This window comes from Phyllobates terribilis, unplaced genomic scaffold (genome assembly GCF_046119375.1).
Source record: "Phyllobates terribilis strain yellow unplaced genomic scaffold, ASM4611937v1 Scaffold_1__5_contigs__length_1240528914, whole genome shotgun sequence".
NCBI lineage: Eukaryota > Metazoa > Chordata > Amphibia > Anura > Dendrobatidae > Phyllobates > Phyllobates terribilis.
The window spans coordinates 1,007,654,699-1,007,726,787 of record NW_027362761.1 but is presented as its reverse complement, the minus strand read 5'-3'; positions in this window follow the sequence as shown (position 1 = coordinate 1,007,726,787).

Here is a 72,089-nt window from a genome sequence, read left to right as displayed (position 1 = left end):
AGAATGTTCACACCCGAGATGCCGATACTTCGGAATCACCATTACCATGACTGTCCGCAGAGCTTCCAGGCACTGTTGAGCATGCTATTCCAACAACAATCGAAACATCACCTTCTCCAGAGATGACCACAGAACGTGCAAATTTTACCCCAGAAGAACTTTTAACATCGCCTGCACAAAGTATTACAAGGATAACAACCTCTTCCTTTGATGACATCGCCTCTTTTGGACCCTGTTTTGATCAAAAAACATCAAAAACAAAGTCTTTGAGGGTGCAACAATAAAATTAACCAAAGAAGCAAAACCACACTAAAATAAATCTTTGTTAAATATACATTAAAAAAGGAACTAAATCGTTAAAAATAGGTATAGACTAGGTGGTATACCAATTAGTTTCCACATGAAAGAAAGACAGATACATATTTGATAATTCAGACATACATAGACACTTGGTAAATAGTACAGAAAGGATAAGGAAAATTATGATTTACTATCCCTGGATAAACCTAGTAAACCTGACCTCATTGTTGGCACCCTAAATATAACAATGTGGCTCCCCCGCTCAAGGTAGGCTAGCCCTAAAAAGTCCTAATGTAGGCCCTTCCTGGTCATGTAAACACTCATACACAGTGGATTGCAAAAGAATTCATCCAATTTGGCCTTTATGATATGATACGATACACTTTATTGATCCAGAGGGAAATGACAGTATCACAGCAGCAGAACATAAACATGAATTACAACATAAAAGCAGAATTTTGCAGGTATAATCTCATACATTCCTATTCATGACTGGTCAGTAAGATATACAATTAGAAAGCCAATAATACACCAGTCATTAGGAAAATGTCACACTTAGGTAGTTGATATACATTCCCATAGCAGTCGACACAAACAATTTCCTGTATCTTTCCTTCTTACACCTAGGTTTAGACGCTTACTGAAGGTGCTCCTCTGCCTCATGAACAGCTCATATAATGGGTGTGTGTTATTGCTCATTATTGCCAAATACTTCTTCTGAATTCTTTCTCCACTACCTCCTCAAAAGTGACAAGATGGGGGCCAGCAGCCGAGCTTGTCTTCTTGATAAGCTTATTTAGCTTATTAGCATCAGACACCAGCACACTACTTCTCCAGCAAATTATTGCGAAAAAGATGGCACTTACCATTACGGACTGGTAGAACATTTCTAACATTTTGCTGCAAACATTGAACAACCTTAGTTTCCGTAGGAAGTGCAGTTTGCTCATCCCCTTCTTGTAAATATTCTCCGTATGGCACCTCCAGTCCATTTTGCTGTTCAAGTTGACCCCAAAATATTTATAACTCTCAACCTGCTTCACTTCCTGACCAGAAATATTGACAGGTGAACAGTCCATCTTTCTCCTGCTATAGTTCACCACCAGCTCCTTAGTTTTTTTATGTTTAGTTTTAAATAGTTAGCCTGGCACAAATCCACAAAACATCTGACATATTGATAGCACTTTGGTAAAGCAAAGTGGCATCAATTTTACTAGAGTAGTAAAGGTATAATTAGGACCAACACATCTTCCAATACAGCCAACCCAATCAGGAGTCTTCAAATTTAAAAAAATTAGGGGCAGACACCACCAAAGTGGCATCAATTTCATCATAGTATAAATAGTATAATGCGGACCTACACCTCTTCCACTGCAGGAAACCCAGCAGATGGAGACCCAACCAGGAGTCTCCACATTTCCAAAAATTGGAAACTGACACCACCAAAGAGGCAACAAGTTCACTAGAGTAGAAATATTATAATGGGGTCCGACACCTCTTCTACTACAGCCAACCCAGCAGATGGAGACCCATTCAGGAGTCTCCACATTTCCAAAAATTACGGGCTGTCCTCAAAGAAGTGGCATCAATTTCAGTTGAGTAGAACTAGTATATTGGGGACCGACACTTCTTCTGCTACAGATAACCCAGCAGATGGAGACCCAACCAGGAGTCTCCACATTTCCAAAAATTAGGGGCAGACACCACCAAAGTTGCATCAATTTCAGTAGAGTAGAACTAGTATAATGGGGACTGACACCTCTTCCAATACAGCCAACCAAGCAGATGGAGATCCAATCAAGAGTCTTCAAATTTAGAAAAATTAGGGGCAGACACCACCAAAGTGGCATCAATTTCACCAGAGTAGAAATACTATAATGGGGACCGGCACTTCTTCCTCTACAGCCAACCCAGCAGATGGAGACCCAACCTGGAGTCTCCATATTTCCAAAAATTGGAAGCTGACACCACCAAAGTGGCAACAAGTTCACTAAAGTAGAAATATTATAACGGGGACTGACACCTCTTCTAGTACAGCCAACCCAGCAGATGGAGACCCATTCAGGAGTTTCCACATTTCCAAAAATTAGGGGCTGACATCAAAGAAGTGGCTTCAATTTCAGCAGAGAAGAACTTGTTTAATGGGGACCGATACTTCTTCCACTACAGCCAACCCAGCAGATAGAGACCCAAACAGGAGTCTCCACATTTCCAAAAATTAGAGGCTGACACCACCCGAGTTGCATCAATTTCACCAGAGAATAAATAGTATAATGGAGATGGACACGTCTTCCACTACAGCCAACCCAGCAAATGGAGATCCAACCAAGAGTGTTCACATTTCCAAAAATTAGTGGCAGACACCACCAAAGTTGCATCAACTTCATTAGAGTAGAACTAGTATAATGGGGACTGACACCTATTCCACTACAGCCAACCAAGCAAATGGAGACCCAACCATGAAAAAATCAGTGTTAACATCTGCAGCAGCAGCAGGCAAAGAAGCTACACTAAGGGTATCGCAGACTGCAATTACGCAAGATCAATGCAGCACACTAAAAACTACATCGCCTAAACTTTACAGTCTGTAATTGGGGTGCAAAAGTCCTTGGAGATCCTTGACTTGTTGTCTCAGCGCACAGGGGGGTCAGGGACCTCAGCTGACCCTAAACGGGGGCCCTGACTAATCCCTCAACCTGGAGGTACTGTTAATGGTACAGAGGTCCAGGACGCCAGCGTAACCCTAAACTCCTGAATATCCCTGAACCTAAGTAATCTAGTCCTGAGAAGGACCCCGATCACAACAATGGGGAACATGATAGAAAATGCCCAAAACACAGTACTAGACAAACGAGACAGTACAAGGGGAAAACCAAAAACCACCTTGCATACAAAAACTAACACCACAATTACAGAGGGAACAACAACAGGTTAGGAGATAAATGATAAAGGGAGGAAGGGAACAAACCACACCGCATACTCCTCGCTCCGAACTCCACCAAACAACGATCCACTCTGAAGGTCTGCAAGAAATGCTTTCACCGACAACTTCCCTATCAGATCAGCAGGTATTTGAAGGAATCCCAATACTGCAGCATTAGCTGCAGCTGGGCGAGGCTGAGCCTCGTCAAGCACAGAGAGAGAGAATTAACTCCCTCACAACCAAAAAACACAAAGCACCAAAAACTCAGCTGCGAGAAGTCAGGCTGTGTAGCCGCAGCGATCTTCGTGGCGACACACCCATGACAGTACCCCCCCTTCTACGAGGGGCCTCCGGACCATCAGGGCCAGATTTTTCCGGGTGAGTCGTGTGGAAGGCCCGAATTAACCGGTCTGCATTAATATCTGACGCAGGAACCCACATTCTCTCCTCAGGACCATACCCTTTCCAATGAACCAGGTACTGAAGGGATCGTCGACTAAAACGTGAATTGATGACTTTCGATACCTGAAACTCCAAATTTCCATTGACCACCACTGGAGGAGGAGGTAAAGGTGACGGTATCATTGGCGCCACATACCTCTTAAGCAAAGATCTGTGGAACACGTTATGAATTTTAAATGTAGGGGGGAGGTAAGACCCTAGGAGTGACAGCACCGATGACCGTATTCATGCAGTTTTTATTACAGAATTCACTCCATTGGCTTATCTCTCTGGATTGCCAATTAATAACCGGATTATGCTTAGTTAACCAAGGAAGGCCCAACACAATAGGAGTGGGAAGACCCTCCAACACGTAACAAGACAACAGTTCTTTATGTATCGCCCCCACTTGAAGATTTACGTTATGCACCACTTGCAAAAAACTTCCCTGACCGAGAGGCCTGGCGTCGATCGAAAATATGGGGATGGGTTTAGCCAACATATTCAATAGCATACCTTGAACCCGGGCAAACCGAGCGTCCACCAGATTAGCACCGGCCCCACTATCTAGAAGAACAGATATCCTCTCAGTTATCGTACCCACCACCACCTCCGCCGGTACGAGAAACTGAGACGAACCTAGGGACGAAATACCTGCTACCAGATTGCCGTCCACCACACAACCTGGGATCAATAGTTTTCCGACGACTCTTTATTCTGCAAAGGACGGGATGGACACCCCCCAATAAAATGTCCCTTTCTCCCGCAGAAGAAGCACCTTCCAGTCTTGTGGTGCACCGCCGGTCCCCTCCCCCGGAAAGATGTCCCTCCTAACCGCATAGGCTCCTCTGGACTGACCAGGGGAACCTCCATATGAGGAGACCTTGTAGGAGGTGGATTCATCCCAGGGGGCGGAGTTATCCCGCACCTCTCCCGAAGCCGTCTGTCAGTGCGAATAGCAAGGGCCATAGCGGCTTCCAGTGAGGCGGGAGGGTCATACTGTGCCAACACATCCTTTAATTTGTCAGATAATCCTTGACAAAACTGGCTCCTAAGAGCCGGGTCATTCCACTGGGTGTCCGTGGCCCACCTACGGAACTCCGAACAGAATTCCTCCGCCGGACGATCTCCCTGGTGGATCCTACGTAACTTATATTCAGCAAGGGAGATCCGATCTGGGTCATCATATACGAGTCCCAGAGCAGCGAAAAACCTATCCACTGACTGGAGAGCCGGGGAGTCCGCGGGAAGAGAGAACGCCCAAGATTGTGGGTCCCCTTGTAGGAGCGAGATGACAATTCCCACCCTTTGCTCCTCACTCCCCGATGACCGAGGCCGCAGCTGAAAGTACAACTTGCATGCCTCCCGGAAAACAAAAAACGTGTCCTTCCCCCCAGTGAACCTGTCAGGGAGAGCTACTTTAGGTTCTGGTCCGGCTTGCTCCAGAGGACACAAAACCTTGGACTTAACTAGAGATGAGCGTTGTTCTACTCGAACTGTTCACCAATCTCAAATTCGAGCTGTTTTGGGCGGTGTTCGAGCCGTTCGGCGAACACGAACAATTTGAGAAAAATTCGGCTTTTCGAGGTTATGTTCGATAACTGTTCATGCACCAAAATCATAACTGGATTTTTTCTCAGTAATGATGAAAATTAATGTTAATACGCAGTTTGAGTGTACAGCGGGGTGGGGGGAGGGGCAGGGGATGGATCTCTGCAGGAACAATGAAGATCTCCATTTTTTTTTCTCTTTCCCGCATTTACAGTGGGGAGGTGCAATCTGTCAGCCTATCAGCAGCGCACACACGGAGCGAAGTGCTTTTTTTCACACAAGCAAGGGCATGTGTCATTGGCAGTGTATGTCACATGTCCTTGCCCTATAAGACCAAGCCATTTTCCCCGTTGCCACCATTTTCTCACTGCTGCAGCTGCGTGTTAGACGGCACCGCTGTTGCTGTGTGCGCTATACCTTGTTAATTTCAAGCCAATTTTCGCACAAATATACAGATAGCTTGGGAGCAGGGAATAGTTGTGATTGCAGTCCTTTTAAGGACTAGGTTACAGCATTTCCTACGACTTTTATCAGGCAGGTCTGTGCTCTTAAATAGATAGGTTGTGGGAGTAAAGACTAATTGTAAATGGAGTCCTTTTCAGGACTAGGTTACATCAGTTCCTATCAGTTTTTGCCAGGCAGGTCTGTGCCAGTGCTGTGCAAGTTTTTTTCACAGCATTTGGCTGAATCTAGCAAAGCTAATCCTTTTTGGCCTATTGCAGAGTGTGTTAGTCAGTGGAGTAGCCTATCTGTGTTGCAAGATATACCACCTGTGTATAGAATACCAATTTTTTTACTGCACCTAGTGAAGTAAAATCTTTTGGGCATAGCATCATTCTATTAGTCCATCTATACTGACCTCCATCAGGTTGCAAACTGAATCTAATTTTTTTCTGCATCTAGCTCTGAAAAAATATTTGGCCTTCTAGCAGTGTGTGGGACTTGTTCTATTAGTCCACCTATACTGACCTCCATCAGGTTGCAAACTGAATATATTTTTTTCTGCATCTACCTCTGAAAAAATATTGGGCTTCTAGCTGTGTGTGGGACTTGTTGTATTAGTCCATCTATACTGACCTCCATCAGGTTGCAAACTGAATATATTTTTTTCTGCATCTACCTCTGAAAAAATATTGGGCTTCTAGCTGTGTGTGGGTCTTGTTCTATTAATCCATCTATACAGACCTCCATCAGGTTGCAAACTGAATATAATTTTTTTCTGCATCTAGCTCTGAAAAAATATTTGGCCTTCTAGCAGTGTGTGGGACTTGTTCTATTAGTCCACCTATACTGACCTCCATCAGGTTGCAAATTCAAAATAATTTTTTGTATGCATCTAGCTCTGAAAAAATATTGGGCTTCTAGCTGTGTGTGGGTCTTGTTCTATTAATCCATATATACTGACCTCCATCAGGTTGCAAACTGAATATAATTTTTTCTGCATCTAGCTCTGAAAAAATATTTGGCCTTCTAGTAGTGTGTCGGACTTTCTCTATTAGTCCATCTATACTGACCTCCATCAGGTTTCAAATTAAAAATAATTTTTATCTGCATCTACAGTACCTCTGAAAAAATATTTGGCCTTCTAGTAGTGTGTGGGACTTTCTCTGTTAGTCCATCTATACTGACCTCCATCAGGTTGCAAACTGAATATATTTTTTTCTGCATCTACCTCTGAAAAAATATTGGGTTTCTAGCTGTGTGTGGGACTTGTTCTATTAATCCATCTATACAGACCTCCATCAGGTTGCAAACTGAATATATTTTTTTCTGCATCTACCTCTGAAAAAATATTGGGCTTCTAGCTGTGTGTGGGACTTGTTGTATTAGTCCATCTATACTGACCTCCATCAGGTTGCAAACTGAATATATTTATTTCTGCATCTACCTCTGAAAAAATATTGGGCTTCTAGCTGTGTGTGGGACTTGTTGTATTAGTCCATCTATACTGACCTCCATCAGGTTGCAAATTGAATATAATTTTTTTCTGCATCTAACCCAGCCAATAGTTTTGGCCTAATACCACAGTTTGGCCACTCAGCTCTGCTCGGTTCCCATCCATTGTTTTTTTGTGCAAACAACTCCAGAGTTGTGAATTAGTTAACCACCAAAATGAGTGGAAAAAGGCCTGCTGCTGATGGAAAGGGGAATAGGCGTGTTGGGAAGGGGAAAAAAGGTTGTGTCCGTGGGGTAGGTGTTAAAGCAACAGTAACATCTGCAGAAGAAAGACCATCTTCCAGCCAAACTAAAATGTTTACTTCTTTTAGCGGACAATGTGATAAGATCCCTTTCTTTCGGCCACGCCAATCGCTACAAATTCCAGATGAGGCACAAAAACAGCAGGTGCTTCAACGGATATCAAGTGCTCCTTTAAGTGGGCTCTCCTCCACATCAACTTCAACATCACAAATACTCCAGTCCTCAAAGGAGTCACCCAAATCGCACTTGCTTCCTCACAGCTCCCAAATCTCCAGCTGCCCGTCTGAGTATGAGGTAGAACAGATGGTTGAGTCTGCAGAGCTGTTTACTCATACTATAGCCTGGGAATCAGAGGTCGACTCCAGCGCTTCTGTGAATCCAGACGAGGAAATGATCTGCACTGATGCCCAGAATCTTTATGAGTCGGATCCAGGACCAGACGCAGAAGGTTCTGACCATAATGTAGACCCTCATTCCCAAACTGTAACTCCTGTTGGTGGAGACAATGAGGAAGACGATGATAAGACTCAAATACCTGATTGGAGCGACAACTTTAGTTTTTTGTCAGGGCAGGAACAGGTTGGCTCTGAGGACGACGGGTGTGATAACACACAGGGTGATGATGATGAGGTTGGAGATCCCACTTACTGTCAACCCACAGTCAGCCAAGAGATGAGGTCAGCAGAGGAGGTGGAGGAAGATGCTAGTGACGACGAGGTCAGGTTGCGCCTTCCTGGACAGAGACGTAGTACTGGAAGCACGTCAACAACTGCATCCTCAAACACAACTCTGCCTCTCACCACAAGTCGTGGTGGCTATTCAGGTCGCATGGGTGCTAAGCCTTGCATAGCCTGGGCATTTTTTCAGATCGATAAAGATGACCCAACTCGTGTTATCTGTAACATTTGTCAGCAAAAGCTAAGTAGAGGCCAAAAAATACATAGTTTGAGTACTTCATGCATGAATCGGCACATGGACATGAAGCATAAGTTGCAGTGGGAAGCTCAGTGTGCTACAATGCGGCATAGCCGGCCGGGCCAACCACCGTCTGCCATATCTTGTGCATCCGCAGCCTCTTCATCCTCTGTGACTGGGGGGACAGCAGTCACACCTGTTTTGGGGCGCAGACCTGCTACCTCTTTACCCGCAACAGCCAGCGTGATTGGCAGGTCATCATTTTCTTTGGAGGTGGTAACACCAGCTGGTGTTGAGCGCTGTCCGACATCGATAGCACCACCTTTGGATCAAGGCAACCTAACATGTCCGCCTGCATCTTCCTCACAGACCGGCAGTTTGCCGGGGACACCCTTATCAACCCCGTCTAAGCACAATAGCCAGCCCTCGGTCCCTCAGATGTGGACAAGTAAAAGACCATTTCCTCCTAGCCATGAGAAAGCTAAGAGGTTGAATTTCACCATCTGCAAGCTCTTGGATACAGAAATGCTGCCTTTCCGCCTGGTGGACACAGAGGATTTTCTAGACCTTATGTACGTCGCAGTGCCCCAGTACCAGATGCCCAGTCGGCACTACTTCTCAAAGAAAGGTGTGCCTGCGCTCCACCAGCATGTCGCACACAACATCACCGCTTCTTTGAGAAACTCTGTGTGTGACAGGGTGCATTTCACCACAGACACTTGGACGAGTAGGCATGGACAGGGGCGTTACATGTCGCTGACTGGGCACTGGGTAACTATGGTGACAGCAGGACAAGGGGCTGCTTTCCAAGTCTTGCCGTCCCCACGAGTTGTGCGTCAATCCTCTTTATGTCAAAGTTCCTCCACTGCTTCTGCCTCCTCAACGTCCTCTCGGTCTTCCACCTGCACCCAAAGCCTGTCATGCCACAAGCTTTCTAACTGCGCAGAAGGGATCCTGCACACCTCCTTACTATGCTGGCAGTAGGGCTCAACATCATCAGGTGGTTTTTACTTTGAAATGTCTGGGAAATGTGAGTCACACAGCTGAGGAGTTGTGGTCAGCTCTGGAGAACCAATTTCATGAATGGCTGTCTCCACTGGACCTGAAACCAGGGAAGGCCGTGTGCGACAATGCTGCAAACCTGGGTGCGGCCCTTCGCCGGGGCAATGTCACACACGTGCCTTGTATGGCTCACGTGTTGAACCTGGTTGTCCAGCAATTTTTAGCCCACTATCCCAGACTAGATGGCCTTCTGCAGAGGGCACGGTTGCTGTGTGCTCACTTCCGCCGTTCGCATCCCGCAGCTCAGCGACTTACATCTCTACAGAAGTCGTTGGGCCTGCCACTTCACCGGCTAAAATGCGATGTGCCTACCCGGTGGAATTCAACTCTGCACATGTTGCAGCGACTGTGGCAGCACCGACAAGCCCTGGTGCAATACGTTCTGACGTATAGCCTGGGCCAACGAGATCCAGAGGTGGGGCAAATCACGCTGGAGGAGTGGTCTCAGATCAGGGACCTATGCACCCTTCTGCACAGTTTTGAAATGGCGACGAAGATGTTTAGTGCTGACGATGCCATTATCAGCATGACTATTCCGTTGATTTACATGCTGGAGCACATGTTAAACAGAATTCGGAGTCAGGTGGTGGCACAAGAGGAGGTGGAGGAAGTAGAGGAGGAGGAGTTGTATGCGGAAGGGCTAACATCTGCAAGGTCCAGACGGTCGGCAGCACCAAGGCGGCAGGCATGTGAGGGTGGGGGAGATGGTTTTACCAGGGCGCATGGTAGCAGCCAAACTAGTGAGGAAGGTGCAGGAGCCCAGGAAGAAGTGGAGGACGAACTGATGGAAGACTCATCAGATGAGGGAGACCTTGATCACATTTCTGTTGTGCGAGGTTGGGGGGAGAGGACAGAGGAAGGAAGCATGATTGTTACCTCGCCACCAACACAACAGGGACTTGGTGCTCCTGGATGCGCAACACACATGAGTGCCTTCTTGCTGCACTACCTGCAACATGACCCTCGAATTGTGAGAATTAGAAATAATCCTGACTACTGGGTTGCCACACTGTTAGATCCCCGGTACAAAAGTAAATTTGCCAAAATTATTACTGCCATAGAAAGGGATGCACGCATGCAGGAGTATCAGCAGAGACTGTTGCAGAATCTTACATGTGCTTTTCCACAAAACACCAGTGGTGCACGTAGTGAATCTCACAGTTCCAACTTGCCAACCGTGGGACCGTCAAGTGTTCAGCACTCAAACCGTAACAGAACCACAGTATCTGCTGGTAACATCAATTTTGCGGAATCATTTCACCACTTTTTTAGCCCATCCTTTGCAAGGCCACAGGAGACAAGAAGTCTGACACATAGTCAACGCCTAGAGACGATGGTACAGGAGTATCTCCAAGTAAACATTGAAGCCACGACTGTGTCACTGGACCCTTGCTCTTTTTGGGCTTCCAATCTGGATAAATGGCCGGAGCTAGCCACTTACGCCTTGGAGATCTTGTCATGCCCCGCAGCCAGCGTTCTGTCTGAACGTGTGTTCAGCGCTGCTGGTGGTGTGCTGACAGATAAGCGCACGCGGCTCTCCACTGATAATGTAGACAGACTCACGTTCATAAAGATGAACAAATCATGGATCCGAAATGACTTTTCTACCCCTGTGTCATCCTGGGGAGAGTAAAAGCTTGATGATTGGTTAAAATCACCCTACCAACCGTTTTAAGCTTTCAAATTACTAATCATTTTTATCTGTATCTTGACTGGAAAATAATTTGGGCTTTGTAGCAGTGTGCAGCACTGATCCTATTAGGCCATCTATAATAAGCTCCACCAGATTTAAAATTAAAAATAATTTTTAGCTGCATCTAGCCCGGAAAATAATTTTGGGGCTCCGAGATGCGCAAGACACATAAGTGCCTTCTTGCTGCACTACCTGCAGCATGACCCTCATATTGTCAGAATTCGAAGTAATCATGACTACTGGGTTGCCACACTCTTAGATCCCCCAAACTTTTCGATCAACCTTTTCATTTTAATAAAGACCAAAAAAATGGTCATTTTTGAAATTATAAGCATTAGCAGGTTGTTAGAAACTGAAATCAAACAGTTTTCAACTCAAAACTTTATTCTAGGTGATGTTACATTTTCACATAGGACCCCTTGTTCGAAAGGAGCTTCTGAACTCTCTCGTCCATTGAATTTGTCAGGTTTTGGATGGTTTCTGCTTCAATTGTTTTGCATGAGGACAGAAAACCCTCCCAGAGCTGTTGCTTAGATGTGAACTGCCTCCCGCCATCATAGACACTCCTTTTAATGATGCTCCAAAGGTTCTGAATGGGGTAGAGGTCAGGGGAGCATGGGGGTCACACCATAAGTTTGTCCCCTTTTATGCCCATATCAGCCAGAGATGCAGATGTTTTATGTGCAGCATGAGATGGTGCATTATCATGCAGAAAAATGATCTTGCTGTGAAATACACGGTTCTTCTTCTTGAACCATGGCAGGAAGTGCTGTTTGAGAAAATCCACATACATTATGGAGTTCATCTTTAGCGCCTTCAGGGATCCTAAAGGGGCCTTCAATCTCTCTCCCCATGATTCCAGCCCAAAACATTACTCCACCTCCTCCTTGTTGGCGCTGTAGCCGTGTTTGCGTGGGGTGTCCATCAACCAGCCATCCTCCACTCCATCCATCTGGACCATCGAGCGCTGCACGGCACTCATCCGTGAACAAAACAGTTTTGAAATCAGTCTTCATGTAATGTTTGGCCCACTGGAGCCGTTTCTGCTTGTGTGAAGTGGATAGAGGAGGTCGACAGGATGGCGTATGCACAGCTGCAAACCTCTGAAGGGCCCTGCATCTTGTTGTTCGGGGGACGTTGGAGGCACAAGCAGCTTCAAAAACTTGTCTGCTGCTATGACAAGGCTTTTTTGCCGCTGCTCTTTCAACCTGACGTAATTGCCTGTAGGAAAGAGTCCTCAATTTGCCCTTATCAGCACGCACACGTGTGTACTGTGAATCAGCTACATACTTCTTGATTGCCAAGACACTTCATCCTGATCATCGCACAATGTTGATTGTAGTCATGCCTTGACCTAAACACTCCACAATTTGTTGCTTCTCAGCAGCCGACACATCCTTTTTCTTTCCCATTTTGGCAGAAAATGTAGGCTGCTTAATAATGTGAGAGAGCCTTCTTAAGTAGTCTTGCCTTTCATTGGACACACCTGCCAAACTAATTAGCACAGGTGTCTGCAATTGCTTACAGTGATATAAAGAGCCCTGACACACATCACCATCAATGAGTTTAACTGACAAACAAACAAATTCTTGCCTTATCACTCCTAAACACTTTTTGCATAATAATTTGGAACACAGTGTACATGTGCTTTTCCACAAAACACCAGTGGTTCACGTAGTGAATCTTACAGTTCTAACTTGCCAACCGTGGTCTGTATGGAGTTGTTCAATAAAGGGCCCAAAATTAAGATAACAGATGGGAGAGGTCTCTATGAATAGGAATTCCTAAGTATTTGATACCCTGTGAGGGCCAGGCAAAGGGAAAGTTGGACTGGATGGAATCCTATATGGATTTGGGGAGGGAGACATCGAGGGCCTCAGACTTCGCTGCATTGATTTTAAAATTTGACCATGTAACAAAGTGATCTATTTCAGCCATAACAGCATGGATGGATATATGTGATTGAGTGATATATACTAGGACATCATCAGCAAATAGAGAGCACTTGTACTCGGTGCCTCCCACCTCAATCCACCTAACATTGGGGTTATGGCGAATTGATGAGAGCAGGTGCTCCGTCACTAGGATGTATAACAGAGGGGACAGAGAACATCCCTGCCTTGTCCCATTGGTGATTGTGAAAGGTGATGAAAATGTTCTGACGCGCCCCCTGGGCCTTGGGACACCCGGAGCCGGACCCTTTTTGGTGGATGCTGGTGGTTGTAGTCTCCGTGGCGGCAACCCGGTTCCGTGGCTCAGGGCGGTCAAACCAGTGGCGGAACTATTTATGTGGTTTTGATGTTTAAATGTCCGACTACGCCACCCGTGGTATGCGGTCAGAGTGAACCGCCGCTCCAGGGCAGAACGCTGAGGCTGGTGTCGTGGGTGCAGCAGAGCGTAGCATAACTCCCCACGGGAGGAGTATAGCCTCAGGGCAGTGTATGCGGAGGATGGGGGTGATGGTGCAGGGCAGCAGCAGTAATGACACGGAGTCAGTGATGCAGTCCAGGGCCTTTACTCACAGTTCTAATTATCCAGACCACGTCTGCAGGTAACGGCTGCCCACGTCGTACTGTGCTCACCAGGTGAGGGGCTCAGACAACTCCCAGATAACTTTGGAGCGCTTCACAGGACCCCCTTTGTCTGGCCTTTCTTACCAACCCTTCTGTCCGGCTGCCTCGGGCCTCCTCTTGGTAAACTTGGCGCCAGTTTCCCTGACCCTATGTGGTGCCTTCCTAGCGGGTGTAGCGAGGGGCTGCGCCACATAAAATGTCACAGCCTCCTGTTTCTAGCTGAGGGTCATTTCCTGCCTCCACTAGTTTCAGGGACCGGTCTCCCCCTTTGGCCTGACCCCTCCACGCAGGTGGATTCTGGCGTGCGGTGGCGACTCGCCCGTCCGCACCCCTGAGATCCCTTCGTTCCTCGTTCCTGGAGCCTTCTCCGCTCCTCTTCCTTCCTTCTCCCTCTTCCAGGCCTGGGCCTCTGTTACTAGGCCCGCCTCCGGAGCAGAGCTCATGCAGAGCCCCTGCTCCCTGCCACTTCTGCTCAGACTTCTCTGCACTGAACTAAGATGGTGCCCACCTTTTATACTCCCTTCTCAATGCACCCAGGAACTGCTTCCTCCCTGCTCCTGCACTACAGGGTTCCCCTTCCTCAGTGTTCCCTCCCCCCACTCCAGCCAGGGACAGGGACTGTCGTGCCCATCTCAGGGGCATATTGGTCGCCCTGCCCCACGGCAATGTGGTGTAATGCATGCAGGTGTCGGGTCCTGATCCACACTACATCCTTACCTGAGAGTGAGATATCACACCTCTGGGTGAGGTGCAATATCTCTGTAGCAACCGAGCCCTCAGGGTGCTACAGTTCCATTTATCTTCAGCCTAGGTGACGTATTGCGATACAGGGCCGTGATTTTGGCTATAAAAGGGTCCCCTAGACCCCTACCCCAAGCTTTTTAAGAGAATCATATATGGCGTGCCAGGAGACTCTATGGAATGCTTTCTCAGCATCCAGCGAGAGTATCTAATTACAAATTTTTAACTGCATCTAGCCCAGGAAATACTTTGTGCCTAGTAGCAGGGTCTGCTAGTCAGTGGATTATCCCGGCTGTTAAGCAAGCTACACCACCTGTAGTTTGGACACTTCATTTTTTCAAAGGAAATGCTTCGGGACCACGGGATACTCCGTGAAGAGCATCAGGAGGCACCCCAAGGCATAGGGGCTGGGACTGGCAGTAGGATGCCTTGCGGTGGACAGCCGAGCTCGATCCTTATAAAAGCTTTTTAACTGCAGCAGCTTTAGTGGACGCTACTGGAGCTGGAATTACGCGGCTGCTGGCATGAGACTTGCCCTCCAATAGATCCTTGTAAATGGATTTAAAGTGTATTCATTCAAATTAGAGAGACAATTTAAATTAAAAAGCTTAGAGCTGCCTCCACCACAGGGGGGCTCGCTCGACCCACCAGCGGACAGGCACCAGTATTGGGAGAGGGGGGCTGGCCATCAGTGTTTACCGCGGCTCTGGCACAAACCCGGCGACACGGAGGTGGCACGGGCAGGAGCGGACTGGCCGTGTCGGCTTCTCACTTTTTGGATTTTAGAAGGGCATGACATGCCTATATCTGTGTCTCCCCCTCCTTTTACTCCTCCACCTCTTTTATTTTCGCATGACTATATGTACTTGTCACTTTTCCATGTGTTAGTTATGTCTTCTGAGCAGTTTGTCAGCTTTTGGACACCTTTGAAGGTGTTTTCTATGTGTTTCTATGTGTTTTTGTTTGCCTGCCATTGGTTTTAACGGTGTTCGAAGGTGTTCGACGAACAGTTCGACGAACAGTTCGGAGAACACACGGGTGTTCGACGAACCGAACCGAACACTACGGGGGTGGCTCAACACTACTAATAACCTCCTTCCACCTGCACCTCGCCTTCACTACTGTGTGCACGCCAATTTTCCTCTATTGCTTAGCCTTTTTGACTGCTGCACCAGTGACCCCATGACGTCAGACACCTTCGCCTTCGACACCACGACACCACGACCGGCAACAACATTTTGTCGCTTGTCACAACATTCAGCGATTTCCTTAAAACACCATCTAATGGCATTTGCACTAGAGACAATGAGAATGAAAGTCATAGATTAGTCTTGTTTGACCTTCATTGCACCACCTTTGTGGAATATGGTCGACAGAACAGAATTTCAAAATGGCTCAGAAGCCACCTATGACCCACCCTTTTTTCTGACAACGCAGACTATTTTGAGAAATTCCAAAGGATCCACAACAAATGCTTTCTGGACATCATCATACTGATGGTTGTGTTTCTTCAACAAGCTATTACAGAATCTAAACAGAGGATCTTGGCAACTGAAGCACAGCACTCTATCACCTTAGCCTCCACTGATTGGACTAATCTCAAGAGCCAAACCAACTCCACTCTCCAAAAATACCGTAGAACACTGCAAGAAAGAAAAAGACAAAAATTCCAAAGAGATGCATATGACTGCATTCAAAGAAGAATAAACCAATGGAATGATTCCTCAACCACAAGACGCTGGAGACAAAACCCTGCCGCAAGATCACAGGTTTCATTCAGCTCAGGGAGCGACTCATCAACTGGTCTACAGGGCAGAAACCTTTTTATTTCCAGACCCCACAGAGGAGGAAACTTACGAGGAGATGTGCAGGCTCCTTTATGTTGGTGAAAAAACACAACATGTTAGAGACCGTATAGCCAGCCACAAGTCCACCATTCACTGTGGTAAGACTTGGTTGCCTTTTCCCTTCCACTTTGACAAAGCTAGGCACATGGTATCACAACTATGTTTCCAAGTTCTGGAACAAGTCCCTAGACCTTGCCATGGGGGCAATCACATTAAAATTCTCAAGCAAAGGGTGGCCTTCTGGATTCATAGACTCCAGACTCTTGCCCCCTTGGGCCTCAGAGAATTAGACTTATCAATCTAATTAATATTTCTCCTCCCATACAGAACCATTAGACCACTGGCTATATTAACCTCCCTCCCTCACACTTGTGGCCTTTACAGAGTAAGTTACTCACAGTTGAGCCTTTCTTTTCTGCTCCTTCTATGTTCCCTGCTTTTGTTCATTTTTCCTCCTATTTTCTCTTTCCTTTTCTCTTATCCTACCAACACAAGTACTCTCCCTTTTTTATCAGTTATCCTCATTTACTCACACTTTTTCCTAAACCCCCCATCAACTACATTCCCTACACCGCACAAACCATCTCTTCCTCCCCTTTGCCTTCTATGTCCCCACATCATAAAGCCCTATGCTAAGCCTCTTCTCGCCCTCTGCAATTGCTCTCATTATCATTTCCTCATTCTTTTACTCCTCCTCTCCATCTACTCATTCACACACCATTGCTCCTGGATTCTATAAAGCATAACATTACATCATATTCAAATCTGCAGTACAGGGTCAGCAGGACTCACATACAAGCATAACATGGTGCCTGATATCACATGACACAATGTCATCCTGACCCTGCCCCATTTATGATGCGATATCACATGACACCAGCGTCATCCTGACCCCACCCTTTCATGATGCAATGTCACATGACACCAGCATCATCCTTGCTCCTCCCTCTCCATCATGCATTTTTTCCTCCAGTTACACACCAACAGCCACGGCGCCATTGTGCATGTGATGCCTAGACTAGGGACGTGGCCACAGATCCTGCACCATTCCCTTGAATCACTTAAATAGCTGGCAGAAATGGCCCAACATCACCACGGCTCACACATCAGAGGCGCTGGTGCGCACACCAGGCTGCCACAGCGAAGGTAATCTTCATGGGCAACAGAACTACTAACTAGGGAATACTTTTGAGGCTTTTGGGGTGCAACTTATGGTCCATAAAATACTATTTCTATTTGCCTCCTTGTTTTGCTGCCTGTATTATCAGTAAGAGGGGCAGTGATAGTGCAATAACAAATGAAGGATCGGGATACACAGTTTTAGTAGTCCTTTTAATATGAAAATACTGCAAAAGTGGTATAGAAACAAAATGGAAGCATATTTCACAGTTTGCTATTTTTTCTTTTTAGATAATGTGGTGCAACAAAAAGGCTGAAATGTCGGAAATTTTTGTCATTCAGAGGTTTATCCTGATGGTTAAGTATCGTGTACATACACATTTCTTAATGCTTGGGTGCTGGAATAAAAATACTTTTACCAGTATAATATGTTTTGTAATTACTAAATGAGTGAGACAATATTGTATAATACATTTGCATGCAGAGCCATTTACTCAAGCATGATATTTACATTCCATTTTCCACTTGGACTTTCATATATTCATTTCTGAATATGTGCTTTAATTGAGGGGATGAGAATAAATTATAGATGATTTTACGGTTGCAGATTTGGAAGCATGTACACATTTGTTCCTACAATATGTTTTCCACATAAAGATTGGTCACATTCTCTGCAGATTAATTATTTGGGTTTCTGTATATGTAGAGCTTATTTAAGTCATCCTAATAAATAAAGCCCAAATCTTTTATTGTCTGAAACTTTTCCACTGCGTCTGATGACATTAATGACAAATAAATTTAGTCCCACGTGGCCCGAGGGAAACTGTAGTTCAACAATTTGTTTTTCTTACTGAAAAAGCAATCTGTCAAAGCATTTGTCTCTATTACTGTAAATAATATGCATACTACTGTGGTTCCAAAACTCCATTAAAGAAGACATGTTAAAAAAGTTAGGGAACTAAGCTGGCCAAACTCATTAGATAGCTTTCAGCCAGCAGCTTTTTCGCACAGCCATTTTTGGACTGGACAACAGGTGAACAAGTTGAGTTGGGTGCCACAATAGATTTGTTTAATTATAAACAGATAAGGAAAACATTTCAGAATTTATTTAAAGAAGCACTTCTCCCATCAAAGCTTTTATCCTCTTAATATTTGCAATCATCACAATCATCATATTATATTGCACTGTGTACTTACAATTGTTCATTTTACCTTTTACTCAGATAATTATTCTTTTTTCTCTGCTCTATGTAGAAACAGGAAGTCTCTTTTCCCTGCATGAATCAGCCCTCCCTTCAACTCCTGACCCAGCCGCACCCTCCTCCCCCTGAAAGGGAGTTTTGCAGTGACTCATGACTCATGCAGGGAAAATAGACTTCCTGTTTCTGCATAGAGCTTAGAAGGATTCAGCTACTTCGGATGTGGGCAAATGGCAGCCCGTGGGCCACACCCGGCCCTTTGGTTGTTTCTATCTGGCCCAAAGACAGAGACAATGAAAGGGCAGGAAATAAAATGTGAATTGATAGCTTAATGTTAGTCCTGTTGTCTTACTATTAGTGAAGCTTGAGCTGCTGACTAGAGATGAGCGGTGTTCGACTAGAACTGTTCGCCAATCTCAAATTCGAGCTGTTTTGGGCGGTGTTCGAGTTGTTCGACGAACCCGAACGATTTGCAAAAAATTCGGCTGTTCGAGGTTATGTTCGATAACTGTTCATGCACCAAAAGCGTGTCCTGCATGTCTGGCGCTATTTAGAGCACCAATCATGCAGGGATTGTCTGCCACTCACTGTAATGCTGCAGCCATGGTGGTTGTGGCATTACAGTGATTGCCCAAATCGATGGGAACAGTGCCAACAGTGAAACATGAAAAGCCGGCAATTCAGCAGCGGCATACACCGGTACCCGACAATTTAGAACCGAAAGAATAGAGCTTCACACATAGATTAGATAGATAGAAACATGTCAGTCACACATATAAGAAGCACAGTGACAGTGTTGCTTACTGTACTTGTCATTTAGTGTAAAGGATTTATCAAAAAAAATAATAGTGTTTTCATGCACCGTCTCTTTAAAAAAGCCGGCTGGCAATTCAGCATCTGTACCCGACAATTTAGAATAGAAGGAATAGAGCTTCACACATAGATTAGATAGATAGAAACATGTCAGTCACATATATATGAAGTACTGTGACAGTGTTGCTTACTGTACTTGTCATTTACTGCAAAGGATTTATTAAAAAAAATAATAGTGTTTTCATGCACCATCTCTTTAAAAAAGCCGGCTGGCAATTCAGCATCTGTACCCGACAATTTATAACAGAAAGAATAGAGCTTCACACATAGATTAGATAGATAGAAACATGTCAGTCACATATATATGAAGTACAGTGACAGTGTTGCTTACTGTACTTGTCATTTAGTGTAAAGGATTTATCAAAAATAATAATAGTGTTTTCATGCACCGTCTCTTTAAAAAAGCCGGCCGGCAATTCAGCATCTGTACCCGACAATTTATAACAGACAGAAGAGAGCTTCACACATAGATTAGATAGATAGAAACATGTCAGTCACATATATAATAAGTACAGTGACAGTGTTGGTTACTGTACTTGTCATTTAGTATTAAAATAAAGGATTTATTATTAAAAAAAATTGGCGTGGGGTTCCCCGTAATTTTAGTCTCTAGCGGAGGTTAAGCAGACAGCTGGGGCAGATGTTTGAAGCCTGGGAAGGGGGTAATACCCACGGAGCTTCCCAGGCTACTAATATCAGCCCCCAGCTGAATACCTAGCCTTTACTAGCTATTAAAATGGAGGACCCCCCCCAAAAAAATGATGTGGGGTCCCCCCTAATTTAATAGCTAGCAAAGGCTAGGCAGACAGCTGGGGGCTGATATTAATAGCCCAGGAAGGGAGCCATGAATATTGGCCCCCTCCCAGGCTAGAAATACCAGCCGTCAGCCGCCCCAGAAATGGCGCATCCATAGGATGCGCCAATTCTGGCACTTAGCCTCGCTCTTCCACGCTGCCCTGGTGCGGTGGCAGGGGGTAATAGGGTTGGGGTTGATGTCAGCTTATAATGCCAGCTGACATCAAGCCCAGGTTAGTAATGGAGAGGCGTCTATAAGACACCCCCATTACTAACCCCATAGTCAAAGTTAAAAGAAAACACAAACACCCAGAATAAAGTCCTTTAATTGAAATAAAGACACATTCCTTTATTGTTCTAAATTAAACCATACTTACCGTCACACCCATTCCAGCTGAAGCCAATGATCTCCTGCAATAAAAGAAAAATAATAAAGCAACCTCATCCTTACCTTTCCATGGTTCCCACGACAGCTTCAGCTCTGCTACATCGAGATAACAGGCTGGACCGCAGCAGAATGCTGCCATCCAGCCTGTCATAATGAAAAAAAATTGATGTGGGGCTTCGCCCTATATTTGTGTCCAGTCAGGTACAGCAGGCAGGAACGGGCTGCTCCCAACCACCAGCTGCCTATTTGTACCTAGCCGGACACAACAATATAGGGAAGACCTTTTTTTCTTAATTATTCCATGAATTTCATGAATTTAAAAAAAAAATACGTGGAGCTTCGCCCTATTTTTGTGTCCAGCCAGGTACAACTAGGCAGCTGGGGGCTGGAATCTGCAGCGTAGGGAGGCCCAAGCTTTCTGGGCCCCACCCGCTGCAAATTGCAGTCCGCAGCCGCCCTGGAAAATGGCGCGTTCATAGAAGCGCCATCTTCTGGCGCTGTACCCAACTCATCCAGGGCCCTGGTGCGGTGGCTCACTGGGTAATAAAGGGGTTAAGGCCAGCTTGGCATTATCAGCTGGCCCTAAGCCCGAAATTCATGGGGTCACGCCAATATTAGACATGACCACCATGAATTTCTAGTAAAGTATTTAAAAAAAACACAAACACCCAGAAAAAAGTCCTTTAATTGAAATAAACACACAATTCTTTATTATTCTAAATTAAACCATACTTACCATCACGCCCATTCCAGCTGAAGCCAATGATCTCCTGCAATAAAAGTAAAATAATTAAGCAACCTCATCCTTACCTTTCCATGGTTCCCACGACAGCTTCAGCTCTGCTACATCGAGATGACAGGCTGGACCGCAGCAGAACGCTGCCATCCAGCCTGTCATCCCGCAGACACTGAGAAGCGCAGGCATGCTTGCGCTACTCAGTGTCTGGCTGTGACGGCATCCAGATGAGCCGAGGTCATGTCCAATGAACTCGGCTCACCTCATGCACGTCACTGACAGCGTGGGAAAATTCTCACGCTGAAGCGCTGAGTGCAGGAGAATTTTCCCACGCTGTCAGTGACGTACATGAGGTGAGCCGAGTTCATTGTCGGCTCATCTGGATGCCGTCACAGTCAGACACTGAGGAGCGCAAGCATGCCTGCGCTTCTCAGTGTCTGCGGGATGACAGGCTGGATGGCAGCGTTCTGCTGCGGTCCAGCCTGTCATCTCGATGTAGCAGAGCTGAAGCTGTCCTGGGAACCATGGAAAGGTAAGGATGAGGTTGCTTTATTATTTTTCTTTTATTGCAGGAGATCGTTGGCTTCAGCTGGAATGGGCGTGATGGTAAGTATGGTTTAATTTAGAACAATAAAGAATTGTGTCTTTATTTCAATTAAAGGACTTTATTCTGGGTGTTTGTGTTTTTTTTTTAACTTTGACTATGGGGTTAATAATGGGGGTGTCTTATAGACGCCTCTCCATTAGTAACCTGGGCTTGATGTCAGCTGGCATTATAAGCTGACATCAACCCCAACCCTATTACCCCCTGCCACCGCACCAGGGCAGCGTGGAAGAGCGAGGCTAAGTGCCAGAATTGGCGCATCCTATGGATGCGCCATTTCTGGGGCGGCTGACGGCTGGTGTTTCAAGCCTGGGAGGGGGCCAATATTCATGGCTCCCTTCCTGGGCTATTAATATCAGCCCCCAGCTGTCTGCCTAGCCTTTGCTAGCTATTAAATTAGGGGGGACCCCACGTCATTTTTTTTGGGGGGGTCCTCCATTTTAATAGCTAGTAAAGGCTAGGTATTCAGCTGGGGGCTGATATTAGTAGCATGGGAAGCTCCGTGGGTATTACCCCCTTCCCAGGCTTCAAACATCTGCCCCAGCTGTCTGCTTAACCTCCGCTAGAGACTAAAATTACGGGGAACCCCACGCCAATTTTTTTTAATAATAAATCCTTTATTTTAATACTAAATGACAAGTACAGTAACCAACACTGTCACTGTACTTATTATATATGTGACTGACATGTTTCTATCTATCTAATCTATGTGTGAAGCTCTATTCTGTCTGTTATAAATTGTCGGGTACAGATGCTGAATTGCCGGCCGGCTTTTTTAAAGAGACGGTGCATGAAAACACTATTATTTTTTTTAATAAATCCTTTGCAGTAAATGACAAGTACAGTAAGCAACACTGTCACAGTACTTCATATATATGTGACTGACATGTTTCTATCTATCTAATCTATGTGTGAAGCTCTATTCTGTCTGTTATAAATTGTCGGGTACCGCTGCTGAATTGCCGGCCGGCTTTTTTAAAGAGACGGTGCACGAAAACACTATTATATTTTTTAATAAATCCTTTACACTAAATGACAAGTACAGTAAGCAACACTGTCACTGTACTTCATATATATGTGACTGACATGTTTCTATCTATCTAATCTATGTGTGATGCTCTATTCCTTCATGTCTAAATTGTCGGGTACCGGTGTATGCCGCTGCTGAATTGCCGGCTGTCTTTTTTAAAGAAACCGTCTTCTGAGCAGTTTGTCAGCTTTTGGACACCTTTGAAGGTGTTTTCTATGTGTTCCTATGTGTTTTTGTTTGCCTGCCATTGGTTTTAACGATGTTCGACGGTGTTCTAAGGTGTTCGACGAACAGTTTGACGAACAGTTCCTCGAACATCCCGGTGTTCGACGAACCGAACCCGAACACTACGGGGGTGGCTCAACACTACTGCTGACATCCTTCACAGCAGAGCAGCTCTAGCTTTTGTTGGAGCATCAGTGAGAAGATGTAAGGACTGTCTTGGCCAGCAGCTTCTGCACATGAATGGTAATTTTGTCACCTACTAATTGAGGTAAGTGGGGGAAGTTTGAGATAAGAACTAGGAGGCATGTGTGCTGGGTCTGTGCTGTGTAGACTGAAGCTAGTCAGCGCTGTCTCCTTTTGACCCCATAACTGCTGGATACCTGCTTAAATTCAAACTGCAGTTTGTTTGGAGGGAGAGCAGCTAATCAGTAGCAGCTGTGTAACCCCAATCCCCACCAACTTCTTCTGGCAACTCAGGCCTCCGGCTGATAGGAGATAAAATACTTGGGCCAAGTAATTGAGTACTGTGTCCAGCAGTGAAGTGCCTCCTCACCTCCACTACATGCAACCTTCAAATATCACATTCTGTGTTCTTTCCCCCCCTCTATCCTTAAGTAGTGAAATATGCTTCCCAAACTGCTCTTCTACTTTTTGTGTGCCCCATGTACTCTGGTGTCTGCTCAGTGCAGTGTGTTTCAGAGGGTTAATCCTTACCCTTCCTTCTGCAGCAAGTTTACGTGTCAGTTTTCTGTGTAGTGCATACTGTGCGGACGAGGTAAGGGTTAACCCTCCCTCATACATTTACCCTTCTATGATAAGTCTCATCTCCACTCCATGCCCTCCATGGACAGAAAAGATGTCTTACCCCTTGTCTGTCACCTCCTCCCCACATGTGGAATAGTGGTGAGAAGCTAATTTTTCTAATGCCCTCAATTTTGCTTTCCTTAAAGGGGTTTTCTGGTTTCAGAAAACCCACTATTCCTTGAATGTAGTTTCTATAAAAAACAAACTGTGCATTAGGGCTAATTCCGACGTCCGTTTTTTACGTACAAGTTTTATCTGTGTTTTTCACGGACAGCACTCGTACCTAATATAGTCTGTGAGTCTGTTCACATGTCCAATTTTTTTTTTTGCAGACTCAGTGGTCCTTGCAAACATTTCAATGTTCGGTTGATTCCCGATCGCCAAATTTCCAATATTTGCCAAATTATTTGTCGAATATTCGCCAAACATATCCGATCCCCATTGGATTCAATTGGAGGGCAAAACTAAACGCATACACAACATCTTCAAATGGGCCCAAAAGCTGCCAAAACAGATCAAATTAAGGGCAGACACCAGGAAAGTAGCCTAAATTGACCCACAGTACAAATTTTATAACGGCACAGCAGCAATCAGCCATGGGACATGCATTAGGTATCAGGATCTGGGCAAGCATTTACAGCTTTGAATTTAACTTAAAATTAAGATGATATGGGTGAGGGATTGGTGTAGGTCTGCTGTGCTTGAAGCCCTGTTACCACATGCAACAGCTCAAGCTGGTTTTATGCTCAGCCACACTCAGATGGCAGACAAATCAGTTTCATAGAGTAGTATTGGTATAAAAATTTAAGGCAAATAGCAGGCACAGAAACTATGCTAAAGATTTAACAGACTGTAATTACGTGAGATCACTGCAGCACTAAAAACTACACAATCACCTAGTCTGTAAAGTCTGCGATTGGGGTGCAAAAGTCCTTGGAGATCCATGACTTGTTCATCTTGATGAAAGTTAGGCAATCTACACTTTCAGAGGACAGCTGGCTGCGTGCGTTTGTCCATGAGGACACCACCAGCAGCGCTGAAGACATGTTCTGAGAGAACGCTGTCTGCCAGGCATGATAAAACCTCCAATGCGTGACAGGCGAGCTCAGGCCAAAGACTAAAGACCAAAATGTCAAAGGATTCAAACCTTCCCTGATGATATTGAGCTCTAAGTACTACTACATCATCCTCTCCAGTCATTCACCACGTGTCAGACTTGTACTCTGTTGTGCTTATGCACGAGTTGGTCTAAAAAATGTGTGAAAGGACTGACAGAAATTTCTTCTGCCGCTTACGCTGTTGCTGCTAATGTTTTGTCAGGGTCGGACTGGGGTGCCTAGGGCCCACCAGGGGAACTGACTCTATGAGCCTACACTACAGCCCACCATAAATGGTTTTATTACTTGTTATGCTTTTCTATAATGTACTATAATTACATGATTGGACTCGCTGTGGAGCACCAAGCAGCAGGATTTTGTTCGAACAGTCATTCCATACTGCCAGAGTCACTTTAATGGTAACTTGTCTCCTTGAAAAACGCTATTTATCTGCAGATATAGGGGTAATCTGCAGGTAAATAGGGTTTAATGCCTGGTTAGACGACTTATTGGAAAAGCGCTGGCTACACGGAGAAAATTACATTTTATTTTCCCTGTCGCCACTCGCTTCCTGTTATTGGGTCGGTGCAAGGAGGGAGACATTACAGTCACCGCGATCTACAAAGTGAGGGTTCGGCAATAACTTCCAGCACCTTGATTGTGACATCTTCCATGGAGCCCAACCTCAGGTTGAGCTTCATTGAATGACTAACATGGCAGCAGCACCTGGCAACTAGTGCTGAGCGAGTGTGGCCAGATAAGGTGTGATCCCAGCATGCTCGGGTGTTATCTGAGTATCTTCCAGTGCTCTGCTAGTATGCTCGAGTCCCCGGGGTAGCATGTTTTGCGGCGGTAGGTGCCTCACGTTATTGCAGCATGCTCACTTTGTAGTTCGCGGTGACTGTAATGTCTCTTATCCGACCACGCTCACTCAGCACTACTGGCAACCCATCAGCAACCTGCAACTGCGTCACAGGGGGCTGAAGGGAACAGGTGACTGCATGCACTGGCCATTGTGCTATCTAAATGCCGCTGTCAGTGATTGACAAGGGCACTTAAATACTCAAAACAGCAGCAATCAAGGCAAGCTCTGAACACTGATGTTACAGGCAGACGCCGGCTATGTAACACAGCCGACATCTGCCCGGTATTGAGCAGGCTCAGCTCCTGAACCCGCTCCATACAAGCACATCCCAATGGTGACAGTTATGACAAGGTTAGCAAATTTCACCTGTCTGTTCCTAAATGTGGAAAGACAAATGGAATTCCCTAACACATGTGAAAGAGACCTAATAGATTTAGTAAAGGTGCCTCAAGCATATGAATGTTATTACACACCACAATACACAGTTACATACACGCATCTTACAAAAATATATATTATTCCAGATACGCAGACGCGCACAAACACGCAGACACGCACAAACACACAGACGCACACAAACACGCAGACGCGCACAAACACATCATTACACAAATACATCATCTGAACCACCATCAATTGTAATGTCAGGTCAGCCCCATATATCTTTGTATCGTATAAACCTACAACTCCCAGTATGTAATTAACAATAGAGATACTGGGAGTTGTTATCAGTCATCATCAGACTGCGGACCATACAGGAACCACAGTACTGATGAGACACAGGCATGATCACAAATGAACATTTACATCCAGGTATCTTACCTGAGACGTCTTCTCTGATTAGAGTCATTCTCTTTCTTTTCTTCCTCTTGTCCAGACTCCATGATGACTTTTCTCATCCACAGCTCGTCTCTGCAGACTTCCATCTTCTCCGGTCTTCTGCAGCACATCCCGACACGATGCCCTTAAAGATAGCAGTGTCATTATAATGCTCCTGAATAAAAATGTCTACCCTGAGCCCCTGAATAAACCTAACTCTTATAATGCTCCCTGCACAAAACATGACATACACTCTACCCCTCTTATGGTACCTGCTCTCCACACTGTCCTCTCCTTACATACTGGGCCCCCTCTTCACACTGTCCACTCACACTGTGGCCCCCCTATACTGCCCAGTCTCTATACTGTGCCCCTTCATCACACTCCCCCTCCTCAGCATACTGTTCCCTCCTTTCTGTGCCCTCACACAGTTTCCCCTATGCTGCCGCATCTCTATACCTTCCCCCACACTACCTAGTCTCTGTGCTGTGTCACCTCACACTTTTCTCCCTCCATACTGTCTCCTCACACTATACCCCCACTCTCCATACTGTTTCCTCATACATCCCTTCCCCATTCTGTTCCCGCACCCATTCCCACCCCTCCTGTAGTTCACCATACTGTTTCTTCACACATCTCCCCATACGGTCTCCCAAAATTTCTCTCCCATCTCTCCCCAAATATAATAAATCTTCGGAAGACCACACAGACATGCAGAAGCGCACTTACACACACGAAAACAAGCGCGCACAGACACATACTAAGGGCTCTTTCACATGTCAGTACGTGCGGTGACAGTTTCCACACGTACCAGAGACATTGGTACACGTAGACCCAGAAGAACTAGAAGAAGAGGGGATGGGAAGAAAAATGCTGGACACGAACATGCAACCAGAGAACATACTAATGAAAGATATGAAGTGCGACAAAGAAGGTCCAAGACAAGATACTTGGAAGGGAGGTAAGAAAATTTCAAATACAATCCACAAGGAGAAGATTGGAACAAAACAAAATCGTGTAAACTGCGTGCTAGCAAATACCAGAAGCCTGACAAACAAGATGGATGAACTGGAAGCAGAAATATCTACAGGTAACTATGACATAGTGGGAATAACCGAGACATGGTTAGATGAAAGCTATGACTGGGTAGTTAACTTACAGGGCTACAGTCTGTTTAGAAGGGATCGAAGAAATCGGAAAAGGGGTGGAGTCTGTCTATATGTAAAGACGTGTCTAAAGCCTACAATACGGGAGGATGTATGGGAGGGAAATGAGGAGGTCGAGTCCTTATGGGTGGAGATACATGGGGCAAAAAACAATAATAAAATTATCATAGGAGTCTGTTATAAACCACCAAATATAGCAGAAGCCACGGAAAGTCTATTAATGAGACAAATAGACGAAGTAGCAAAAAATAACGAGGTGATTATTATGGGGGACTTCAACTACCCCGCTATAGACTGGGAAACCGAAAGCTGTATATCTCAGAAAGGAAACAGGTTTCTGTCAATTATCAAAGACAATTATTTGTCACAACTTGTGCAGGAACCAACTAGAGGGACGGCCCTTTTAGACTTAATATTAACTAACAGGCCAGACAGAATAACTGAGGTGCAGGTCTGGGGGCACCTGGGAAATAGTGACCACAACATTATACAATTCCACATGTGCTTCAGTAGGGTGCCCAGCATGGGAGTCACAAAAACACTGAACTTCAGGAGGGCAAAGTTTGATCAGCTAAGAGATGCCCTTCACCTTATAGAATGGGATAGTATCTTTAGTAATAGGAGCACGGATAGAAAATGGGAAATTTTCAAAACAGTCCAACATAGTCACTGTAGAAGGTACATACCTTATGGGAATAAAAGGGCTAGGAATAGGAGGAAGCCAATGTGGCTAAATAAGAAGTCAAGAGGGCAATGAAAAACGAAAAAAGGGCTTTCGGTAAACTTAAACAAGAAGGCAGCGAGGAAGCGCTAATATCTTATAGGGAAAAAAACTAAATCTGTAAGAAACAAATAAGAATAGCAAAAGAGGAGACAGAGAGACTAATTGCCAAGGAAAGTAAAACGAATCCCAAACTGTTCTTTAACTATATAAACAGTAAAAGGATTAAAACTGATGGAGTTGGCCTATTGAAAAATAATCAGGGTAAAATCATAGAGGGCGATGAGGGTAAAGCAAACCTACTCAATAGCTTCTTCTCCACTCTTTTCACAAAAGAAAACAATTTATCGGAGGAAATGCAGAGTGATAAAGTAAACCCTCCGCTAAATATCACCCACCTAACCCAGGAGGAAGTTCAGAAACGCCTAAATAATATCAAAATAGACAAGTCACCAGGCCTAGATGGCATACACCCCCGGGTACTAAAAGAATTAAGTAATGTGATAGACAGACCGCTGTATCTTATATTCAAGCACTCTTTATGGACAGGGACTGTCCCACTAGACTGGCGCCAAGCCAATGTGGTACCAATCTTCAAAAAGGGGTCTAAAAGTGACCCTGGGAACTATAGACCAGTCAGCTTAATGTCTGTTGTGGGTAAATAGTTTGAAGGATTTCTTAGAGATGCTATTGTAGAATATCTTAATGATAATAACTGTTTAACTCCATATCAACATGGATTCATGAGGGATCGCTCCTGCCAAACAAACCTGATCGCCTTCTACGAGGAGGTGAGCTCACAGCTGGACCGGGGAGAGTCAGTGGATGTTGTATACCTTGACTTCTCCAAAGCGTTTGATACCGTGCCACACAAAAGGTTGGTATATAAAATGAGAATGCTTGGTCTGGGGGATAATGTGTGCAAGTGGGTAAATAGCTGGCTGAGTGATAGAAAGCAGAGGGTGGTTATCAATGGAGTAAGCTCAGGGTGTGTCAGGGTTACTAGCGGGGTGCCTCAAGGGTCTGTCTTGGGCCCTATATTATTTAATATATTTATTAATGATCTAGTGGAAGGGTTGCATAGTAAAATAGCAATATGTGCAGATGATACTAAACTTTGTAAAGTAGTTAATACAGATGAGGATAGGGCAAAGCTACAGGAGGATTTAGATAAATTGGGGAGTTGGGCCAAAAAATGGCAAATGGGGTTCAATACCGATAAATGTAAGGTCATGCACATGGGAAACAAAAACAGCAGTCACCCATACATATTAAATGGGAAACCGTTGGGGAAATCTGACATGGAGAAGGACCTGGTGGTCTTGGTTAACAGCAAATTAAATTGGAGTGCCCAGTGTCAGGCAGCAGCTGCGAAGGCAAATAGAGTCATGGCATGCATCAGAAGTGGAATAGGGGCATATGATGAGAACATTGTTCTTCCTCTGTATAAAGCACTGGTAAGGCCGCACGTAGAATATTGCGCACAGTTCTGGGCTACGGTGCTCAGGAAAGACATATTGGAGCTAGAGAGGGTACAAAGGAGGGCGACTAAGGTAATAAAGGGAATGGAGGGACTAGAATACCCAGAGAGGTTGTCAAAATTAGGCCTATTTACGTTGGAAAAGAGAAGGCTTAGGGGAGACCTCATAAACATGTATAAATACATCAGGGGGCAGTACAGAGATCTCTCCCATGACCTTTTTATACCAAGGATGGTGACAAAGACGAGGGGGCACACTATGCGTCTGGAGGAAAGGAGGTTCCTGCACCAGCATAGAAGGGGATTCTTTACGGTCAGAGCCGTGAGACTCTGGAACTCTCTGGGAGAGGAAGTGGTGATGTCCAACTCACTTAATGAGTTCAAGAGAGGCCTGGACGCCTTTCTTGAGAACAATAAAATTACATCTTATGCTTAGGATAGTTAATTAATCCAGGGATTTAATCTGACTGCCAGATTGGTGTCGGGAAGTGAATTTTTCCTCAATGATGTAAATTGGCCTGTACCGCATGTTTTTTCTTTGCCTTCCCCTGGATCAACGCTGCGGAATAGCTGCAGTGCACAAGAAATAGGCTGAACTGGATGGACGCTTGTCTTTTTTCGGCCTTATAAACTATAAACTATGTAAAATGAATGTGCACATGTCAGTGTGTTTCCACTCTCCACAGACCATGTGGTGTCCGTGGGCAAAACACACTGACATGTCTGTTTTTCACCTGCTGCACCTCCCACAAAACGTCCCGCACACTGTTGACAGTTAGCGCTCTTCCCAAGCACCGGGTGCTGAATGCTGCTCTCATCATAGATCCCTGCCGGCGCTGCGATCAGCAGCAGCAGGGTCAATGATGAGAGTAGTAGTCTACTCCCGCCGTGTCCAACTGTAAAAATAGGAATAAAATAAAAAAATCCTTATACTCACCTCTCCTAAGTGTCACCCGCTGTAATCCGTGCGAGCGCTCGTGCCGAGGAGAGTGACTCCTGCAGCGAGTGGGCCCTGGAGCTGCGCTTAACAAGCGGTGCCCTGTCAATCACTGAGCGCAGCTCCGGGGCCCGCTCACTGAAGGAGTCATTCTCCTCGGCATGAGCGCTTGCACAGATTACAGCGTGTGACACTTAGGAGAGGTGAGTATAAGGATTTTTTTATTTTATTCCTATTTTTACAGTTGGACGCGGTGGGAGTAGACTACTACTCTCATCACTGACCTTGCTGCTGATCGCAGCACCGGCAGGGATCTATGATGAGGGCAGCACTCAGCACCCGGCTCTTGGGAACAGCGCTAACTGTACACTGATTCCCAAGCGCCGGTACGTGTCACACGGATGACACACCGGTGGAAACATATCTCCAGTCCTGTAAATATCAGGACATGTGAAAGAGCCCTAATATACACACGCAGGTAAACATACTCACAGAAATGGGGACACGTACACACGCAGGCAAGCACACACAGAAATGCACAAGTAGTCATGCACAGACACACTCAGACAATCACACACAAAAATGCAGACATGCAGGGAAGCACGCACACAAGTGTGAAGACACATATTCACATGTAGACACGCATGCAGGCACTCAAATACTTACACACAAACACATGCAGGCATATACACACACACACAAACACATGCAGGCATATACACACACACGCATGCAGGCATATACACACACGCATGCAGGCATATGCACACACACACGCATGTAGGCATATACACACACACATATGCAGGTATATATACACACGCATGCAGGCATATACACACACACTGTACACACATGCAGGCATATACACACACACATGCAGGCAGGCATATACAAACACACCCACACGAGGCAGGCATATACACACACTGTACACACACAGGCATTTACACACATGCATACATACACACACACATGAGGCAGGCATATACACACACACACACAGGCATATATACACACACACAGGCATATACACACACACTGTACACACAGGCATTTACACACTGTACACAGGCATATACACACACACACAGGCGCATATACACACACAGACGCATATAGACACACACACAGGCGCATATACACACACACAGGCATATACACACACACGCAGGCATATACACACACACGCAGGCATATACACACACATGCAGGCAGCATATACATAAAAATTCATACAAACACACACAAATATTACACTACCTGTACAGTACTGATGCGCTCCTAATGCGGGAGACTGCAGTGCAGGGCGCGCTGTGACGTCACTTTTAGCAGACATGCGGCCCTGTCTGCTTAGTGTGACGCTGCAGTGCAGCCCCTGCTCTGCACTTTGGCTCTCCTGCTCCCAGGGCGCTCCCGCTACTATCCTGGGCATCGCGGCGGTGAGAGTGCGTGTGTGTGCCCTTAAAGGGCCCACGATTATTATTTTTTTCCTTTTTTTTTTAAATTCTCCTCTATCTTCTCTGCAGGTGGCCCGGGGCCCACCGGGAAATTTCCCGGCACCCCGCCAGGCCAGTCCGAGCCTGTGTTTTGTCATTGACTAATTGACGTTCTGGAGGTCGGAAGTCTAGAGCTGTGATGCACACAGTGTGCCTCACTGCTTTCTTGGGGAAAACCTCTCTTAAGGTTTGAATCCTAACTACACTGCTCAAAAAAATAAAAGGAACACTCAATTAACACATTCTAGATCTGAATGAGCAGTGTATATGGGGATCATGTTGGAGATGGTGCAGCAAGAAGGCACTCATATGTCAAGCTCTTCAATGAGGTCCAAGCCCATGATGTGTTGGTGGCTGGGTAAAACTGATGCTTGTTTCCTCCGTCCCTTAACGCCAACCATGAACAACTAAGAGGGGATGATTATCCTCTTCATCTCCTGACTGTTGCTCACCCATCACCTCTTCCTCCTCCAATTGTACCTCGGCTCTTGCACCTTCACTAACAGTTTGCCTGGTATCACCAGCCTCCCTTGATTGCAGTAATCCACCCTCCCTTGGCACCCACCTGAGTGGCGACAGTCTGGAACTTTGAGACATTTTTATCTCTTCCGCATCCTCCTCTGCTTTCTCCTCTTCCTCTGGGACCATCATCTCCTCCCGCATGCTATTCAAAGTCTACTCCAGCATGTAGATGACGGGAATAGTGAAGCTGATGATGGTATCGTCAGCCTTAACCATCTCTGTAGCAATTTCTTAACACTAGAACGCGCAACCATAGAAATCTACACTTTCACATACCTGGGGCCTTTTAGGCCTGTGTGCAAATAACATGGAGTAACTCAAATAGAAATACTTTTCAAAGTTTATTTGAGATGTGAATATTTCAAAACATTATAATTATGTGCATAAAACAAAAAAAAGTAATTACACTGGCTTAAAACGCCCAATATATGCATTCTATATAATTCTTTATATATATATATATATCTATAAAACGATTTTTTTGTCTAAAAGTTTTTTATATAAAAGTTGTAGCAAACATGGTGTAGGAATATTTCTCTTTCAAAAACTTTCCTTTTCAACTTTACTGATTACCCCAACAATTTTCACATTTTTTTGGAAGAATGTTCCTTGCAGACTTTTTGTCCACAAGTAGTACAGAAAAGCTCAGATTTCCTTTCCTTCTTTGCTGGACAAATATAACAGCGCTTTCTTTTTTTTTCTCTTGGCTCTGGATGTTCCTGAAAATGTATACCACATCAGATCATAGCTTCCGTAATTTGCATTGGCAAGCATTTCGTGTTGCTTCGCTCAATCATGGTAGGCATCAAAAGTTCATAGCAAAGTTCTGTCAAGAATAGACGTCTCTTGCCATTCCTGTTAGCATGGAATTCTGGATGAGTTTCACTATAAACAATATAGCTATTGAGGGCTGACACATCCAGGATATTATAAAAAATGACTACAGGCCAACGTTTTGTCTGCCTCTTGCACGAATACTCTCCAATCATTTCATTCATCTTGTCCACACCTCCTTTTGTTTTATTATAATGCAGTATGATTTCAGGTTTCTGTTTCCTGTCATCGGTGTCAATACTTCCATCATGATGCATTGTACTCAGTAATATCACGGATTTTTATTTCTTTGCTTTATAAGATACCATTGTCTTTTGATTGCAGAAACCAAAGACAATCTCATAAAGTGGTCGCTTGGGATTGTGCTTCATGATTGGAGGAATTTTGCGGTGGTTTAGCCTCATAGTACCAACAAGTGTGAGTTTTTTCTGAAGCAAAAATTTGCCCAGTTCCAGATTGGTAAAGTAGTTGTCCATTGTTATATTTTTTCCAGAATTGAAAATTGGTACTGCAAGTTTTTTTACTATGTCAGAACAGAGGACTTTCTGGACTGGAGAATCAGCTTCTTTGCCACAGTAAATCAGACCATTCATGCCATAATAGCTTGCAGAATCACACATCTAGAAAATTTTTATGCCATACTTGGCAGGTTTACTGGGCATGTACTGAATTAATTTGCAACATCCCCTAAAGGCAAGAAGTTGCTCATCCACTCTCACATTGTCATTAGAATGGTAAAGCTTTGTACAGTTTTTGATGAAAAGATTCCAGATTTAGCTAATAGGGGCTAATTTATCTGTTTCCAACCTCACAGGACGAGTTTTCTTATCATCAAAACGAAGGCTTCACCGAATATTCTCAAATCTATTGACTGACATTGTAGCTTTGTAGTGTGGATCTGAAAAAGGGTTCAGAAATAATTCTCTGATTGGAACATCGTACGATTTTGTACACCCTGCCAGAAGAGTAAGGGCAATATAACCATATACTTTCTCTTTTATTATATTTTTCCATGTTTTTTTTCTTCCTGAAGCGATATATTTTCCTTCTAAGTAACAGTACAGACTAAAAGACTGAAGATCACATGTAAACCAAGTACAGGCATAAAAGGCCCCAGGTATGTGAATATGGGGTAGTCACAAAAAAGAGTTGTTTTACCGAAATGCCTATAACATAAAAATATATGAACAACTGGAAATTACTAACAACTATATACCTGAGGAATACCTAGAGTTTCAAAATTCTAACTAAAGTAATCTTGATGAAAATAGAAAACAAGTAGCCTAGCAGGCCTGCGAGGCCCCAGGTATGCGTACTAGGGTTAACGATGTAGAAGGGTGCAGAGGTCCTTCATCTGTGCCCACTCCTTAAATGTAATATGCCCCACATCCGTACTGCCAAGGCCATATGACATGACATAATGCTTCAGGGCTTGTTGCTGCTGCCACAGTCACAGCAACATGTGCAGAGTGGAATTCCACCGTGTCGGTACATCACATATCAACCAGTTAACTTGCGTGGAGAAAGACCTCTGCATCGATGCAAGTCGATGACATGAGGGGTGCGAACGGAGGAAGTGAGCACAAAGCTTCCGTTCTTTCTGCAGCAGCACATCCAGGCCAGGATAGTGATGGAGAAATTTCGGTACCACCAGGTTGAGGACGTGAGCCATGCATGGCTTGTGTGTGAGCTTGCATCAATGTAGGGCCACCACTAGGTTTTCAACGATTTTGCACACGGCCTTCCCTGGCTCAAGGTTCAGAGGAGACAGCCATTGCTCAAACTTGGCCTGAATAGCTATCTACAACTCTTCAGCTGTATGACTGCGATCTCCAAGGCATATTAATGTTAAGACTGCCTGATTGCGGTGAGCCCTGGCTGCGCAGTACGGAGGTGGTGGGGATTCGCTCTGCACTATTGTAATGCGTGTCTCATTAAGGCAGAGGATGAGGGCACAGGTGGAGGCCCTAGTGGAGGTGGAGGAGGCAGAAGCAGTGGAGAAATTGTGAAATGCAGACATTTGTACTGCAAGCCTTGAGGATTCCAAGACTCGTGGAGCAGCCCTTTCCCTGCCTGTCCCCACAGCCACCAGAGTCACGCAGTGCCCAGTCAGCGAGATGTAACGCCCCTGGCCATGCTTACTCGTCCAGGTGTCTGTAGTGAAATGCACCCTGGCAGACATAGATTTAGTCAAGGAACAGGTAATGTTGTCTGTGACATGCTGGTGTAGCGCAGTAACAGCTTTCTTAGAGAAGTAATGGCAACTGGGCAACTGGTACTGGTGGACTGCAATGGCCATCAGCTTTCAGAAACCGTCTGTATCTACCAGGTGGAAAGGCAACATTTCCGTGGCCAACAGATTGGATATGGTGGAGTTCAACCTCTTTGTTTCCTCCTATACATGAGAAAGCTATCTTTTATGTTACCACAATTGCGGAATCTAGGGCTGGCTGCAGTGCTGAAAGAGAGCAGAGTATGGTGAACTGGACAAGCTGCTGGACCATGAGTGAGGTGCAAGCGGAGATGTTACAGTGGATTGCAAAAGATGTGGTGTGCTTGGTGTCTGAGGTCGGTCAAAAACAGCAGGCATGTCCACTTCCATTACAGCTGACGGGCTCTCACTCAGCCTAACCGGAGCGGGTAAACAAGTGTAGGTTCTGCGGTCTGACACCTACGTGACAACGCTTGGCACGGTAACCGAGGAGGAGGAAGAAACAGCAGATGCGGTTAATAGGGTGGCTGATGGTTGGTGAGGCCGACTGGCAATCTCACTGTGATAGAATGCAGACCAGAGTAACGCATGTTGATTACTGCATGCATGAACCCTCACAAGCACAATCAAATAATTGCACTTTTTCTTTCTACTGAGCTTTTCTGCAAAGTTGGCAAATAACGTGAGTTGGCTCCATAGGCGGATTATAATAAGGGCAATCAGGGCAATGCTACCACCCAGGGCCCGGAGCGCCAGGGGGAGGCCATGTCCAGATTACCCTCATTATAATGTTATGTGCGCGCACCCCCCGCATGACAATAGCAGACACGAACACGCAGTGCGCTCTGCATGCTTATGTCTGCTGTACTCATGCGCAGAGCCCCTGGGATTCCCGGCAGTAGGCTCCTGCACTGTAGCTCCCTGTAGTGCTCAGCGCTGGCTCTGCCCCCCTGCTCACCTTTGCTGCCTTGCTTCCTGTTCCCTCCTACTGGCAGCTCCTGGTGATGGTAAGCAGCAAATAGCTGCATCCTGTTCTGTGAGCGAGTGACTTGAGCATGTCAGCCTGTGGGCTGCAGGGTATGTGACCATGGGGGCTAACAGGGTATGTGACCATGAGGGGGGTGCAAGGTATGTGACCATGGGGGGCAGTAGTTTATGTGACCATGGAGGGCAGTAGGGTATGCGACCATGGGGGGACTGCATGGTATGTGACCATGGGTGAACGCAAGGTTTGTGACCGTGGGGGCTGCTAATGGCTGCATAGTGTATTATCATGGGGGCAACAGATTTATGTTATCCTGTGGGTTTGGGGGCTGCAATGAGCTATGTGGGGGCTCATACTATATATTGGGAACTATGTGAGGACTCATACTGTATGTATATGGCTGTGTGGGGGCTCATGCTGGATGTAGGGTGCTATGTTGGGGGCTCATACTGTATATTGGGGGACCGTGTGGTGTAAATGTATATAGGGGACTTTGTGTGGATTCATACTGTATAAAGGGAGTTATGTGGGCGCTCATACTGTATCTATGGGGCTATGTGAGTGTTCTTAGCGTAGCTATATAGGGGCTCATACTGGACAGTTGTGCTCAAAAGTTTACATACCCCGGCAGAATTTTTGCTTTTTTGGTCTTGTTTCAGAGAATATGAATGATAAAAAAAAAACTTTTCTTCACTCATGGTTATTGGTTGGGTGAAGCCATTTATTGTCAAACTACTGTGTTTTCTCTGTTTAAATCTTAATGACAACCAAAAACATCCAAATGACCCTGATAAAAAGTTCACATACCCTGATGATTTAGACCTGATAACATGCACAGAATTTGACACAAATGGGTTTGAATGGCTACTAAAGGTAACATCCTCACCTGTAACCTGTTTGCTTGTAATCAGTGTGTGTGCATATAAGCTGAGTGAGTTTATGGGATCCAGACAGACACTTGCATCTTTCATCCAGCCACTGACGTTTGTGGAGTGTGAGTCATGGGGAAAGCAAAACAATTGTCAACAGATCTACGGGAAAAGTTGGCTGAGCTGAATAACACAGGAAAGGGATACAAAAAGATATCCAAGGAATTGATAATGACAACATTGAAACTGTAATTAACAAATGGAACATCAGGGGCTCTGTAAAAACCAAACCACGGTCAGGTAGACCAACAAAAATTTCGGCCACAACTGCCAGGAAAATTGTTCGGGATGCAAAGAAAAACTCACAAATGACATCAGCTGAAATTCAGGACTCTCTGAATACTAGCGGTGTGGCTGTTTCAAGATGCACAATAAGGAGTCACTTGAAGAAAAAAGGACTGCATGGTCGGTCGCCAGAAGAAAGCCATTACTGCGCAAATGCCACAAAGTATCTTACCTACAATGCGCCAAACAGCACAGAGACATGCCTCAAACCTTCTGGAACAAAGTAATTTGGAGTGATGAGTCCAAAATTGAACTTTTTGGCCACAACCATAAACGTTACATTTGGAGAGAGGTCAACAAGGCCTATGATGAAAGAAACACCATTCCTACAGTAAAGCACGGAGGTGGATCGCTGATGTTTTGGGGATGTGTAAGCTACAAAGGCACAGGAAACTTGTTAAAAGTTGAAGGACAGATGAATGCAGCACGTTATCAGCAAATACTGGAGGCAAATTTGCACTCATCTGCCCGGAAGCAGCGCATTGGATGCGCTTGGACATGACAATGATCCAAAACACAAGGGCAAGTCGACCTGTCATTGGCTAAAGCAGAACAAAGTGAAGGTTCTGGAGTTGCCATCTCAGTCTCCTGACCTCAATATCATTGAGCCTCTCTGGGGAGATCTCAAGCGCACAGTTCATGCTAGACAGCCCAGGAATTTTCAGGAACTGGAGGCTTTTTGCCAAGAAGAATGGGCAGCTTTACAATCTGAGAAATTAAATTAACCTCATCCACAACTACCACAAAAGACTTCAAGCTGTCATTGATGTTAGAGGGGCAATACACGGTATTAAGAACTGGGGTATGTGAACTTTTGATCAGGGTCATTTGGATATTTTTGGTTGTCATTAAGATTTAAAAAGAGAAAACATAGTAGTTTGACAATAAATGGCTTCACCCAACCAATTACCATGAGTGGAGATAAAGATTTTTTGTTATCATTCATATTCTCTGAAACAAGACCAAGAAAGCAAAAATTCTGCCGGGATATGTAAACTTTTGAGCACAACTGAATATTGAGGGCTATGTGAGGGCTCATACTGTATGAACAGGGCTATGGGGGGCTCATATTGTATGTAGAGACTTTGTGGGGGCATATTGCCTGGACCTGTGAGCTGTTATTCTCATTGCCGTTCGGCTTATAGTCTCCTTTTCTTGTCCTGATTGAAGGAATTCCCTAATGGATCTCTGAATGACCAAAGGAGGAGAAAAAGAGTCGGATGAAGACGCCATTAAGCTAAGTACACAACTGTTCAGGCCCTATAGTGTCTATATATACATAGTGTTGTATCTGCTGTTGACAGACAGATGCAACACATGCGGGGATTGCCTGTTTGTTAAGTGTTGTGGTTGTCTAACAGACAAAAACAAAGCATGCAGCAGCAGGGACTCAAATATATTATCCGAGCACTACAAGATACTCGGATAACACCCAAGCGTGCAGGGATAGCAAGTTTATCTGAGCACGTTTGCTCATCACTAATGTCTTTATGAATTAAGTTTTTGAAATAAAGAGATTTTTTTTTTTATGGCTTACATGTATGAAGGCCCCATAGGTTGATTGCTTTGGTTTTTGATTGAGGGGGCTATTTGGGGGCTCGTACTGTATATAGGGTATGTCAACATATTAATTCTGCTCAATATTAAGTGATACAAATAATATTAAAAATAATTATAATTAATATGTTAATATTGAGCAGAATTCATTTCAGCCTATTGTTCGGCCTCCACAACAGTCATGGTCTCTCATATGGCTCCTTCTGAAAATTCATCTCCCACCCCTGCCCTATTATGTATGGTGCTATGTTATATATAGTTCTGTACATAAGGGAAAAATATGCGCTGCGCGATACGCTCATCGCTATTTCTGTCAGCGGGGGGGGGCAAGCCTTCTAAACTGCCTGGGGCCCTGGCTACTCTTAATCCACCCCTGCATGGCTCACCCTTTGTGGTGTCAAAAAAGGCCAAGGCTAGGCAACCCTTGCTGCCCCTGCAAGCTGCAGACCCGTGACCGCTGCTGGCCACACTTGTGCTAAGGATGCAGTGCTCATCATGGTATCATCACTTCATGTCTGTGCCATAGGGCGCAATGTAACCTCCTTGTCTTACTCCTCCTTCACCTCCACAGTTGACCTATTCAGCTGAATGCCTCTGGGTTCTCACCAAGTGGGATCTACAACCTCATCTTCATCCTCTCTGTTCTCCCATTCTTCACCCTGAGAGTCACCCTCCTCCTCTTTCTGCCCTCACAGCACAGTACATTCCGCGTGAGCCTCAGGTATCTGAGTCTCATCAGGATCACCTACCTATCTTTGGAGCAGATTTCTGATGCCCATGGCATATAATGTGTGAACAGCACTGCAGACTCACCCTTCTGTGGTTACCTACAGTCAGTTGGGTGGTTGGGGAGTTATGACGCGAGGGGGAAACAAGGGTAATTGGGGTGCCATCTGTGAGTACTGTACTGTGTGTGATGTTGAGGTGGAGGAAGAAGAGGAGATGCCACTTAATACAAAGCTTGACATCCACTGGAGCACATGCTCTTTCTGGCCCTCATCTACAAAGCATACCACTGAGCGGCTGCCAAAGAAAGGGAGTGGAATAGCCTGTCCAGTATCAGAAGTTGTCAGTTGTGATTGGATAGGACATGACGGTGTTGGTTCACTAGTGCTTTCACTAACTTTACCACCTACCCCACATATACCTTGAACACCAAGCCTATTCCCGCTTCCACAACAACCTTGCTTTTTCCCACTCAAGATCCTCAGATAGTGTGGTTGGAACACGCAATTAGCAGCAAAAAATTCGATTTTTTTACTGTGGATGAGGGCTGTATTATATATAATATATGCTCCAAACAATTTCAAACTGAGATATGGCATGCTGTGTCACGTTAGTAACAGAAAAAAATTGATTTATTTTTACTCTGAACGAGCTCTGCATACAGTTGAATTTCACTGCCACAAAATGACATGCTGAGATATGGCGCGCTGTATCACGTTAGTAACAGGAAAAATTTGATTTTTAAATGTGTACTCGTGAATGGAGCACAATAGAAGCAGTGGACAACAGAGTTCTATGCAGAAATGGGCCCTGCTGTCTTGGTTTGGATCTCACTAATGGCACAAAAAAAATACTGCTGGAATGTCGATTTCACAGCCATACAGGACCCTATCTATTTAAATTATCTATTTAGCTGTCTAAAATCGCTCAGTATCCAGGAGCAGACCAGAAGCAGCCTCTTTGATCTGTGATACTGACAAAATTGCGCTGAAACAAAATGTCTGCTCATTACATAGATAGGCATATGTGATTTCAGCAGGCAATGGCAGAAGCCCTAGTATCTGGACAGTGTGAATGGTTCCTGCACATTGATTGGCTAGCCGCAATTTGCACACATTAAGGTAGGAAAAATTAGATTACAAGCACGCCACTCCTCTGACCTCTCCCCACCTCCTCCCCTCATCAAATGCATAAAAAAAAACACTTCCCCTTGCTCATGATACAGCACCACTATCCTAGCCAAAGTGCTGAAAATACTGTAGCGGAAACACAATCTTTTTCCGGACTTTTACCGAATTTTGCAGATTCTAAGTAAAAACGTTTGGGTGTCCGATCACGGATCCGAATGTCCAACGTTCGCGCCGAATTTGAAATTAACAAAGGTTTTTCGAACCTGTTCGCTCATCCCTATTTACTATACTTACATTTTTCTAACTATAATTGTCTATGAAGCTGATATTTGTGCGACATGAGTGTGACTGAGTGGAAAAGCAGTTTGAGCTGTTGCATGAGGTATCAAGGCTCCCAACATGGCAGGCCTACACCAGTCCCTCACCCACCCCTTACTTTGAACTTAAATTAAAAGCTGTATATCCTTGCCCAGACCCTGTCTCATGCATGGCCCATGCCTGACTGCTGCTGTGCCATTATAAAATTTGTACTGTGGGTCAATTGATGTCACTTTTCCTGGTGTCTGTCATGTGTGTTGCCTGAATTTGGCAGGGCTCTCAGAGAACCTGGCCAACTTTAATCTAATGTGTATGTGGGCATTTAGGAGAAATAGTTTATAATTGAGCATAGAAGTTTGAATGAAGTAAAAATGGTTGCATGAATGTAATTTTTTCTTCAAGTGGGTATTTATCCGCTTTTGCCATGTACGTTTTCACCTTAGTGAATCCAGTCTACATAACAAAAGTGGATTCCTTAGTTAAAGTTCACGTTCTGAATTATATCTATTGCATTACTTATTGTGATAATTTGTTAGTGATGATGATGATAACATCTGGCAAAATTTTAATATGGAAGTTTGCTAAAACATAGCCAAGAAGCAAAAATTGCATTGAATTTATTAGATGGAAGACTAATGACAATATTATGCTCTGAGATCACCCCAGAAAACAGAGCACAATAAACATATGTAAAAACTAAATTTATACTCACCTGGCCTTTATATCATCATTAGTCTGATCACCGGTGCAGTCTTCAGGGCACTTGCCATCTTCATCGTTTTCCAATTCACAGAATCTTTGGTGTCTCCTGCACTGACATGGTCATGATGTCATGACAATGCATGACACATGTCATTACTTCACATATTTGTATGATGTTGAGGCCTAGAAGCAATTGGCTCATCTATATTATTTACTCAATTCTATATGACATTCCTTAACCCCTTAACACAAAATCGAGTACATGTTTACTGAATGATCACGTGTGGAGAAGGCTCAGGAGCAAAGTTCTCTCCACACGCACCAGATTCCAGCTATATTAAATAGCCAGCTGCCATTTCTATCAGCCATGGATGGAAATGAACCATGGCTGTTACCCACTTAAACGCCACTGTCAGTCTCTGGCAGCAGCATTTAAACAGCACACGTGCCGCTGCTTGTTCTTGCCTACTTCCATCGATGCCCTGTGATGCGATCACACAGCTCTGATGGATTATTTAGGCACATGGTGCCCTGCTGCAGGTCCCTGTTACTGCCATATTGGTACCTCTCCAAAGTTTATTTATTTATTTTACTCATATAGTGCATTAAGTCCACAGCTTTTTACAGACATTATCAGCACTGTCCCCATTGGGGCTTCCAATCTACATTTGGAGTGTGGGAGGAAACTGGAGTACCTAGAGTAAATCCATGCAAACTCGGGGAGAACATACAAACTCCTTGCGGATGTTGTCCTTGGTGGTATTTGAATCCAGGACCCCAGCACTGCTAACCACTGAGCCACCGTGCTGCTCTATTTGGTGAGATTCAAAGGAGACCGAGATTTGCAGTATATAATACACTACTGTAGTCTGAAATTACTAGCCAGGGAAGGGGCCATTAGCCAAAGATGTTTGCTGGATATTAATAGCCAGCAAAGGCTAAACAAACAGCTGTGAGCTGATATTAATAGCCATGGATATTGGCCCCATCCGAGGCTAATGACATCAGCCCCAGAAATGACGCATCTATAGGATGCGCCAAATCTGGTGCTTAGCCTCACTCTTCCCACTTGCCCTGTGGAGTAATAGGGCTGGGGTTAATGTCAGTAATGTATTGGCAGCTGGCATGAAGCCCAGGTTTGTAATGGATGTTGTCTATAACACGCCCTCATTACCTATCCCATAGTAAAGTTTTTAAATAAACTAACGGCCTGAACAAAATATTTATTTGAAATAAAAGTCCACACAGTTTTAATCATTTATTTAAAAATAAAAAACACAGTATACTCACCTAACACCTAATCCGCTGAAGTCATTGTCACCTGTAAAAAAGCAAAACTAAAAAAACAATCTTTCCCTCACCTGTCCATTGTGATGACATAATCCACAGTGTCCCACAAAGATTTGGATCAGTTCTAGAGAAGTCGCATCAGCAATCACTCATGTGACTGCTCTAGAGGACAGCCCGCTATACACTGACAGGAGTGTAACCACTCCTGTGTCAGTGTACAGCGCTGAGATGCTGGGAGATAGGTAACCGGAGTTCATCAGCTGATGAGCCCCGGTGACCTCACTTACGGCACCACCATTGCATGAGAATTTTCTCCCATTGCGGTGCAGTAAGTGAGATCTCATGAGCTCATTAGCTGATGAACATATGTGACCTCTCATAGCAACTCATCGCGATACATTGTGTGAGCGATGACGCTCCTGTCAGTGTATCACCCACTACTAAATAGAGCAGTCACATCTCACAATGTGGCTGTTCTATTAATGAGCTCTGCAAGGGACACTCTGGATTATGGCAGATAGGTGAGGATTGGTTTGATGGTTTATTATTTTTTCTTTATTACAAGTGATATGGGCATCGGAGACTAGACGTTAATGTGAGTATATGATGTTTTTTATTTATTTATTTTTTTACAGGAGACAAAAGGCATTGGCGATTAGGTGTAGGTGAGTATAATGTGTTTTTTATTTTAAAAATTATTTATTAATTTTAACACTTTTTTTACTTTCAGCACAGGCGTCGGCTGATGAGACACTACTCCTCTCAGCATTGGTGATTGCTCTTGCTATTTTCTGTGACAGCATGCGTCGGCTGATGGGGAAGTAGTCTCCTCAGCCAGTGCCTATGATGCGCGGGTGCCCGAACACAAACCTTTTTTTGATTTCGGGTTTAGTTGCCGAACCCTAACATCAAAATATCCACTCATCCCTACACATTACCAAACCTCTTTAATCAACCAATTCTTCTTAGCACATAGGTATCCACTGTACTAATATTGATAAAGCAGATGGGTAACATGTATTTGTAGACAAACAAACGTACAGTTTTTTCCCAATGACTTATATACAGCTTGAAAAAACTCGAAAGTTGTGATTTTCATTGGCATTTAATATTTCTTCTTATGCCCCATATCTATTCCATCTATACCTAGTAGATTTTGAATGGCAAAGCAAAAAACAGTACCATGAGATATTTGCCTCTGATTAGTGATGAGCGAATGCGCTTGCCACTACTCGGTACTCGCTCGAGCATCATGATGCTTGACAAGCTCGGCGAGAATTTCCGGGTTGCTCGGGCGGGAACTCGGGTCCCCTCCCTGCATGTTTGGCGCTCTTTAGAGAGCCAATGAACATACCGGGATTGCCTGCCATGCACTGTAATGCCGTAGCCATGTTGGTTGTGGGCATTACAGTGATTGGCTGGCCACACAGAGTCATCAGGTCTATATAAGACCTGGCGCCGCCATGCTCGTCAGTGTCACTCTGGATCAGACAGTGTAGGGAGAGCTGCTGCTGTGTCAGGGAGAGATTTAATCGTGTATTAGGTGGTGTAGGGAGAAAAACCGTACATTACACATATCCATCTTAACAAACAGTCCTTTTGAGGACTAACTAATCCATCTGCAGAGATATCAGGCAGGCAGTGTATATAGGCAGGCAGGCAGGGTATATAACAGACTGCAGTTCACATAAGACAAGAGGCTTCATTCCAATTCTGCCTTCTGCTGCTGTTATATTTCTATAAATAGACCCAGGTCTCAGGAGCCAGGAATAATTTTTTTTGCATCTTAATCCTCAGAATTTGCTTAAAAAGCAATCCAGAGAACACATTTTTTCTGCACCATTTGCTTGTTGGCACTGCAGAATACAGCCAGGTCCTTTCCATTTTACAGCGCTAAAAATACAGCTATTTAAAACTGTGTTTTCTCCATCACACAGATCACATATACGTTTTCAGAAAATACTGCCATTTCTGGCTTGCATTAAATTTTTTTTCAGTGTGTCAGCAAAGTTTTTGACACTGGTTTGCTGTTCAAAACAGTTACCTACAGGGCAGGTATTTAAAACGGTTTTCTTCGTCACACGGATCACATATATGTTGTCAGAAAATACTGCCTTTTCTGGCCTCCATTAAAAAAAATTTTCAGTGTGTCAGTGAAGCAATTGACACCAGATTGCTATTCAAGCTGCTTACCTACAGGCCAGGTATTTAAAACTGTGTTTTCTCCGTCAAACGGCTCACATATAAGTTCGCTCCAAACTCAGTCATTTGTAGTGAGTGTGGAATATACTGTCCTCCATTTAAAATGGACAAAGCACGTGGCAAGGGATGGGGAACTGGACGTGATGGTAATGGTGCATGCAGAGGCCGAGGACAAGGCCGTGGGCAAGCCGAAATTGTGCCATAACAAACACCCATATCTTCTCGCCTGACCTTCCTGTCCCAATTTCTAGGCAACCGCAGCACACCACAATTGTACCCAGAGCAGTGTCAAAAGGTTGTTGGTTGGATAGCGGATAATGCTTCCAGTCACTTAGCCACCACCACTACCCTGTCTTCCACACGGTCAAGTCTCAGTAGCCGTGAGTCTGTACAGCATATTTCTCACCCTGATCCTCCTTCCTCCCACCATGCCGAGTACCCAGAGACAACTGATCCCACACTTGGACACTCTGAAGAGCTGTTCACTTCTCCATTTATAGATTCGGGCCTCTCGCCCGGTCCACTTTAAGCGTGGCAAGAGGAGATCGCATGTAGCGATGCCCAAATATTTGTGCAGCCACGGTCACACGAAGGCGACGGTGGGAAAGTGTCACAAGAGGTGGACGATGATGAGACACAATTGCCACAAAGTCAGGAGGAGGACCAGGGTGCGGAAGTGGAAGACGAGGTGGTGGATGATATAGTAACTGACCCAACCGGGCAGGAGGACATGCAGAGCGAGGACAGCAGCACACAGGGGGAAGGAGGCAGAACACCCCTACAGGCAGGAAGACGCAGTGTGGTGGCTGCAGACAGAAGGCAGGCAACCATTCCCCGTAACACCAACACGAAGGAAGTTGCCAGTACAACTGTTAGGTCTTCCCGAGACTGGTTGTTTTTTAAAGACTCTGCCGATAACCCAAAAAAGGCCATTTGCACCACCTGCCAGGCCATCATTAGCAGGGGTAGAAAAAACGACCAGCCTGACCACCACCAGCATGAACAGGCACATGGCAGCAAAGCACCCGACTTTGTGGGTCGAACCCCAGGGTCCAGGAGCAGTGTCTGCGGGTGGCACCATTGCTTCTTCCGCTGTTGTGGATGCAAGCCAATCCCCTATTTATGGTGCATGCAAAGATGCCTCCTGCCCTGCACCTGTCGTTGCACACTCTCAAGTAGCAGCATCAGGAAGCACGTCCATGTCCTTGTCCCAGAGCAGCGTGCAGCCAACGCCCCACAGGCCACACTACTAAATTCTCACATTTCACGACTGCTTGCGCTCGAAATGTTGCCTTTTAGGCTCGTGGAGATGGAAGCATTCCGCAACCTGATGGCGGAAGCCGTCCCTCGGTACTCGGTCCCCAGCCGCCACTATTTCTCCTGGTGTGCCGGCCCCGCATTACCAAGCACGTGTCCCAAAACATTAGCCGTGCTCTTAACAACGCAGTTACCGGTTAAGTCTACCTAACCACGGACACGTAGACAAGTGTTTGTGGGCGGGGACGGTACATCTCGCTGATGGCACACTGGGTTAACATAGTGGAAGCTTGGACCCAGTCGGACCTTGGGATGGAAGACGTCCTCCCGACGCAAAGGATTGCGGGCCCTAGGTCAATCAGGGTTGCCCCCATGGTCTACAGCTCCTGCACCTCATCGTCCTCAGCCTCCTCCTCCTCTTCAGCCTCCATCTCCAATATGACCACTTCAGTCATAGGCTGGATGCACTGCAGCACTGCCTCGGCCAAGCGGCAACAGGCTGTGCTAAAGCTAATATGCTTAGGTGAAAAAACGCACCATGCTGAAGAGTTGTGGACAGCTCTGAAAGAGCAGGAAGATCTGTTGCTCACACCGCTGAACCTACAGCCAGGCATGGTCGTGTGTGACAATGGCCGGAACCTGGTTGCGGCTCTGAGGCGAGGCGAGCTCACACACGTACCATGCCTGGCCCATGTGCTTAACCTCGTGGTTCAGCGGTTTATCAAATCCTACCCGGAGCTGCCGGATCTGCTTGTTAAAGTACACTGCCTGTGTGCCCATTTTAGAAAGTCAGCTATAGCTTCCACCGCCCTTGCAGTGTTTCAGCAACGTTTGCAGCTTCTGGCTCAGAGACTGGTGTATGATGTCCCCACGAGTCGGAACTCTACACTGCAGATGTTGGGAAGGATTTGTGAGCAGAAGAGGGCAGGTGTTGAGTACCAGCATCAACAAGGCCTTCGGTATTCAGTTCAGACTCCACACATAAGACCTCAGGAGTGGACATGGATGTCAGACATATGTACCATCCTCCAAATCTTTGAGGACTCGACTAAGATGGTGAGCGGCGATGACGCCATAATTAGCGTCACCATCCCGCTTCTCTGTCTTCTGAAACGCTCTCTGCTCACATTCAAAGATGATGCATTGCAGGCGGAACACGATGAGATGGAGCAAGGAACCATACAGGGTGATTACACACAGCCAAGCCTCATCTCATCCCAACGTGCATTGGGTGACAATAAGCTAGTTTCATGCATGATAGATGGTACTACCTGCACAGCTGTCATACCGTCTGGTCAGCGTGGATGGCCAGAGGACAGATAGAAGGAGGAGGAGGAGAGCATGTTCAGTCATCCTCATGGGGAGGACTCGGAAGTCTTGCCTGTTAGCAGTCTGGCACGCATGGCTGAGTTTATGTTACGCTGCCTTTCCCATGACCCTCGCGCTCCCAAAATTTTGGGTGACAGTCATTACTAGTAGGTGACACTTCTAGACCCACGCTACAAGGAGAACTTTATATCTCTTATTTCTGAGGCGAACAGGTCGACAAAATTGAGGCAGTACCAGAAGGCCCTTGCTGCGGAACAATTAAAAAAATTCCCATCTGAAAACACTGGGGACAGAGGGCACACTTCTTTGGACAACCAAGGAGTACAAGCGAGAGAGACATCTTCAATCCAGCAGAGGCAGGAGAACACTGTCAAAGTTCTGGGAGAGTTTTCTCAGACCCTCCCATCGCACAGTCCCTGAGGCGCAGGGTACTCTCATATGGAGTGCAAAGGTTGGGAAGATGCTGAGGGAGTACCTTGCCGACCATACCAATGTCCTCCGTGATTCCTCTGTGCCTTATAATTATTGGTTATCCAAGCTAGATACATGGAATGAACTGGCTCTCTATGCCTTGAAGGTCCTGGCCTGCCCTGCTACCAGCGTTTTATCAGAGCAGTATTTTTGTGCCGCTGGTGGAATTATAACTGAAAAGCGCATCCGCCTTTCAAATGAAAATGCTGACAGACTGACTCTAAAAATGAACAAGGGCTGGATTGGGCCAGACTTCTCTACACCACCGAATGATAGCAGCATAACAAACTCAAATCCAGTGTCTTTTCTTGGGAGGTGTATTCCCATTCACCTTTTCATACCCACACATGGGTATACGCTTCCTGACTTTGGCTATTTGTTCTTGTGCTCCTCCTTCTCCTCATCCTCCACCATCAAATCACCAGGGTGACCGTGGTCCATGATGCAACAGCCACATAATTTTTTTAAAGGGTGTTTATGATGCCAGTGAAAAATTTTTTTTATACAGTATGTTCATGTATACCCCCTGGGGTAAATTTTTGTCAACCCATACACTTAATGCATGGGAATTACAAGTATAGGAGGCCCGCTCCTTTCTAATGGGAACATTTTTTTATGAGGCCCTCCTCCATATCTCTTCCAAGGGGCATTGAAGTGTCTCCAAATTTTTGGAAGCCCTTGCATTCACTGCATAGGCCAACATTATGAGAGACTCTCTCCTTTCTAATGGGAATTTGTCATTACTGTGGCACTGCTCTGTGTGTCTTTAAATTCTTAGTGAGGTTTATCCTAAAATTGGTCAGCCATTGGACTCACTGCATACCCTATAACTGTATAGCAGACCCTCTCCTTTCTAATGGGAACATGTCGTCCTTGTTACTGTGGCCCTGCTCCATGTGCCTTTAAATTCTTAGTGGGGTTTTTCCTAAAATTGGTCAGCCGTTGGACTCACTGCATACCCTATAACTGTATAGCAGACTCTCTCGTTTCTAATGGGAATTTATCGTTACTCTGGCCCTGCTCTATGTGTCTCTAAGTTCTTAGTGGGGTTTTTCCCAAATTTTGGAAGCCCTTGCAGTCACAGAATGGGCATTACCACTATAGGAGACCAGCTCCTTTATAATGGGAACATTTTTTTTACTGAGACCCTTCTCTATGTCTCTTCAAAGGGGTATTGGGTTGCGTCCAAATTTTTGGCAGCCCTTGCAGTCACTGGATACGCAATAACAGTATAGGAGACACACTTGTTAATAATGGGAACAACAAAGCATAGCCGGCTGATGGCTCTCTAACAATAGCTAGGGCCGACTGCTGGCCTTTTAAGAATAGTAAGGGCCGTCTGATGTCCCTATGAAAATAGGCTTTATGACTTTCAGAGTCCCTCCATCATAAATAAAACAGGATGTGTCTGATGATGTGTCACACACCACATTGCCAGATAAGGTGGTAAAATATTAAAATGACATTTCCCGGTGAATGCATTTGTCTTAAAAAAAAAACCTTAAAAAAAACAAAACAATAGGATCTTTCTTTAGTATTAAAAACAGTATCACCAATTTAACAACAATGTAATCACATTGTTCAGCTCTTGCATCTCCTCCTCCATCTCCGAAATGACCACATCAGTCACAAGTAGTGTTGAGCCACCCCCGTAGTGTTCGAGTTCGGTTCTGTTCGTCGAACACCCGTGTGTTCGCCGAACTGTTCGTCGAACTGTTCGTCGAACACCTTCGAACACCGTTAAAACCAATGGCAGGCAAACAAAAACACATAGAAACACATAGAAAACACCTTCAAAGGTGTCCAAAAGCTGACAAACTGCTCAGAAGACACAACTAACACATGGAAAAGTGACAAGTACATATAGTCATGCGAAAAGAAAAGAGGTGGAGGAGTAAAAGGAGGGGGAGACATATAGGCATGTCATGCCCTTCTAAAATCCAAAAAGTGAGAATCCGACACGTTCAGTCCGCTCCTGCCCGTGCCACCTCCGTGTCGCCGGGTTTGTGCCAGAGCCGCGGTGAACCCTGACGGCCAGCCCCCCTCTCCCAATACTTTTGCCTGTCCGCTGGTGGGTCGAGCGAGCCCCCCTGTGGTGGAGGCAGCTCTAAGCTTTTTAATTTAAATTGTCTCTCTAATTTGAATGAATACACTTTAAATCCATTTACAAGGATCTATTGGAGGGCAAGTCTCATGCCAGCAGCCGCGTAATTCCAGCTCCAGTAGCGTCCACTAAAGCTGCTGCAGTTAAAAAGATTTTATAAGGATCTAGCTCGGCTGTCCACCGCAAGGCATCCTACTGCCAGTCCCAGCCCCTATGCCTTGGGGTGCCTCCTGATGCTCTTCACTGAGTATCCCGTGGTCCCGAAGCATTTCCTTTGAAAAAATTAAGTGTCCAAACTACAGGTGGTGTAGCTTGCTTAACAGCCGGGATAATCCGCTGACTAGCAGACACTGCTACTAGGCACAAAGTATCTCCTGGGCTAGATGCAGTTAAAAATTTGTAATTAGATACTCTCGTTGGATGCTGAGAAAGCATTCCATAGAGTCTCCTGGCACGCCATATATGATTCTCTTAAAAAGCTTGGGGTAGGGGTCTAGGGGACCCTTTTATAGCCAAAATCACGGCCCTGTATCACAATACGTCACCTAGGCTGAAGATAAATGGAACTGTAGCACCCTGAGGGCTCGGTTGCTACAGAGGTATTGCACCTCACCCAGAGGTGTGATATCTCACTCTCAGGTAAGGATGGAGTGTGGATCAGGACCCCGACACCTGCATGCATTACACCACATTGCCATGGGGCAGGGCGACCAATATGCCCCTGAGATGGGCACGACAGTCACTGACCCTGGCTGGAGTGGGGGGAGCGAACACTGAGGAAGGGGAACCCTGTAGTGCAGGAGCAGGGAGGAAGCAGTTCCTGGGTGCATTGATAAGGGAGTATAAAAGGTGGGCACCATATTAGTTCAGTGCAGAGAAGTCTGAGCAGAAGTGACAGGGAGCAGGGGCTCTGCATGAGCTCTGCTCCGGAGGCGGGCCTAGTAACACAGGCCCAGGCCTGGAAGAGGGAGAAGGAAGGAAGAGCAGCGGAGAAGGCACCAGGAATGAGGAACGAAGGGATCCCAGGGTTGCGGACGGGCGAGTCGCCACCGCACGCCCAAATCCACCTGCGTAGAGGGGTCAGGCCAAAGAGGGAGACCGGTCCCTGAAACTAGTGGAGGCGGGAAATGACCCTCAGTTAGAAACCGGAGGCTGTGACATTTTATGTGGCGCAGCCCCTCGCTACACCCGCTAGGAAGGCACCACATAGGGTCAGGGAAACTGGTGCCAAGTTTACCAAGAGGAGGCCCGAGGCAGCCGGACAGAAGCGTTGGTAAGAAAGGCCAGACAAAGGACACACAAAGGGGGTCCTGTGAAGCGCTCCAAAGTTATCTGGGAGTTGTCTGAGCCCCTCACCTGGTGAGCACAGTACGACGTGGGCAGCCGTTACCTGCAGACGTGGTCTGGATAATAAGAACTGTGAGTAAAGGCCCTGGACCGCATCACTGACTCCGTGTCGTTACTGCTGCTGCCCTGCACCATCACCCCCATCCTCTGCATACACTGCCCTGAGGCTATACTCCTCCCGTGGGGAGTTATGCTACGCTCTGCTGCACCCACAACACCAGCCTCAGCGGTCTGCCCTGCAGCGACGGTTCACTCTGACCGCAATCCACGGGTGGCGTAGTCGGACATTTAAACATCAAAACGACATAAATAGTTCCGCCACTGGTTTGACCACCCTGAGCCATGGAACCGGGTCGCCGCCACGAAGACTACAACCACCAGCATCCACCAAAAAGGGCCCGGCTCCGGGTGTCCCAAGGCCCAGGGGGTGCATCAGAACATTTTCATCACCTTTCACAATCACCAATGGGACAAGGCAGGGATGTCCTCTGTCCCCTCTCTTATACATCCTAGTGACGGAGCACCTGCTCTCATCAATTCGCCATAACCCCAATATTAGGTGGATTGAGGTGGGAGGCACAGAGTACAAGTGCTCTCTATTTGCTGATGATGTCCTAGTATATATCACTCAATCACATATATCCATCCATGCTGTTATGGCTGAAATAGATCACTTTGTTACATGGTCAAATTTTAAAATCAATGCAGCGAAGTCTGAGGCCCTCGATGTCTCCCTCCCCAAATCCATATAGGATTCCATCCAGTCCAGCTTTCCCTTTGCCTGGCCCTCACAGGGTATCAAATACTTAGGAATTCCTATTCATAGAGACCTCTCCCATCTATGTTATCTTAATTTTGGGCCCTTTATTGAACAACTCCATACAGACCACGGTTGGCAAGTTAGAACTGTAAGATTCACTACGTGAACCACTGGTGTTTTGTGGAAAAGCACATGTACACTGTGTTCCAAATTATTATGCAAAAAGTGTTTAGGAGTGATAAGGGAAGAATTTGTTTGTTTGTCAGCTAAACTCATTGATGGTGATGTGTGTCAGGGCTCTTTATATCACTGTAAGCAATTGCAGACACCTGTGCTAATTAGTTTGGCAGGTGTGTCCAATGAAAGGCAAGACTACTTAAGAAGGCTGTCTCACATTATTAAGCAGCCTACATTTTCTGCCAAAATGGGAAAGAAAAAGGATGTGTCAGCTGCTGAGAAGCAACAAATTGTGGAGTGTTTAGGTCAAGGCATGACTACAATCAACATTGTGCGATGATCAGGATGAAGTGTCTTGGCAATCAAAAAGTGTGTAGCTGATTCACAGTACACACGTGTGCGTGCTGATAAGGGTAAATTGAGGACTCTTTCCTACAGGCAATTACGTCAGGTTAAAAGAGCAGCGGCAAAATAGCCTTGTCATAGCAGCAGACAAGTTTTTGAAGCTGCTTGTGCCTCCAACGTCCCCCGAACAACAAGATGCAGGGTTCTTCAGAGATTTGCAGCTGTGCATACGCCATCCTGTCGACCTCCTCTATCCACTTCACACAAGCAGAAAGGGCTCCAGTGGGCCAAACATTACATGAAGACTGATTTGAAAACTGTTTTGTTCACGGTTGAGTGCCGTGCAGCGCTCGATGGTCCAGATGGATGGAGTGGAGGATGGCTGGTTGATGGACACCCCACGCAAACACGGCTACAGCGCCAACAAGGAGGAGGTGGAGTAATGTTTTGGGCTGGAATCATGGGGAGAGAGATTGTCGGCCCCTTTAGGATCCCTGAAGGCGCTAAAGATGAACTCCATAATGTATGTGGATTTTCTCAAACAGCACTTCCTGCCATGATTCAAGAAGAAGAACCGTGTATTTCACAGCAAGATCATTTTTTTGCATGATAATGCACCATCTCAGGCTGCACATAAAACATCTGCATCTCTGGCTGATATGGGCATAAAAGGGGACAAACTTATGGTGTGACCCCCATGCTCCCCTGACCTCTACCCCATTCAGAACCTCTGGAGCATCATCAAAAGGAGTGTCTATGATGGCGGGAGGCAGTTCACATCTAAGCAACAGCTCTGGGAGAGTATTCTGTCCTCATGCAAAACAATTGAAGCAGAAACCATCCAAAACCTGACAAATTCAATGGACGAGAGAGTTCAGAAGCTCCTTTCGAACAAGGGGTCCTATGTGAAAATGTAACATCACCTAGAATAAAGTTTTGAGTTGAAAACTGTTTGATTTCAGTTTCTAATAACCTGCTAATGCATATAATTTCAAAAATGACCATTTTTTTGGTCTTTATTAAAATGAAAAGGTTGATCGAAGAGTGTGGGGGATCTAAGAGTGTGGCAACCCAGTAGTCATGATTACTTCGAATTCTGACAATATGAGGGTCATGTTGCAGGTAGTGCAGCAAGAAGGCACTTATGTGTCTTGCGCATCTCGGAGCCCCAAAATTATTTTCTGGGCTAGATGCAGCTAAAAATTATTATTCATTTTAAATCTGGTGGAGCTTAGTATAGATGGCCTAATAGGATCAGTGCTGCACACTGCTACAAAGCCCAAATTATTTTCCAGTCAAGATACAGATAAACATGATTAGTAATTTTAAATCTGGTGGAGCTTATTATAGATGGCCTAATAGAATCAGTGCTGCACACTGCTACAAAGCCCAAATTATTTTCCAGCCAAGATACAGATAAACATGATTAGTAATTTGAAAGCGTAAAACGGTTGGTAGGGTGATTTTAATCAATCATCAAGCTTTTACTCTCCCCAGATTGACACAGGGGTAGAAAAGTCGTTTCGGATCCATGATTTGTTCATCTTTATGAACGTGAGTCTGTCTACATTATCAGTGGAGAGCCGCGTGCGCTTATCTGTCAGCACACCACCAGCAGCGCTGAACACACGTTCAGACAGAACGCTGGCTGCGGGCCATGACAAGATCTCCAAGGCGTAAGTGGCTAGCTCCGGCCATTTATCCAGATTGGAAGCCCAAAAAGAGCAAGGGTCCAGTGACACAGTCATGGCTTCAATGTTTACTTGGAGATACTCCTGTACCATCGTCTCTAGGCGTTGACTATGTGTCAGACTTCTTGTCTCCTGTGGCCTTGCAAAGGATGGGCTAAAATAGTGGTGAAATGATTCCGCAAAATTGATGTTACCAGCAGATACTGTGGTTCTGTTACGGTTTGAGTGCTGAACACTTGACGGTCCCACGGTTGGCAAGTTGGAACTGTGAGATTCTCTACGTGCACCACTGGTGTTTTGTGGAAAAGCACATGTAAGTTTCTGCAACAGTCTCTGCTGATACTCCTGCATGCGTGCATCCCTTTCTATGGCAGGAATAATTTCTGCAAATTTACTTTTGTACCGGGGATCTAACAGTGTGGCAACCCAGTAGTCAGGATTATTTCTAATTCTCACAATTCGAGGGTCATGTTGCAGGTAGTGCAGCAAGAAGGCACTCATGTGTGTTGCGCATCCAGGAGCACCAAGTCCCTGTTGTGTTGGTGGCGAGGTAACAATCATGCTTCCTTCCTCTGTCCTCTCCCCCCAACCTCGCACAACAGAAATGTGATCAAGGTCTCCCTCATCTGATGAGTCTTCCATCAGTTCGTCCTCCACTTCTTCCTGGGCTCCTGCACCTTCCTCACTAGTTTGGCTGCTACCATGCACCCTGGTAAAACCATCTCCCCCACCCTCACATGCCTGCCGCCTTGGTGCTGCCGACCATCTGGACCTTGCAGATGTTAGCCCTTCCGCATACAACTCCTCCTCCTCTACTTCCTCCACCTCCTCTTGTGCCACCACCTGACTCCGAATTCTGTTTAATATGTGCTCCAGCATGTAAATCACCGGAATAGTCATGCTGATAATGGCATCGTCAGCACTAAACATCTTCGTCGCCATTTCAAAACTGTGCAGAAGGGTGCATAGGTCCCTGATCTGAGACCACTCCTCCAGCGTGATTTGCCCCACCTCTGGATCTCGTTGGCCCAGGCTATACGTCAGAACGTATTGCACCAGGGCTTGTCGGTGCTGCCACAGTCGCTGCAACATGTGCAGAGTTGAATTCCACCGGGTAGGCACATCGCATTTTAGCCGGTGAAGTGGCAGGCCCAACGACTTCTGTAGAGATGTAAGTCGCTGAGCTGCGGGATGCGAACGGCGGAAGTGAGCACACAGTGACCGTGCCCTCTGCAGAAGGCCATCTGGGATAGTGGGCTAAAAATTGCTGGACAACCAGGTTCAACACGTGAGCCATACAAGGCACGTGTGTGACATTGCCCCGGCGAAGGGCCGCACCCAGGTTTGCAGCATTGTCGCACACGGCCTTCCCTGGTTTCAGGTCCAGTGGAGACAACCATTCATGAAATTGGTTCTCCAGAGCTGACCACAACTCCTCAGCTGTGTGACTCACATTTCCCAGACATTTCAAAGTAAAAACCGTCTGATGACGTTGAGCCCTACTGCCAGCATAGTGAGGAGGTGTGCAGGATCCCTTCTGCATAGTTAGAAAGCTTGTGGCATGACCAGACAGGCTTTGGGTGCAGGTGGAAGACCGAGAGGAGGTTGAGGAGGCAGAAGCAGTGGAGGAACTTTGACATAAAGAGGATTGGCGCACAACTCGTGGGGACGGCAAGACTTGGACAGCAGCCCCTTGTCCTGCTGTCACCATAGTTACCCAGTGCCCAGTCAGCGACATGTAACGCCACTGTCCATGCCTACTCGTCCAAGTGTCTGTGGTGAAATGCACCCTGTCACACACAGAGTTTCACAAAGAAGTGGTGATGTTGTGTGCGACATGCTGGTGGAGCGCAGGCACACCTTTCTTTGAGAAGTAGTGCCGACTGGGCATCTGATACTGGGGCACTGCGACGGACATAAGGTCTCGAAAATCCTCTGTGTCCACCAGGTGGAAAGGCAGCATTTCTGTAGCCAAGAGCTTGCAGATGGTGAAATTCAACCTCTTAGCTTTCTCATGGCTAGGAGGAAATGGTCTTTTACTTGTCCACATCTGAGGGACCGAGGGCTGGCTATTGTGCTTAGACGGGGTTGATAAGGGTGTCCCCGGCAAACTGCCGGTCTGTGAGGAAGATGCAGGCGGACATGTTAGGTTGCCTTGATCCAAAGGTGGTGCTATCGATGTCGGACAGCGCTCAATACCAGCTGGTGTTACCACCTCCAAAGAAAATGATGACCTGCCAATCACGCTGGCTGTTGCGGGTAAAGAGGTGGCAGGTCTGCGCCCCAAAACAGGTGTGACTGCTGTCCCCCCAGTCACAGAGGATGAAGAAGCCACGGATGCACAAGAGATGGCAGACGGTGGTTGGCCCGGCCGGCTTGGCCGCATTGTAGCACACTGAGCTTCCCACTGCAACTTATGCTTCATGTCCATGTGCCGGTTCATGCATGAAGTACTCAAACTATGTATTTTTTGGCCTCTACTTAGCTTTTGCTGACAAATGTTACAGATAACACGAGTTGGGTCATCTTTATCGATCTGAAAAAATGCCCAGGCTATGAAAGGCTTAGCACCCATGCGACCTGAAGAGCCACCACGACTTGTGGTGAGAGGCAGAGTTGTGTTTGAGGATGCAGTTGTTGACGTGCTTCCAGTACTACGTCTCTGTCCAGGAAGGCGCAACCTGACCTCGTCATCACTAGCATCTTCCTCCACCTCCTCTGCTGACCTCATCTCTTGGCTGACTGTGGGTTGACAGTAAGTGGGATCTCCAACCTCATCATCATCACCCTGTGCGTTATCACACCCGTCGTCCTCAGAGCCAACCTGTTCCTGCCCTGACAAAAAACTAAAGTTGTCGCTCCAATCAGGTATTTGAGTCTCATCAACGTCTTCCTCATTGTCTCCACCAACAGGAGTTACAGTTTGGGAATGAGGGTCTACATTATGGTCAGAACCTTCTGCGTCTGGTCCTGGATCCGACTCATAAAGATTCTGGGCATCAGTGCAGATCATTTCCTCGTCTGGATTCACAGAAGCACTGGAGTCGACCTCTGATTCCCAGGCAATAGTATGAGTAAACAGCTCTGCAGACTCAACCATCTGTTTTACCTCATACTCAGACGGGCAGCTGGAGATTTGGGAGCTGTGAGGAAGCAAGTGCGATTGGGGTGACACCTTTGAGGACTGGAGTATTTGTGATGTTGAAGTTGATGTGGAGGAGAGCCCACTTAAAGGAGCACTTGATATCCGTTGAAGCACCTGCTGTTTTTGTGCCTCATCTGGAATTTGTAGCGATTGGCGTGGCCGTAAGAAAGGGATCTTATCACATTGTCCGCTAAAAGAAGTAGACATTTTAGTTTGGCTGGAAGATGGTCTTTCTTCTGCAGATGTTACTGTTGCTTTAACACCTACCCCACGGACACAACCTTTTTTTCTCTTCCCAACACGCCTATTCCCCTTTCCACCAGCAGCAGGCCTTTTCCCACTCATTTTGGTGGTTAACTAATTCACAACTCTGGAGTTGTTTGCACAAAAAAACAATGGATGGGAAGCGAGCAGAGCTGAGTGGCCAAACTGTGGTATTAGGCCAAAACTATTGGCTGGGTTAGATGCAGAAAAAAATTATATTCAATTTGCAACCTGATGGAGGTCAGTATAGATGGACTAATAGAACAAGTCCCACACGCAGCTAGAAGCCCAAATATTTTTTCAGAGGTAGATGCAGAAAAAAATTGTATTCAGTTTGCAACCTGATGTAGGTCAGCATAGATGGACTAATAGAACAAGTCCTACACACAGCTAGAAGCTCAAATATTTTTTCAGAGGTAGATGCAGAAAAAAAATATATTCAGTTTGCAACCTGATGGAGGTCAGTATAGATGGACTAACAGAGAAAGTCCCACACACTGTTAGAAGGCCAAATATTTTTTCAGAGCTAGATGCAGATATAAATTATTTATAATTTGCAACCTGATGGAGTTCAGTATAGATGGACTAATAGAGAAAGTCCCACACACTGCTAGAAGGCCAAATATTTTTTCAGAGCTAGATGCAGAAAAAAATTATATTCAGTTTGCAACCTGATGGAGGTCAGTATAGATGGACTAATAGAACAAGTCCCAAACACATCTAGAAGGCCAAATATTTTTTCAGAGGTAGATGCAGATAAAAATTATTTTTAATTTGCAGCCTGATGGAAGTCAGTATAGATGGACTAATAGAGAAAGTCCCACACACTGCTAGAAGGCCAAATATTTTTTCAGAGCTAGATGCAGAAAAAAATTATATTCAGTTTGCAATCTGATGGAGGTCAGTATAGATGGACTAATAGAACAAGTCCCACACACAGCTAGAAGCCCAAATATTTTTTCAGAGGTAGATGCAGAAAAAAATTATATTCAGTTTGCAACCTGATGGAGGTCTGTATAGATGGATTAATAGAACAAGTCCCACACACAGCTAGAAGCCCAAATATTTTTTCAGATGTAGATGCAGAAAAAAATTATATTCAGTTTGCAACCTGATGGAGGTCTGTATAGATGGATTAATAGAACGAGTCCCACACACAGCTAGAAGCCCAATATTTTTTCAGAGGTAGATGCAGAAAAAAAATATATTCAGTTTGCAACCTGATGGAGATCAGAATAGATGGACTAATAGAGAAAGTCCCACACACTGCTAGAGGGCCAAATATTTTTTCAGAGCTAGATGCAGACAAAAAAATATTTTTAATTTGCAACCTGATGGAGGTCAGTATAGATGGACTAATAGAGAAAGTCCCTCACACTGCTAGAAGGCCAAATATTTTTTCAGAGCTAGATGCAGATATAAATTATTTTTAATTTGCAACCTGATGGAGGTCAGTATAGATGGACTAATAGAGAAAGTCCCACACACTGCTAGAAGGCCAAATATTTTTTCAGAGCTAGATGCAGACAAAAAAATATTTTTAATTTGCAACCTGATGGAGGTCAGTATAGATGGACTAATAGAGAAAGTCCCACACACTGCTAGAAGGCCAAATATTTTTTCAGAGCTAGATGCAGACAAAAAATTATTTTTAATTTGCAACCTGATGGAGGTCAGTATAGATGGACTAATAGAGAAAGACCCACACACTGCTAGAAGGCCAAATATTTTTTCAGAGCGAGATGCAGAAAAAAATTATATTCAGTTTGCAACCTGATGCAGGTCAGTATAGATGGACTAATAGAATGATGCTATGCCCAAAAGATTTTACTTCACTAGGTGCAGTTAAAAAAATTGGTATTCTATACACAGGTGGTATATCTTGCAACACAGATAGGCTACTCCACTGACTAACACACTCTGCAATAGGCCATAAAGGATTAGCTTTGCTAGATTCAGACAAATGCTGTGAAAAAAACTTGCACAGCACTGGCACAGACCTGCCTGGCAAAAACTGATAGGAACTGTTGTAACCTAGTCCTGAAAAGGACTGCAATTACAATTAGTCTTTACTCCCACAATCTATCTATTTAAGAGCACAGACCTGCCTGATAAAAGTCGTAGGAAATGCTGTAACCTAGTCCTTAAAAGGACTGCAATCACAACTATTCCCTACTCCCAAGCTATCTGTAGATTTGTGTGAAAATTGGCTTGAAATTAACAAGGTATAGCGCACACAGCAACAGCGGTGCCGTCTAACACGCAGCTGCAGCAGTGAGAAAATGGTGGCGACGGGGAAAATGGCTTGGTCTTATAGGGCAAGGACATGTGACATACACTGCCAATGACACATGCCCTTGCTTGTGTGAAAAAAAGCACTTCGCTCCGTGTGTGCGCTGCTGATAGGCTGACAGATTGCACCTCCCCACTGTAAATGCGGGAAAGAGAAAAAAAATGGAGATCTTCATTATTCCTGCAGAGATCCATCCCCTGCCCCTCCCCCCAACCCGCTGTACACTCAAACTGCGTATTAACATTAATTTTCATCATTACTGAGAAAAAAATCCAGTTATGATTTTGGTGCACGAACAGTTATCGAACATAACCTCGAACAGCCGAATTTTTCTCAAGTCGTTCGTGTTCGCCGAACGGCTCGAACACCGCCCAAAACAGCTCGAATTTGAGATTGGCGAACAGTTCGAGTCAAACAACGCTCATCTCTAGTCACAAGCTGATAGCACTACAGCACAGCCTTGGCCAAGCGGCAACAGGCTGTGCTGAAGATAACATGCTTAATGCATAATTGACAAACCGCCCAGCGCTGCAGAGTTGTTGAAAGCTCTCACCGCTGAACATACAGCCAGGCATGGTCGTGTGTGACAATAGACGGAACTTGGTGACGGAGAAATGACAGCCGGGGTAGATATGGTTTCCCTCTATGCCAGTCCTTTCACCGAGCTAAAGAATATGGCTGTGGTGAAATACAACTCCCACTGAGAAGCTGTTTCAGATTGAAAAACATTGTGCCCACCAGAGGTTTTTATTCTGAGGGCTAACCTTTCTCCCCTGCTCAAGAGCCACACAGCAGCAGCAAAGTTAGCGCTATCATGAACTCTCCCAAGGTCGAAGCCAAGGCACACCAGAGGATTCTCTGGTGGGACCGTCCAATGCTGCAGAGAAGCAGTCCTGGGTAAGAAAAGTGTGTGGAAAGGTTCCCTGACTCTCTATGGCTGCTTTTTTACTGAGGTGGAAACCCATGCAAACATGGGGAGAGCATACAAAGTTCTTGCAGATGTTGTCCTTGCTGGGATTTGAATCCAAGATCCCAGTGCTGCAAGTCTTCAGTGCTAACCACTGATCCAATGTGCTGCCAATCACCCTCTAATATCTAACAGGCTGGAGAAACTTGCACCTGCTGCCACTCTATCTTCAGCTCTGTAATATCCCTGGTGGCGTGCTTGCATAGTCCACCTCCTCCCACTATGCAAGACCGCAATCTTACCTGTCAGTCCAGCCTGCAAACCTTGCTCCAGTTCATTCTGTGTGCATGTCTCTTGTCTGATTGCTTAGGGCGGCGACCCGGTTACTTCCTGATTCTTATAGCTGCTGTGGGCGCCCTCCTAATGCGTCCCCAGCCTATTGCTGTGAGTCACTGGATGCTTAAACCCCCTCCACAAAGAAGGAGGGGCCTGAGAAACACTAACTATCAGTGTGCTCCTTGCCTCTGAGTTGCCAGGTCTTGTCCTGTATCTTGTCTGTTTCTGCCACCCTGGGGGCTGCATACCCAGACCTGTTATCTCTGACTTCTATTCTGTGTCTGCCACCCTGGGGGCTGCATACCCAGGCCTGTTATCTCTGACTTCTAGTCTGTTTCTGCCACCCTGGGGGCTGCATACCCAGTCCTGTTATCTCTGACTGCTAGTCTGTTTCCACCACTCTGGGGGCTGTATACCCAGGCCTGTTACCTGTGACTTCCAGTCTGTTTCTGCCACCCTGGGGGCTGCATACCCAGTCCTGTTATCTCTGACTGCTAGTCTGTTTCCGCCACTCTGGGGGCTGTATACCCAGGCTCGTTCTTGTATCTCGTTGCAGTAGCAGTATCTGTCTGAACTGTATCCTAGCCTGTTACCGGTTTGTCTCTATGTCCATACCTTCCCTTTTCCTGCAGTATCTGAACCTGCACCAAACTCCAACTCGTTGTCTCTGTACTGTTTTGTGTCCACTCGCTACTTCAAAGTAAGTACCTTGTGTGTATCTGGTTCTGCTTGTCCCTTTTCCCTTCCTCCGTATCTACCTCCTGTGTTCTAGCCATCTTCCTGCATTTTCCAGTCTGTTCCATGTGAACAGAGCCCTGTCCTCTCTGCCTGCACCTTCAGCCCTGTTCTGCTCTGCCTTGTCCACCGCACCTGCGGTTTTTCTCCGCTCTGCTTGCTCACCGTGTTAGCGGTTTCTCTCTGCTCTGTCTTGCCCACCGCTCCGGCGGTTCCTCCCTGTTCTGCCTTGCCCACCGATCTGGTGGTTCCTCTCTGCTCTGCCTTGTCCACCGCATTTACGGTTTCGCTTCGCTCTGCTTGCTCACCGCACCAGCGGTTCCTCTCTGCTCTGCTTGTCTACCACATCTGCGGCTCTGTTACTGTCTCCCAGTCTGTACTAGACCCTATTCAGCCTGCGCTCCAACCTGCTAATATCATTCTGTCTGCACTCCAGCCGTGCTTGCCAGTATCTCCCTGTCTGCACTCCAGCCGTGCTTGCCAGTGCCCACCTGTCTGCATAGCAGCCGTGCTTGCCAGTACCCACCTGTCTGCATACCAGCCGTGCTTGCCAGTATGCACCAGTCTGCATACCAGCCGTGCTTGCCAGTTCCCACCAGTCTGCATACCAGCCGTGCTTGCCAGTTCCCACCAGTCTGCATACCAGCCGTGCTTACCTGTATCCACCTGTCTGCATACCAGCCGTGCTTGCCAATACCCACCTACCTGTATGCCAGTCTAACCTGCCTGTTCCTGCATTCCCCGGTGTGTGTCAACAGCTGTGACCGGGGTCTGACCTGGAGTAGCACCTGGTCCCTCTGCTCGGGTCCTCCTTGGTTCACGGAACCGACTGAGCCGCCATGCGACTTAGGTTGGATCAGGTTGATACTTAGTTACGCCCCTTCAGGCACTCCTCGGTTCATGGTACAGTGGGATTGCTAATCACGCTCACACCAGTCAGTCCGGGTGCGAGCGTAACAAGCTCCTTTGTGAGAAAATTTATTTGGGCAGCCACTCAGTCTACCAAATAAAATTCCTGAGAAGGAAATTGGGGATGGCTTCACTACTGGTACTGTGGGCAGTGCTAATACCATGGCGTCGCATCTTAGTTTGCTGGAAATATTCCAGGCTGATAGGAGGCAAGCAAATTCCCACAGAAAAGTACCAGCAGTAATGTTCAGGGACCCGCGCTTGTAGAAGACAATAGTGACGGCTGGAGACCGAGTATGGACACGAGGCATGAGGTATGTGGTTGTGAAAAGCTTCTGCCTCCACGAGCCTAAAAGGCCACATTTCAAGTGCAAGCAGCTTTACAGAACTTCCTGTGAGAAATGACATGCAGGCTAGATAGGGTTTCCCTCTATGCCAGTCCTTTCACCGAGCTAAATACAACTGTCAGCAAAAAAAGTTGTGGACTGGCCCCGTACCATCCCTGGCCACATTCACCTGTCCATGTGTTTGTGGTTAGGCGGTACTTCCCAGTAAGTGCACTGGGGAGGACACGGGTATTGTTGTGGGACCTGTGCTTGTGGAAGGCGGAGTCTATACCGGGAAATATAGTGGCGCCTGGGGACAGAGTATGGACACCCAGCTGCCGCCAGCATGAGGTTGTGAAAAGCTTCCGCCTGCACGAGCTTAATAGGCCACATTTCAAGTGCAAGCAGCTGTCAAAATTTGGCAGTATAGTATTGCAGCCAGTGGGTGAGTGGGTGGCTGGCTGCCTGCATACTTGCACTTGCATTCCAAGGAATGTGGTAGGGACTACTGAACGCTGCAGTGGGACAAGGACGTGGACGGTGATTGTTGCAAGTCTGCAATGACAGGTGCATGGCGGGAGGCATCTTCGCATGCGCCAAGGATCACTTATGATGGGCACACTTTTAGGCAGTGACGTGGAAGTCAGAGATGCTTCCAGAGGTCTTTCCCATGCTGTTCCCATGTCTTTTCAGCACTGTATGCATGTGTCTGATGATGTGTCACACACCACATGGCCAGATAAGGTTCTAAAATGTTAAAATGACATTTCCTGGTGAATGCATTTGTCTTGGTTGAAAGCAATGCAAAAGTGCAAAAACGCATCAAAACTGCAACAGGTGAACATAGCCCACGATGTGGAGGAGTATTTTTGGTTTTGGTTATTTACTTTGCCTTCTATAAAAGTCATTACCCTGGAAAAGATGCTCCTTTACATATTTCCCAGGAAAATCCATTTTGGTTTAATTTTTTGTATGTTTTATTGTGAGTCCGTAAAAGTGGCGTAATACTCTGACAACGTTGTTAACAGCAGTGACCTGGGAGTCAGAAATGCTTCCAGAGGTCTTCCCCATGCAGTTCCCATGTCATTTGAGCACTGTTCTCATCGATTTGGGCAATTTTTAGGCCCTCTGCAGACCGCCCTGGGGAGCTGCTTGAAAAATGCTCAAGTTTTCCATAGACTTACATTGGGCTCGTTGCTCAGGTCGAGCACCTGAGTATTCCAATTTGCTCAACCCGAGCAACGAGTACCCGAGCATTTTAGTGCTTGCTCATTACTAAGGCAGGTCTGTTCACTAGGAACAGGCAGCCCGCTACATCGTAGGGATTCAGCTTAGTCTTACTGTAGGGACAGCTTTCCCCTATCTTTCCTTAGTATTTGTTGCAGATAAAAACAGCAAGTCCAACCCAAAAAAATAAAAGGGAAGAAATTCGGGGATCAGTATGGTTTCCATCCAGGATTTGGCTCAACACCTGCAGGGATTGTCTCTGGAGGTGGCCGAGCTTCAGCAACACGTGAGTAACAGTTCTGGAGCGCATTTTGTGGAACCCAAGGTAGGACTGCCTGATGTTTTTTATGGTAAACAGCAAGAATTTTTTTCCTTTAAAAATGCTTCTTTGTTATATTTTCGTCTGAGACCAAGGTCTTCTGGGAATGAATCACAGCACATTGGTTTTATTATGTCATTTTTGCACAATGAACCACAGGGGTGGGCCTTTTCCCTCCAGCCTAATGATCCGTGTTTAAGGTCTGTTGAAGAAATATTTTCTGCTATGGGGCTATTATATGACGATCCTGATCGAATCTCATCTGCTGAATCAGAACTTAGATGTTTGAATCAGGGGTCAAATGATGTTGAAAATTATTGAACACACTTCAGGAGATGAGCTTCAGAAGTTAAGAGGAATGACCCGGCGCTGAGATGTTTATTTCTTGCTGGTCTGAGTGAAAGGGTTAAGGATTTGCTAATTGCATTCCCTGCACCTGAGACTCTGCAGGAAGCTATGCAGTTAGCTGTTCATATAGACAGGAGACTGAGGTGCAGGATCAATGAGGTAAAGACTAGTGTTGAGCCACCCCCGTAGTGTTCGGGTTCGGTTCGGTTCATCGAACACCGGGATGTTCGAGGAACTGTTCGTCGAACTGTTCGTCGAACACCTTAGAACACCGTCGAACACCGTTAAAACCAATGGCAGGCAAACAAAAACACATAGAAACACATAGAAAACACCTGCAAAGGTGTCCAAAAGCTGACAAACTGCTCAGAAGACACTCTCTTTAAAAAAGCCGGCCGGCAAATTCAGCAGCGGCATACACCGGTACCCGACAATTTAGACAAGAAGGAATAGAGCATCACACATAGATTAGATAGATAGAAACATGTCAGTCACACATATAAGAAGCACAGTGACAGTGTTGGTTACTGCACTTGTCATTTAGTGTAAAGGATTTATTAAAAAAAATATTAGTGTTTTCGTGCACCGTCTCTTTAAAAAAGCCGGCCGGCAATTCAGCATCTGTACCCGACAATTTAGAACAGAAAGAATAGAGCATCACACATAGATTAGATAGATAGAAACATGTCAGTCACATATATATGAAGTACAGTGATAGTGTTGGTTACTGTACTTGTCATTTAGTATTAAAATAAAGGATTTATTATTAAAAAAATTGGCGTGGGGTTCCCCTTAATTTTAGGCTCTAGCGGAGGTTAAGCAGACGGCTGGGGCAGATGTTTGAAGCCTGGGAAGGGGGTAATACCCACGGAGCTTCCCAGGCTACTAATATCAGCCCCCAGCTGAATACATAGCCTTTACTAGCTATTAAAATGGGGGACCCCCCCAAAAAAATGACGTGGGGTCCCCCCTAATTTAATAGCTAGCAAAGGCTAGGCAGACAGCTGGGGGCTGATATTAATAGCCCAGGAAGGGAGCCATGAATATTGGCCCCCTCCCAGGCTAGAAACACCAGCCGTCAGCCGCCCCAGAAATGGCGCATTCATAGGATGCGCCAATTCTGGCACTTAGCCTCGCTCTTCCACGCTGCCCTGGTGCGGTGGCAGGGGGTAATAGGGTTGGGGTTGATGTCAGCTTATAATGCCAGCTAACATCAAGCCCAGGTTAGTAATGGAGAGGCGTCTATAAGACACCCCCATTACTAACCCCATAGTCAAAGTTAAAAAAAACACAAACACCCAGAATAAAGTCCTTTAATTGAAATAAAGACACAATCCTTTATTGTTCTAAATTAAACCATACTTACCGTCACGCCCATTCCAGCTGAAGCCAACGATCTCCTGCAATAAAAGAAAAATAATAAAGCAACCTCATCCTTACCTTTCCATGGTTCCCACGACAGCTTCAGCTCTGCTACATCGAGATGACAGGCTGGACCGCAGCAGAACGCTGCCATCCAGCCTCTCATCCCGCAGACACTGAGAAGCGCAGGCTTGCTTGCGCTGCTCAGCGTCTCTCTGTGACGACATCCAGATGAGCCGAGTTCATGTCCAATGAACTCGGCTCACCTCATGCACGTCACTGACAGCGTGGGAAAATTCTCACGCTGAAGCGGTGAGTGCAGGAGAATTCTCCCACGCTGTCAGTGACGTGCATAAGGTGAGCTCATGTCCAATGAACTCAGCTCACCTCCTGCACGTCACTGACAGCGTGGGAGAATTCTCCTGCACTCAGCGCTTCAGCGTGAGAATTCTCCCATGCTGAAGCGCTGAGTGCAGGAGAATTTTCCCACGCTGTCAGTGACGTGCATAAGGTGAGCTCATGTCCAATGAACTCAGCTCACCTCCTGCACGTCACTGACAGCGTGGGAGAATTCTCCTGCACTCAGCGCTTCAGTGTGAGAATTCTCCCACGCTGAAGCGCTGAGTGCAGGAGAATTTTCCCACGCTGTCAGTGACGTGCAGGAGGTGAGCTGAGTTCATTGGACATGAGCTCACCTCATGCACATCACTGACAGCGTGGGAGAATTCTCCTGCACTCAGCACTTCAGCGTGAGAATTTTCCCACGCTGTCAGTGACGTGCATGAGGTGAGCCGAGTTCATTGGACATGACCTCGGCTCATCTGGATGCCGTCACAGCGAGACAGTGAGGAGCGCAAGCATGCCTGTGCTTCTCAGTGTCTGCGGGATGACAGACTGGATGGCAGCGTTCTGCTGCGGTCCAGCCAGTCATCTCGATGTAGCAGAGCTGAAGCTGTCGTGGGAACTATGGAAAGGTAAGGATGAGGTTGGTTTATTATTTTTCTTTTATTACAGGAGATCGTTGGCTTCAGCTGGAATGGGTGTGATGGTAAGTATGGTTTAATTTAGAACAATAAAGAATTGTGTCTTTATTTCAATTAAAGGACTTTATTCTGGGTGTTGTGTTTTTTTTAAATACTTTACTAGAAATTCATGGCGGTCATGTCTAATACTGGCGTGACCCCATGAATTTTGGGCTTGGGGCCAGCTGATAATACCAAGCTGGCCCTAACCCCTTTATTACCCAGTGAGCCACCGCACCAGGGCCCTGGATGAGTTGGGTACAGCGCCAGAAGATGGCGCTTCTATGAACGCGCCATTTTCCGGGGTGGCTGCGGACTGCAATTTGTAGCGGGGGGGGGCCCAGAAAGCTTGGGCCTCCCTGCGCTGCAGATTCCAGCCCCCAGCTGCCTAGTTGTACCTGGCTGGACACAAAAATAGGGCGAAGCCCCACGTACTTTTTTTTAAATTATTTCATGAAATTCATGAAATAATTAAGAAAAAAAGGCCTTCCCTATATTGTTGTGTCCGGCCAGGTACAAATAGGCAGCTGGTGGTTGGGGGCAGCCCGTTCCTGCCTGCTGTACCTGGCTGGACACAAATATAGTGCGAAGCCCCACTTCAATTTTTTTTAATTATTTCATGAAATTCATGAAATAATTAAGAAAAAAAGGGCTTCCCTATATTGTTGTGTCCGGCCAGGTACAAATAGGCAGCTGGTGGATGGGGGCAGCCCGTTCCTGCCTGCTGTACCTGGCTGGACACAAATATAGTGCGAAGCCCCACTTCAATTTTTTTAAATTATTTCAGGAAATTCATGAAATAATTTAAAAAAAATTAACGTGGGGCTTCGCACTATATTTGTGTCCAGCCAGGTACAGCAGGCAGGAACGGGCTGCCCCCAACCACCAGCTGCCTATTTGTACCTGGCCGGACACAACAATATAGGGAAGCCCTTTTTTTCTTAATTATTTCATGAAATAATTTAAAGAAAATTGACGTGGGGCTTCGCCCTGTTTTTGTGTCCAGCCAGGTACAACTAGGCAGCTGGGGGCTGGAATCCGCAGCGCAGGGAGGCCCAAGCTTTCTGGGCCACCCCCGCTGCAAATTGCAGTCCGCAGCCACCCCGGAAAATGGCACGTTCATAGAAGCGCCATCTTCTGGCGCTGTACCCAACTCATCCAGGGCCCTGATGCGGTGGCTCACTGGGTAATAAAGGGGTTAGGGCCAGCTTGGCATTATCAGCTGGCCCTAAGCCAAAATTCATGGGGTCACGCCAATATTAGACATGACCACCATGAATTTCTAGTAAAGTATTTAAAAAAAACACAACACCCAGAAAAAAGTCCTTTAATTGAAATAAACACACAATTCTTTATTGTTCTAAATTAAACCATACTTACCATCACGCCCATTCCAGCTGAAGCCAACGATCTCCTGAAATAAAAGAAAAATAATAAAGCAACATCATCCTTACCTTTCCATGGTTCCCATGACAGCTTCAGCTCTGCTACATCGAGATGACAGGCTGGACCGCAGCAGAACGCTTCCATCCAGCCTGTCATCGAGCAGACACTGAGAAGCGCAGGATTGCTTGCGCTCCACAGTGTCTCTCTGTGAGGGCATCCAGATGAGCCGAGTTAATGTCCAATGAACTCGGCTCACCTCATGCACGTCACTGACAGCGTGGGAAAATTCTCCTGCACTCAGCGCTTCAGCGTGGGAGAATTCTCACACTGAAGCGCTGAGTGCAGGAGAATTCTCCCACGCTGTCAGTGACGTGCAGGAGGTGAGCTGAGATCATTGGACATGAGCTCACCTTATGCACGTCACTGACAGTGAGGGAAAATTCTCCTGCACTCAGCGCTTCAGCGTGGGAGAATTCTCACACTGAAGCGCTGAGTGCAGGAGAATTCTCCCACGCTGTCAGTGACGTGCAGGAGGTGAGCTGAGTTCATTGGACATGAGCTCACCTTATGCACGTCACTGACAGCGTGGGAAAATTCTCCTGCACTCAGCGCTTCAGCGTGGGAGAATTCTCACGCTGAAGCGCTGAGTGCAGGAGAATTCTCCCACGCTGTCAGTGACGTGCAGGAGGTGAGCTGAGTTCATTGGACATGAGCTCACCTTATGCACGTCACTGACAGCGTGGGAGAATTCTCCTGCACTCACCGCTTCAGCGTGAGAATTTTCCCACGCTGTCAGTGACGTGCATGAGGTGAGCCGAGTTCATTGGACATGAACTCGGCTCATCTGGATGTCGTCACAGAGAGACGCTGAGCAGCGCAAGCAAGCCTGCGCTTCTCAGTGTCTGCGGGATGAGAGGCTGGATGGCAGCGTTCTGCTGCGGTCCAGCCTGTCATCTCGATGTAGCAGAGCTGAAGCTGTCGTGGGAACCATGGAAAGGTAAGGATGAGGTTGCTTTATTATTTTTCTTTTATTGCAGGAGATCGTTGGCTTCAGCTGGAATGGGCGTGACGGTAAGTATGGTTTAATTTAGAACAATAAAGGATTGTGTCTTTATTTCAATTAAAGGACTTTATTCTGGGTGTTTGTGTTTTTTTTAACTTTGACTATGGGGTTAGTAATGGGGGTGTCTTATAGACGCCTCTCCATTACTAACCTGGGCTTGATGTCAGCTGGCATTATAAGCTGACATCAACCCCAACCCTATTACCCCCTGCCACCGCACCAGGGCAGCGTGGAAGAGCGAGGCTAAGTGCCAGAATTGGCGCATCCTATGAATGCGCCATTTCTGGGGCGGCTGACGGCTGGTGTTTCTAGCCTGGGAGGGGGCCAATATTCATGGCTCCCTTCCTGGGCTATTAATATCAGCCCCCAGCTGTCTGCCTAGCCTTTGCTAGCTATTAAATTAGGGGGGACCCCACGTCATTTTTTTGGGGGGGTCCCCCATTTTAATAGCTAGTAAAGGCTATGTATTCAGCTGGGGGCTGATATTAGTAGCCTGGGAAGCTCCGTGGGTATTACCCCCTTCCCAGGCTTCAAACATCTGCCCCAGGAGTCTGCTTAACCTCCGCTAGAGCCTAAAATTAAGGGGAACCCCACGCCAATTTTTTTAATAATAAATCCTTTATTTTAATACTAAATGACAAGTACAGTAACCAACACTATCACTGTACTTCA